Source organism: Vitis vinifera, chromosome 16 (assembly GCF_030704535.1).
Source record: "Vitis vinifera cultivar Pinot Noir 40024 chromosome 16, ASM3070453v1".
Lineage (NCBI taxonomy): Eukaryota > Viridiplantae > Streptophyta > Magnoliopsida > Vitales > Vitaceae > Vitis > Vitis vinifera.
Genome location: NC_081820.1, coordinates 7,968,201 through 8,040,289, shown reverse-complemented (window position 1 = coordinate 8,040,289; position 72,089 = coordinate 7,968,201). Strand labels below are relative to the sequence as shown.

Here is a 72,089-nt window from a genome sequence, read left to right as displayed (position 1 = left end):
AAGACAAGGGATTCATGATCTCCCTACTACCATGGCTACAGTAGATTGTCTGGTGGATTACAAGATGGGTGGCGCCATCTCCACCATGCATAAACCAAAGTCAGAAGGAAGCAAGAAGGCTAAGGCTGAGAGCAAGACTTCTAAGAAGTCAGGGTGGAAGAAACAGAACAAGAAAGGTGCTACAAAGGTAAAACCAGTGGAAAATACCACGAAATTTGTGCAGTAGTTCACCCGGATGGCAGGATGCTTCATTTGCAATGGCCCACACCGAGCTAGGGATTGCCCCAAAAAAAAAAAACTCTCGACCCTTGTGATTGTAAATGACAAGGGAGAATCTAACTTAGAGACCCCTTCTAGAGCCAATCCACTACAACTCTTGAATATCATTCATGGTGAGACTCCTGTTCAAAAGTCCCTAATGCATATGCATGCGATTGTGAATGGTGTGTAGGTTAAAGCAATGGTGGACAATGGTGCCACTCACAATTTTGTGGTCACTCGAGAGGCAACCGAGTTGGGACTGAAATTGGAAAAGGATACCAGTCAGATCAAAGCAATCAATAGCAAAGCCCAGAAGATCCAAGGTGTAGCCAAGAATGTCCCTGTGCAAGTTGGTGGCTGGAAGGGCATGTGTAGCCTACTTTGTGTGCCATTGGATGATTTTGATCTAATCTTTGGCGTAGACTTCCTTTTGAAGGCTAAAATGGCTTTGATCAAACATCTTGGTGGTTTGATGGTGTTGGAAGAAAGTCAGCCCTGTTTTGTGTAGGCCTTGAGGGCAAAGGATGGTGGTAAGGGTCAGCCTGAGATGTTGTCCGCTATCCAGTTAAAGAAGGGATTGAAGCGGGGCTAGGATACATATGTTGCAGCTTTGATCAAGATCAAGGAGGGTTAGTCCGTGGAAGTCCCTAATTCAGTGGTCAAGATTCTAAAGGAGTTAAGAGATGTGATGTTTGTAGAACTCCCCAAGGAATTGCCACCTCAGTGACCCATTGACCACAAGATAGAGTTATTGCCTGGAACAAGTTGGTGTAGATGAAGGGTGAGGTTTATTATGGAATATAATATTTAATTATTTAAATATTCCATTATGTCTCCTCAAGGGAGTCTGATGTCTTCTTCATACATCTTGAGAATAGTCTATAATGCTCTTTAAGGGGAGGAAGGGGTAGGTGACTTAAAGGGACACCAAGGCCAAGCCTTGACCGCACTAAGGCGGCAACATGGCATCGCCTTGGGCGTGCCTAGGACACACAGACGACACTCAAGCACACATACATGGGCTCCACGACATGTGTGGCATGCACCCCGTGGCCGCAACGGCATAGGGCATGGTGTGGCCTACCTCTTCCTCGCGCTAGCACGAGGATGCCTAAAGACTGTGCAGCGAGCCAGTTGAAGAAGCCATGAATGCAATGGCCATGGTTCGATGGGGCATTAGATGTGCAGCTGACTCAAACCCATGATGACTATGCATAGCATAGGGGCACCATGCCCTATGCACCAGGAAGGAACAACCATGGGCGCAATGTCATGGTTTATTGCTATGGAGCCTTGACTTGATAGAGGGAGCTAGACACATGCCTGGGTCATGGGCACCTTGACATGGTATTGGTTCAAACATTAATTTAAGGAAGACACATTGATGCACTAGACACCTGGTCAGTTGGTTGATGTATGTTACTGGTTCAAAAGGCCTTGATCAGATACACTTTTGTGGGCACTCGTTCACAAGAGGCACCTTACGGGGAGAAGACGGCTTGTTAGGGGGACTCATCAGCAGCTTGATGAAAAAGGCTTGAGGAGATGACAACTAGCTAGTAGCAGCAGGTGATCAGGATAGCACTCAGCAACAAGGGATTAATAGATGGTTGTGATACTGGTGGCTAGTGCGAAAAGACACCTTGGTTCGAAGGGGTGTCTCCAACTGGGTGGTTATGCAAGTAGTTATGGCGGTTGCATAACCACCAGTAGGCCCCTTGGTTTGAATTTTAAATTGTAAACTGCATGCTGGGTCATATAAAAGCCCCCTGCATCTCTGAGACAGAGTATGGATGATGTTTCTTGAATGCTTAGGAGTTTAAGCATTGTACTCTAACTCTGGCAAAGTGTTGAGACACTTTGAAAGCAGTTTTGTATTCTTGTAGAGATTGGAATAATACAATTTGGGAAAGGTGTTCTCGTAATCATTCTGGCCTGTTACATTACTTTCATAAGGGTTGAAAAGAAAGGTTAGCTAAAGACAAGGATGAAAATATCGGTAATCACGGATATATCGGTACTTCGATTTTACGGATATATCGGATATATCGAAGATATATTCGAATATATCGGAGATATATCGGCGGATATTGGAAAAAAATATTGGTAGACTTAAAATTATTAAAAACTCATAGAAATGCAAGGAAAACCTCACAATAATATAATTAGAAGTATAATGGACATTTTAAAGTTGTTTTATTGAAAAATTTGATATATATATATATATATATGATATCATTTGCGATATTAGATATAATTATATCATGTTGATCTATAAAAAATGTTAATTTTGTAATTGTTCTCATTATAAAGTCACATAAAATACTTTATTTCATTAAATATCAATAATTTGTACACATTAAATTCATTAAATAAACATATTTCATATTCAAAATATACTAGTTCATGTTAATTAAATTAATTAAATAATTTAGCATATTAATTAAATTAATTAAATAATTTAGCTAAGTTAACTAGTTTAATTTAATTCTAAATGTGAAAATAAATCACAAAAAATAATCTAAAATAAACATATCAATTTATAATTAAATAATCAAATTAACCTAAGTTAATTAAAAAAATATATAAAAATTAATTACAATTGAATGTAAAAATAGCATTAAATCATCCATATTGCAAACATACTAATTAATTGAAAATACATGAGCTAATTACAATTGCAAACAAAATTAATTACAATTTAAATTAAATATACCTTAAAATGATTAAATAATTGAGCAACCTTAATAAAAATTGGAGTAATGAGAGAGCAAATGAAGAATGAAAGAAAAAATGGATGAAATAGATGAAATTTGGGTTATTTATAGAATAAATTTGGCCAAAATAGCTATTGGAACATTAATTTACCATTGAAAATCAATTTTGGCCGTTGGATCAAAATCTAGGAGCAATCTGGCCGTTGGATTGCCATATTACCATTGGAATCACATCTAGGCCGTCGGATCAACACGAATGTGATTTGGGCCGTCAGATCACGTTGCATGAAGGAGGGGAAATATCACAAAAAAATCAGCGATATATCACCGATATTTTGTCACCAGAGGCGATTTTTTCAAAATATCTCCGATATATCTCCCAGAACTTATATATCGCCGATATATCACCGATATTTTGGCGATATTTACGGAAATATCTCCCCTCCGATTTTTCTTCACGAAATATCGTGTCGACCCCTCCCGATACACGATATATCGGCGATATATCGTCGATATATCCCGACATTTTCCTCCTTGGCTAAAGAAGGGTTCTTAGCACCGCACACTCAATGAAAAATTTAGGCATATTATTAGGGGTGTGACACCTAGTAACCATGTCATTCTCAACTCACTAGCCTTCCAACACAGCACCATCATCCGTACAACGAGCCTTCCTAACTAGTGTCCTCACCATCACACACCCACGACCAAGCTCTCTCAAACCCAAACTCACCCACAAAACAAAAAACCTTAAAGAAATGACCCATTAAACACCCATCCTTGCACAACCCCTCCCTACCTAACCGCCTTCACGGCTCATCGTCTCCAACCATGGCGTCTCGAACTGAACTTGTGGTATGTTCTTATTTCTTGTTCTTTTTGTTATTTTCTCACATGGTTTTTTTTTTCTCTTTGCTTGATGATTTACCTTTTGAGTAAGGCATTAACCTAGGGTTTAAGCTGAGTGGATTGCTATATTTAGGATGCATCATGCTTGGTCTATATGGTGTTAGCAGACGTGGGTATTACATTTTTGTAAATAATAATACAATTGCGTGAATAAAAAATCAGTTTAGTTATAGTCATAATTTTACATTTATAATGTATAAGTTTATAATAGATAAATATAAGCAAAAGTGACAAGAATTTAATTTTAATAAAAAATGTTATATTGCAAATTCCAAAATTAGTACTAAGGCCTTGGATTTAATATTGTTTTGAAATAATTGAAATTGTTGGTCTGACCCCAAATGCTTCAATAATTGATGCTCATCATCTAGTTCTAAAATTCCTAAAGACTCATTTGCAATGATAAGAGGAATATCAGCCCCCTTCTCTCTTTTAATCCACAAACTGTCCCATCTCCCCTCATTTTTTTTTCATTTTTTTCCACTCTCATCCCTTGCTCCACAATGGCCCTCTCACACCCACCCCTTTCATTTTCTTTGTCTTTGAAATATTTTCTTAGAAGGGCTACAATATCCTCAAAATTTGGAAAAATGGCTTGCCTTCCTCATCCTCGAGAGAAGTGACTAATTTTGGACATTTTAACCTTTCTTTTGTTCCTCCTCTAAAAATAGCATTTCCTTTTTATTTCTAATATGTAGTTCTATCCATCTCTCTAAGTTTATATTCTCTCATTTTCTAGTGAATTGCAATTCCTATATTAATGGAGATGAACAGAGAAAGAAATACAAAGCTTTATCCATAGCAAAAATTATAAGACGATGTTCTTTCATCTTTCTTTCTTCTCCAATATCTTTTACATTCACCTTTCCCATGGTTTTTTCTTTGTTTTTTGTTGAGATTTTTTGGGAGTTGCATCTAAACTTCCACAATATTGAAGATTTGATCTAATAGGAAATTGTTATTGGTTAAATCTCCAACCCACCTTTACTTTCTTCAAGTTCTATTATTTAAGTCAAGATTAACATTCTAATTAAATATTTAGCTTTGTTTTGCTTTAAGTTTTGCATATAATTAAATAAGGCATTGTTTAGCTTGGTTTTGCTTTGAGTTTCGCATATTATTAAGTATGACATTGTTGAGTTTTGCTAAAGATTGGTTCATTAATTATGATAAGTGGTGGTCCACCTTGTTAGACAAGGTTTTGTTTTGCTTTGGTTTGTTAAAGATATGAAAAAATCACCCAAACACATAAGAGCAAGGTTCAAGTAAGTTCAAGCCTAAACCTTCACACACACACACACACACAAAGATATAGATATACATCATCACCATCATTTTTTTTTCAATATACCTAAATAAAATACTTTATCATTTTTATATTAATGTGTTTCCAAATTTTCCTTAAGACAACTTCAATATATGAATTATTGATGATGAGAAGATTTATTTTAACTTTTTCAATGTTCGTCTCCAAAGACGGATAGAAGGTGGGGCAGGGGGGCCCACCTTGGAAAAAAAATTATAGGTAATATTTAAAAAAAATAATATGTGGCCCTATGAAAGTCCCATGTATACTTTTATTTTTATTTTTTTTCCTATCTTCTTTCTTTAATTATTAAGACCACCAATATACTGTACATACAAAAGTAAAAAACCTTGTCAATCGCCCCCCACACTTTAAATCTTGCATTCACCACTACTGATCCCTACCAAAAACTGTAAGAGGTGGAATGCAATTGCTTGATTGCTTACAAATATTTGGTGGCACTCAAATGGTTTCTCAACCTCACTCTTTAATATCAATTTCAATTATCAAGAAGTGAACAAAGCCAAGATAGCTAAAAAAAAAAGTGGGGAATGGCCTTCAATCACTACCTAAGGGTCCTCAAAGAATAATATGGACCATGGGAAGATAGATAGGGGTCTTAATAACCCGAGGATTGCATGTACCAAAATTTCTTAACGATGTACCAAATTTCCTTAAGGATGTACTTAGGGTTCCAAAATTTGTTTCAGAGTAGAGAATGACCTTTAATTACTTCCTAAAGATCCCTAAAGAAATAAACGAACCACGGGTAATAATATAAAGGTCCTGGTAGCTCATGGATTTGATGTACAAAATTGTTTTAAGGATGTGCCAAATTTTATGAAATATGTGCCAAATTTTATGAAATATGTACCAAATTGTCTTTAGGATGTACCTTGGGTTCCAATGTCTGTTTTAGGGTGGGGAATAACTTCTAATTCCTTCTCAAAGGTCCCCAAAGGAATATATGAACCATGAAAATGAAAATAAGGGTCTTGGTTCCTCTAAGAATGGATATACCAAGGATCCCAAAGTTCTTTTTAGGGTAGGCAAAGACCTCCAATTACTTATCAAGGGTCCCAAAGGAATATATACACCATGATAAGTATGATAGTGTTTCTTGTTCTCCTAAGCATTAATTTACCTTTTTTTTTTTAAGGATGTACCTATTTTTTATGAAATTAATATAAAAGGTTAAATACAATTTTTTTTATGAAAAATATATTTTATTTTAATTAAAAATTAAAGATTTTAACAAAAAAAAAAAAAGTTAGATCCACAATTAATTTAAAATCATAAGAAAAATGATAAAAGTATCATCACTTATTGTGATTTTGATATGATAAATTTAAAATGAAAATTAAAAGAAAAATAATGTAAATAATAAAATAGTATTACAATGATATTTTTACTTTTACGTGTGATAGAATTTACAAAATAAATAAATCTTTTGTTTAGTATTAATATAAAAAATCTTATATCATAAACTTCTAAATAATAAAATGAAAATTTTAAATTTAAACCTTAATTTATAAAATGTATTACTATAATTAATATTTAAAATCATTATTATTTGTGGGATAATATTTTCATTTTTTTTCCATTATATATTTTGTTTTTATTTAATTTTTTTATATTTATTATTTATTATATATTATCATTTTAAGTTTAATATGTCAAAAAATAATTAAAATCAATAAATATAGAGAAATTAGAGAGTAAAAATAAATTAAAATTAAAGAAGTTTTATGTGGAAATACACAAGCATATTAAAAAGAATATAAAGGAAAAAGAGAAAAATAATAATAAAAACTATAATAGGTGATAATGGATTATGATGGTAGGAGAGGAAAAAAAATGGGAACGTGACAAGTGGTAAGGGAGATATATTGATGTGAGTGAAATAATAAAAATAAATGACACATGTACTTGACAATAGGTGGTATTAAATTAGTGTGTACTTTGTCCTTTACTTTTGAGGGTAATTGTGGAATAAATTTGAAAGCACTATTGGAGTGCATGAATAGATTATATTTTTTCCCATTTTACACCAAAATTAAAAAGGAAAAAGTAAAGTTTCAAAATCTCATATATTTTGTAGTTAGTGTATGGTTACATGATTTCCCCTTCCAAATTCCCAAGGCTTTCAAGACCTGGGAAGGCTAATGATTTGATTTGCAGGGTGTCTAATTATAATTTGGGTTGATTTGGGTTTCATTTATTTGTATGGGCTTTGGGTTTTGTTTTGAATTTAAAATCTAAATTGGAGTTAATTAGTTCATGGGTTTAGGTTAAATCATTGGTATAAATTATGTCCTTGTTTAATTTGGAGGTGGAGCAGTTGTGGATTGAAAGAGAGAGAGGGAGAGAGAGAGAAAGAGAGAGAGAGAGAGATGGGGGAGACAAGTGTGATGCTCTTATTGTAGATACCATGCTCATTGCAATAGTCTTCAAAATCAATATTTTCAAATTCTCTCCCATGATCACTTCTTATACAAGTAATTGTAAAACCTTTTTCATTTTGAACCTTGTTGCAAAACTTTGAAAACTCATAAAAGGCTTCATTCTTTTGACTTAAAAATAAGACCCAAGTGTATCTAGAGAAGTCATCCACAATAACAAAAGCTTAAGATTTTCCTCCAAGGCTTGGTGTCCTAAAGGGACCAAATAAATCCATAAGCAACAATTCAAGAGGCCTAGTTGTTGAAATGAAATTTTTGTTTTTAAAAGAGTTTTTGATTTGCTTTCCCATTTGACAAGCTTCACAAACTTTGTCTTTTTGAAAATTTATTTTAGGAAGGCCTCTAACAAGTTCATCTTTGTTGAGTTGGGAAATGAGGTCCATATTAGCATGTCCCAACCTCCTATTCCACAACCAACTGTGATCATGCATGCTTGAAAAGCATCTATCATGGCCATCATATTTTGAAATATTTATTGTATAAACATTATCACATCTATGGCCCATGAAGATGGTTTTATCATTTTGAATATCTTTGATGATGCAATGAGATGCTTCAAAAATCATTTTAAAACCTTTGTCACAAAGTTGACTTATGCTCAAAAGATTATGTTTTAAACCATCCACTAATAAAACACTTTCAATAAGAGAGGATGTGCCATTACCAATGTTGCCTTGACCAATGATCCTTCCTTTTGAATTGTCTCCAAAGGTAATGTATCCTCCATTTCTCTTTGTAAGGAAAGCAAACTTGGATTTATCCCCTTTCATGTGTCTTGAGCATCCACTATCCAAGAACCACTTATCCTTCTTTGATCCCTACAAAATAAAATTTAAGTTGATTTAGGTACCCATATCTTTTTGGGTCCTTGAGGGTTAGTGACCTTGGATTTCTCAACCCAAACCTTTTTAGCTTTAGCATTTGAATTCTTTTGAAAACCATTTCTTAAGGGACATGTACTACTAATATGCCCTCCTCTTCCACAAAAGTTGCAAGTGGTAGAAGGACTTGCAGTTGCGAATTCTTTTACAAAGTAGTTTTTAAAATACTTTTGATTTTTTGAAGATTTGAATCCTAGCCCTTGTTTGTCAAAGACACATTTTTGGCTAGCTAAGATCATTTCAAAAGATTTTTTTCCACAAGAGAAAATTGAAGGAGATGAGGTCAACCATTCATTTTTCTTTTTCAAAATCTCATTTTCACTTCTCAAAATCTCGTTTTCTTTTTCAAGATGAGTTTTAGATATTTCAACAATTGAAAATTTTTCTTTTACTTCTTCAAGTTCCTTTTCAAGTTCTTGAATTTTCTTTTTAAGAGAATTATTTTTCAAACTAAGTTTTTCAAAATCCTCATATAATTCTTCAAAAACATCATGCATATCTTCATCACTAAAGTTAGAGTTTACCTCATCAAGATCATTTATTGCCATGAAGCACATGTTTGCCACTTCCTTCTCATTTTCTTCTTCGGAGGATTCTTCACTTTCACTCCAAGTGGCCATCATTGCCTTCTTCATTCTTCTCTTGGCTTCACTCTTGTAGAGAGGACAATCATATTTAATGTGTCCTGACTTTTTGCACTTGAAGCATATCAAATCTCTTTTCTCTTCCCATTTCTCCTTATCACCATGGGATGAAGATTCCTTTTTAAAAGGATCTCTTCTAGAGGTGAACTTCCTTCCTCTAAACCTTTCACCTCTCATGTATTTGTTGAGCTTTCTTGTGATGAGGACTAAATCATCATCTTCATCACTTGGTTTTTCTTCTTCAACATCTTCTTCTTCCTTAGTTGTAGCTTTGAGGGCTATGCTCTTCTTCTTTTTGTCTTCACCTTCTTGTAGCTTCTTTGTCAAATTGATCTCATATGTCATTAATGACCCTATGAGCTCTTCCATAGGTAGCTTGGTCAAATCTTTTGCTTCTTGAATTGCGGTGACCTTGGTATGCCACTTTGATGGGAGAGACCTCAATATCTTCATCACTTTCTCGGATTCCTTGTAGGTTTTTCCCAAAGCTTCAAGACCATTGACAATGTCGGTGAACCTAGTAATCATCTCAACAATAGTCTCATTTTCTTTCATTGAAAACAATTCATAGTTATGAACAAGTAAATTACTTTTTTACTTTTTCACTTGATTAGTTCCTTCATGAGTTATTTCAAGCAACCTCCAAATTTTTTTAGCCGATTTGCATTGATATATTCTATTATATTCATTCCTATCCATAGCACATTGCAAAGTAAAAACAACTTTAGCATTTAATTGAAAGATTCTTCTATCAAGCTCATTCCATTCTTGCTTGGGTTTTGGAACCAAAACTCCATCAACTAGTTTAGTGGGAAAAGTTGGGCCATCTTCAATGACATCCCATACATTTAAATCAGTAGATTGCAAATACCAAGTCATTCTAGTTTTCCAATAAGGATAGTCGGTTCCCGTAAAGAATGGAGCTCTATGTTTTGAAAAAATTTCAGCTTGGGGTGAGCTTGATGGAATAGCCATTTCCTCTTAGATACGATTAAGTCTTTAAAAAACAAGAGGTCTAGCTTTGATACCAATTGAGAAAACAAAGGCTATACTTAAATAAGAAAAACACCCAAAAGGGGGGAAAGGTGAATTGGGTTTTTAAAATCTTTTCAATCACAACAAATTCAAACACAATATAAGCAAAATAAAGAGATAGAGTTAGAGAATTCAAACTCGGGCTTTATAGTGGTTTGACACTTCCTTGCCTACGCCCACTCTCCTCAATCTCCTAATCGAGTGAGGGTTCCACTAACTTGAAGCTTCAACCAAGCTTCCAATTTTCTTACACTTGGATTCCGGCTCAAATGGGCTCTTACACAATCTCTTCAAGATTCAAACCTCTTGAAGGCTTTAACACTCAAATTTTTACAAGAAATAATCCTTCAAACTAGCTTAAGGATAGCTCAAATACAAGACAAAGCTAGGATGACACACAAGAGTGCACTAAAGGATATGCAAGTGGTGATTTAATGCACTATAAAAGAAATGAGAGCTTTTTTTATCAAGAACAGGTAGGTAGGCTATTGAATGCAAGTGTTCTCTTATCAATAAATGAAGTGGAGCTTTCAATTTATAGGTTTCTAAGCTCGGGAGTCAAAAACAGCAAAAGGTAACCTCGTCCGGTCGAGCTAGGGGTCGACCGGTTCACTAGCCGTTGGAGCATTTAATGCTTAACAGGTTATCGTTGCCTCAATCGAACCTCGACCGGGAAGAGAAGGCCATTGGGAGAGAGAAATTTTTTGACATACCTCGACCGGTCCTCGACCGGACGAGCACAACCGGTTGACCGGTTCCTCAACCGATTGAGCCGGTTGGCCATAACCTCGATCGGTTGAACCTTTTTTGCCTCGAAAACCTATTTTTTTAATTCCTTTCTTTTCTAACACTTAGGAAAGGTCTTTAGGTAAATTATTAAGCCAATTATAAAACATTTTGCCTAAGGTATATTAGTTAAAAACTCGGGTTTTAATGAAATCAAAGTTTTAAAGAATAAACCGAGTTTTCTAAGTTGCATGAAACGTGTGAAAATCCTAAGTGCACTCATGCATTCATCTTACATTAGTTTCCTATGATCACAAGTCTTCCAAGCATCTCGATCGTGTATCCATTTGGTCATTTGATGAATTTTCGAGTTTATGCCTGAGATTTTTAACCATTAAACAGATTAGTCACTTAACCATGGTTTGTTATCATCAAAACCCGATTAGGAGAACCCTTGGGCTAACAATATTATTTTTGCCTTTGTTTCATATTTATTGTGTAATGCATGATAGATATTTGTTGTTATATGTATTTTTTTAATTTATTGGATTTATGGTAATTTTGTTAGAATATTATTTGTTGTAAATTATCATTATATAAAGATAAATAAATTAAATCATTCAAAAAATAAAAATGATATTAGTTTATTTAATTTATATGAAATAATAGGATTATTGTTTATGTTTACCAATCAAATAATACGTTTTCTAAAATATTAAAATTTAAAATTTAAAATAAAATAAAATATTAGTAAAATGAGAATGAAAAATAATAATAATAGAATAATTATATATCTATATATTTTGCATAATATATGATTTTAAAAATATTAAAATCTAAAAAATAGAAATACAACATTATCTGAAATTATGATTTTATCCCATATATTTTTTTAAATTAATATTAGTCTTAAATCATTGAATTTTTTTTTTTTTTTTTGTAAAACAATGAGATGTAAACATAAAAATAAAAATAAAAGTAGAAATAAAACTAAAATGTTATTTGATTTATTTAAATGTATATATATATATATATATATAACATGTAAATTTAGATTTAAAACGTATATTATATACATTTAAATATCCATTTTAAAAAGAAAAGAAAGATATAGTTGTAAAATCACTAAAATGTTAGAATATATAATAAAAAAAATTGAATTTAGTAATGGTTGTTAGTATTAAATTATTTGTTTGCATATAATATTATTTAAAAAAAATTAAATATAAAAAATATAAATAGAACATTATCCGAAATTATGAATTTATCTTATATATTTTTTAATAATTAATATTAGTCTTAAATTGTTGAAAAAATTCTAGTAAGATATTGAGAGCTAAAAATAAAAGTAGAAATAAAATTAAAATGTTATTTGATTTATTTAAATAGATATTTTAATGTATAATATATATATATATATATATATATAAGTAATTATGTATAATATAAAATAGTAACCATGAGTATTAAAAGTATATAATATATATTTAACTATTAAAATATTATATACATTTAAATATATCCATTTTAAAAAAGAAAAGAAATATATAGTTGTAAAATGTTAGAATATATAATAAAATAAAATAAATAAATTTAGTAATGGTTGTTAGTATTAAATTATTTTTTTGCATATAATATTATTTTAAAAATGTTAAAATATAAGAAATATAAGTAGAACATTATCCGAAATTATGAATTTATCTTATATATTTTTTAAATATTAATATTAGTCCTAAATTGTTGAAAAAATTCTTGTAAGATATTGAAATAAAAATAGAAATAAAACTAAAATATTATTTGATTTATTTAAATGGATATTTTAATGTATATATATATAAAGTAATTGTGTATAATATAAAATAGTAACCGTGAGTATTAAAGGTATATAATATATATTTAAATATTAAATGTATATCATATGTCAATTTACATTTAAAATGTTATATTATATACATTTAAATATCCATTTTTTTTAAAAAAAAGAAATATATAGTTGTAAAATGTTAGAATATATAATAAAATAAAATAAATAAATTTAGTAATGGTTGTTAGTATTAAATTATTTTTTTGCATATAATATTATTTAAAAAATGTTAAAATATAAGAAATATAAGTAGAACATCATCCGAAATTATAAATTTATCTTATATATTTTTTAAATATTAATATTAGTCCTAAATTGTTGAAAAAAATTCTTGTAAGATATTGAGAGCTAAAAATAAAAATAAAAATAAAACTAAAATATTATTTGATTTATTTAAATGGATATTTTAATGTATATATATAAAGTAATTGTGTATAATATAAAATAGTAACAGTGAGTATTAAAGGTATATAATATATATTTAAATATTAAATGTATATTATATGTCAATTTACATTTAAAATGTTATATTATATACATTTAAATATCCATTTAAATATATATATATATATATATATATATAGTTGTAAAATGTTAGAATATATAATAAAATAAAATAAATAAATTTAGTAACGGTTGTTAGTATTAAATTATTTTTTTGCATATAATATTATTAAAAAAAATGTTAAAATATAAGTAGAACATTATCCGAAATTATGAATTTATCTTATATATTTTTTAAAAATTAATATTAGTCCTAAATTATTGAAAAAATTCTTGTAAGATATTGAGAGCTAAAAATAAAAATAAAAATAGAAATAGAAATAAAACTAAAATATTATTTTATTTATTTAAATGGATATTTTAATGTGTGTGTATATATATATAAAGTAATTGTGTATAATATAAAATAGTAACCGTGAGTATTAAAGGTATATAATATATATTTAAATATTAAATGTATATAATATGTCAATTTACATTTAAAATGTTATATTACATACATTAAAATATCCATTTAAAAAAAAAGAAATATATAGTTGTAAAATGTTAGAATATATAATAAAATAAAATAAATAAATTTAGTAATGGTTGTTAGTATTAAATTATTTTTTTGCACATAATATTATTTAAAAAATATTAAAATATAAGAAATATAAGTAGAACATTATCCGAAATTATGAATTTATCTCATATACTATGTAAATTTACATTTAAAATGTTATATTATATACATTTAAATATCCATTTTAAAAAGAAAAGAAAGATATAGAAATGGACATTGCACCATAATATTGGTAAAATAGATTTGTAAAATACATATTGTATATCAATTATTATCATAAAGTTTATTGATGATGATACTTCTTTGTTGATCTTTTGAATAGGTTTGATAATGGATAGTTACACCACAGTTTTGTGTTATACTAGGGGTGAAATTATTGATTATGAGTTTTGGGTATGTTAAAATCGTCCTCCTAAGAAAGGTGTTTCGATCAATAGTATGATAACATTTGATGAGTTAGAAACAAAATTGTGTCATGCTCTAAATATTAATCTTACTTACACCAAGTTAAATATGGTGTTCAATATCCAGTTCCCTTTCCAAATGGAAGGGGTACTGTTAATTATGTCTCTTTGCCTATTCGAGATGATGGTGATGTGAGCATAATGTTTACTGTTGTCGCACAATCTCCTCCTCCAAATACTATTGAAATGTATTGTGAAACTTCTTCAATTGATTATCACCCCATGCCATGTAGCTTTACTACCTCAATGCATATTGAAAGTCTAGGTCCAATTCAATAAATGGTAGAAGAGAACACATCTTCCCCTATGTATATGCAAAGTTATAATAATGACATGAAACCTATAGTTAGGGTAGATTTGGCGGGGGTTACTAATTCAATTGTAATGACAGTTGAAAATTATGTTGATATTTTACCTAGAAATGATGATGACAATGTGGAGTTATTTGATGAAGATGATGGTAATGAGGATATTATAGACATGGAGGATAATGAAAATATAGAAAATGATGCATCATTGCTAGGTGGTGGTGAACATGATGTCCCTTCCCCAATATTTAGAGAATTGAATTGGGATGTAATTAACTCCATGGTTGACAAGGATTTAACAGCACGTGCTGGCTTATGGAATGAATCAAATGAATTGTTTAAGGGTTTGTTGTTTGAGAGTAAGATAGACTTACAATATGTTGTTAAACATTATTCCATATGTAGGAATCAACATTTGATTGTTATTGAATCTGAGCCAGATATGTGGGTTGTAAAGTGCAAAAAATAGTTTGAGGGTAGTAATTGGAGGCTTCGTGCATGTCGTAGTAAATCTCATGCTTTGTTTGAGATAACAAAGTACATAGGTCCTCACACTTGTATTTACCCTAAACTATCACAAAGCCACTCACAATTAGACTCCACATTCATTGCACGAGAAGTTCAAAATGTAGTCCAAAATGATCACACAATTTCAATTGTTGCATTACATCAAATAGTGAAAGATAAATTTGGTTATAATGTTCATTACAAAAGGATTTGGGAAGCAAAGAGGAAAGCGATCATAAGGATATTTGGTGATTGTGACGAATCTTACCAAACTTTACCTAGGTGGATGAATATTGTTAAACTTACTAATCCTAGGACTAAGGTTGTTTAGAAGACATCAGTACTAGTAGGTTGCAATAGACATGTATGTTTTATGTGTGTGTTCTAGGCTTTTAGGGCATGTGTTAAGGGATTTAAGGATTGTAGACCAATAATACAAATAGATGACACTTTTTTATATGGAAAATACATAGGGAAACTTTTGATTGCAACATCAATCGATGCTAATGGTCATATCTTCCCTCTTGCATTTGCAATAGTTGAAGAGGAATCATCGGATAGTTGGTATTGGTTTCTTTATACATTAAGGAGTCAAGTCACGCAAAGAGAAGGCATATGTATCATTTCTGCTCGTCATGCAGGAATACAAGCAGCCATTAAAGGTCCTAATGTTGGATGGAACCCGTCTTATGCACACCATTGATATTGTCTTAGGCATGTGGTAAGCAATTTCAATGATAAAATATAGAAATAAGATGTTAAAAGACTTAGTGTATAGAGTTGGGTCTCAACATCAATCACGAAAGTATGAGTCATGTATGACCAAGTTAAAACAATTAGATGAGAAATGCTTAGAATGGTTTAACAGGTTGGACATGAAGAAATGGACTTTGGCACATGATGAAGGACATCAGTATGGGTGGATGACTACAAATATTGTTGAATGCATAAATGGAGTGCTTAAAGGGGCTAGAATGTTGCCTATCACTGCTCTTGTCTGATTAACTTTCTATCGTTGTGTTTCATATTTCGAGACTCGTCAAACAGAGATACAAACTCAAATTGAAAATGGAGATTTGTATACTTCCTATGCCATTAACAAAATAACAAAATATGAATCAAGGGCTAGTGGACACACTGTCAATATCTTTCACCTTTCAAATGAGATATTTGAAGTGACAATTGCTCCCCATGGGTTTCATATTGATAAAGGAAATAATATACAAATTGTGAAGTTGAAAGAAAGACCATGTACTTGGAATAAATGACAATCATTTGGTATTCCATGCAATTTGTTGACAAACATTATAGGATGGATGTATATGGTTGTTGCTATACACCACAATTCAATCCAATTCCACATCAAGCCTATTGGCTAGAACCTAATTTTCCAATTGTTCATCCAAATCCAACTCTAGTACATGATAAATGAAGACTAAGATCTTCAAGGATTAAGAATGAAATAGATTGGAGAGAACCAAGTGTCAAAGTCTGATGTGAGCTTTGTAAACAAAAGGGTCACAATCTTCGAAAAATGTCCTAACAGAGGGGAGTCTTCTAACACAACCCCTCAATGATATTGTAAGTTTAAGTTGAAAATTTTACTATTTAAATGAAAGTTTTTTTTTTTAACATTAAAGATGAACGTTGAGTTATTTCCATATAATGTCATTAGAATGTCTTGTAATAAACTAATGAAATTATTTAAATGATATAGGGAATACATTCTCACAAATCACGGACCTGTAGATTGTTCTGTTCTGTATAAATAGGAAGTACATCGATCTTCGCTTATATGGGAAGGAAATGATCCTGGGAAGCTCCATTGTCGACGTCGTGAAGCCAGTTTCTATCGTAATAGTGTTTTAGATGCACACATCATTCCATATTTGCAACAATCTGGATTCTATGGTGTTGCCCGATTAGGTTTCATTTCATTGGATTGACACCTTATTACAACATTTATAGAGAGATGGCGCCCTGAGACTCACACTTTCCATGTACCTTAGGGAGAGTGTACCATCACACTTTAAGATGTTAGCATTATTTTAGGCTTACCGATTAATGGTGTTGCAATTAGCAGTAACACATGCTTGGATTGGAGAGAGGTGTGTGCTACATTGTTTGGAGTGGTGCTTGAAGATAGAGATATATCTGAACAAAGACTTCGTTTATCTTGGTTGACAGGGCATTTTTCTTCATTGGCACCTGATGTTGATGTGGAGTTTGTGCGATGTTATGCTAAGGCATTCATCTTACAGTTGATTGGAGGTTTTCTTTTTGCAGATAAATCGAACAATAGGGTACATTTAATGTTTTTACCATTAGTTTAGGATTTTGGAGTTATTGGTACTTATAGTTGGGGTAGTACTTGCCTAACTTGGCTATATCGAGAGATGTGTCAAGCATCTCATATTGATGCGCATGATGTATCAGGTCCTCTTATTTTGTTACAGTTATGGGATAGATTTCCCTTTATAACACCTATGCGCTTACATTCGGCCCTACATGATGGAATACTGCCACAACCACCTTTAGGCATGCGGTATGTATTCAACCTTAGTTATAGGACATGAAAACACATTTATACATAAATAAACAATTATACAAACTTTTAAATATATTCTTTTTGTAGTTGGAGAGATGAGTTTTACATTACTTCGACGCCTATGCATCTGTTACCCCAGTATAGGTATCTACTTGATCGACTTATGCCAGAGCAAGAGATAAATTCATTATTTTGAATAATTTTTTTAAACAATTTGTAATCAAAATATTATTAAATAATGTGAGTCATATTTCAAATTTAATTGCAGATTATATGGGAGCCATATACTGATGATGTCATATCTGAACTTCCAGATTACTGTACTATTGCCTCTGACTTGTGGTTGACTATTTCACCGCTTATCTATTTCCACATAGTGGAGTGACATAGACCTGATCATGTTTTGAGGCAGTTTGGGCTATTACAACATATTCCTGAGCAGTGCGATACAGAATTGGGATTACATAAATATGATTTGAGAGGTCGACATGATTTGGATTGGACAAGTATTCATCACCACTATATTCAAAGGTGGGAGGCTAAGTACGATCATCTTGCTAGAGCTGAGGCAACATCTACTTCTTACGGGCATAGCCACCCATATATGGTGTGGTATTGTTCTATCACTCGTCTTTTTCTTACTCCATGTGGATCTTCATGGGAGATAGTGGTAATTATAATGTCTTTTTATTTATTATTCTATTTTTTTCTAATTAGAAAAACATCTAACTTTTTATTCTTAATTCTTATAGAATAGCAGTTTGCAACAAATACATCTATGAACTGGTCCAGATACACCAAATATAGGTCATTGTGATGAAATTCATCAATTATGTGCAACCACTTTAGAGGCTATACACGAGGTTGATAGGTTGCTTATTCCCCTTAATGTCGTTGATACAGAGAGACAATCATCGGATGAAGAGCTAGTGATGAGAGATGGTGGAGTACGAACTAGAGGTGGTGGAGTGCGGACTAGAGGTGGTGGGGTACAGACCAGAGGTGATGGGGTACGGGCCAGAGGTGGTGGGGTACGGACCAAAGGTGGAGGTGTTTAAACTAGAGGTGGAGGTGTACGAACACGTGGAGGCCATATTTATGATGATCCACACTTCCTTATCGATGATGCATCGCTAGATTTTCCATCATCATCGCTTCTACAACATACTGCCTTCACTTTTTTTTACACCACTTGACTAATCACTACCTCATTCATCAGTTCCATCCATTGATGAAGGAGTGATACAGGAAGATGTTGGGACATCATTCATGCAAAAACTATATTGATGGGCCTTCATTTCATATACCTATGTTGTCTAGTATCGAGGTGTCATTTACTCCACTTACAACACCACTCATTGCTTTGTCCCCATAATCATTAGGACATCCATTTAGAGATGATGTGGCGATACAAATGCAATACTTTCCTACACCACTTGTTAAACAAAAGGGAGAGGATCAGGTTCAAGATCAAGGACGTGGACGAGGACGAGGAAATGAAGCAACATTAGATGGTCCCTCAGATCAATCCGAGTTGGAAAGATGTCACCAACGCCCACAACGAAGAAGGAAGCCTCCTTCATGTGGCACACATTGATGACTTTTATAACTTTTATCGAACATAAATTGATGATACGTGTTGCTCTTTTGTTGCTTGTTGGTTTATTTGTATTGATGATGCATACTAACTTTTATTGGTTGTTAGTTTATTAGTGACGTATGTTAATTTATTGTCTGTTAATATTGAAGTTGTCATATAGTAATGTTGAATTTTAATATTTTAGTTTTGTTTGTATTCATCGTTATTATTTTGTTAGTTGTTAGGATGTTTGTTGGTTTATTAGTTTATATATATGGACAAAGTATTGGTTTTTTTTATTCATAATAATAGTTGATTTTTGATCATTCAGTATTTGAATACGTTTGATTGTTTAGAGATTGAACATATTAATACAAGTTATTGGTTGATATATATATATATATATATATATATTTTCTTTGTTGATGGTTCATATGAATAAGGTTATTGGTTTTTTTGCATTCATGAGAATAATCGAATTTCTATCATGGTTGATATTTTATTAATTGTTAGGTTGTTTGCTGGTTTTTTAGCATTTACATAAATAATGTTATTGGTTTTTTATAATCACGATATTTTATTTATTTATTTATTTATTTATATTTTATTCATTTTACAGTGAAATTTGAAATTAAAGATTAATATTTTTAATTTTAAAATTTAGATAATAATATTAATTTAAAATTTAAAACAAAATAAGATTATTTATTTTATAAATAATTATTTAATAAATTAATAACATTTTTTTTTATAAAATCATTTTTCACATAAACAAGAAAATAGATAAATATTATTTATCTTATAAATAAAAAACAATATCAAACTAAATTAATTTTATTAGTTGTAATTAATTGAATAATTTAAAGAAAAATTGAAGATTAAGAACAATTAATATTATTTAACTTATTTTTTTTTATATTTTATTCATTTTACAAAGAAATTTTAACTTAAAGATTAATATTTTTAATCTTAAAATTTATATGATAAAATTAATTTTAAAATTAAACAAAAAAATTATTTATTTTGTAAACAATTATTTAATAAATTAATAACAAATTTGTTTTTAAAACTCATTTTTAACATAAAATTGATAATAGTTTTTTTTTTAATTCCAAAGTGAAAGAAAAAAATACTAGATAAATATTATTTATCTTATATTAAATTTAGTATACTATTTATAAATTAAATTTAGTAAATAAAATTAATTAATTTTATAATATATATTTTTAATAATTGTATTATTGTATAAGTATAATAGGGGAATGGAAAAATAGATTTTTAAAGTTTTTTTTTTTGGAAAATCGGTCTCTTGAAGACGCAATTTATCATGTTTTTGTTTATTTTTTATTTTTTATTTAATAAATTAATAACAATTTTTTTAAACTCAATTTTCACATAAAATTGATAATTTTTTTTTTAAAATTCCAAAGTGAAAGAAAAAAATAATATATAAATATTATTATCTTATATTAAATTTAGTATATTATTTATATATTAAATTTAATAAATAAAATTAATTAATTTTATAATATATATTTTTAATAATTGTATTATTGTATAAATAAAATAAAAATGAAAAAAGTGGATTTTTTTAAGGTTTTGTTTTTTGCTTTTTTTTTTTAAAGTGAGAATTTCTTACTTTTTGTGTTGTCCACTTTGCTATTTGCTTTTTTTTAGGATTTGTCATATGGAAATCGTGTCTACGATTTTCCACTTAGTTGTTTTTTTTTTTTTTTTTTAAGGGAGTCTCACATATATATATTTTTTGTGCAAATCGTTTCTTTAAGAGACGATTTCTCATTTTATTTATTTCGGTAGATTTGGAATTATTATTCATACTATGTTGATTTAGGAATTATTTTTTAAAACTTCCATATTCTTATCAAAAATCCCACCTGCCTCTCCTGATTCAGAACCAGAGTATTAAACAAAGTTTTGGCTTAATTGAAGTGGGTCCTGTATTTAGAGCGTAGACATTTTAATTCCAAGTGGGTTGGGTTCGGATTCCCTTCCCGCTCAAAATTCAAAAGCACAGGTGAAAGATTAACAAAATGCAAAAAAGCATTTAAGCCAAGACGGACTAAGAAACAGAGCAGGAAGAAGATATGGTGGTGGACATGGAAGCAGAGAAGGCGCTAATGCAGAAGATTGCTAGGGTTTTAGACGAAAGTGGAGCCTCAAACGCCGCTCACATCAGAAAGCTCAAAGACCTCTCTACCCTCCGATCGGCTTCCTCATCTTCCCTCTTCTTCTCCGCTTTTTCCAAAACCCTAATTCCCCTTTTTGCTTTCCCCAGACGCACGTCCTCCGCGGAGAGGACGGTCAGATTTATCGCAACCTTTGCGAGTAAATGTGACTCCACCACCGCTTTCTTGGAGGAATTCTTCCGCTTCCTTGTTAATGCTGCCACTGCTGCTAACAAGACTGCGCGCTTCCGGGCCTGTCAGATGATTTCCGAGGTACTTGTTCATGTTTTTCCCATTTGGTTGCCAACGATATGGAGGAAATCCATTTTGGTTTCTAGCTGGGCTTTTACAAATTTTGGACGAGTATCAGGGAACCTATTATTTGGGACTTTGAACATTTTGAGAAACCTATTATTTTTTGGATTGTGATAGATTCTTCAAATTTTAAAATTCTGTATTTTCTAATGAATATCTTAATTTTGTAGATTATAATGCGACTGCCGGATGATGCAGAAGTAAGCAATGAACTTTGGGATGAGGTGATAGAATGCATGAGGCTGCGTGTAGGGGATAAGGTTCCTTTAGTCCGTGCACTTGCAGTTAGGGCTCTTGCACGCTTTGCAACTGATTCTGAAAACAGTGATATCCTTGATTTATTCCTTGAGGCACTGCCTTTAGAGCATAATGCTGTGAGTGTTCTAACCAGTTCATGGGAATTGAAATCACTATAATGAGGATTCAGTCTATCTATTTACATTCTTGGAAGATTGAAGGATACTTTCAAGCACAAATTTTTGACAAAAAATTTCACTCCTGAATGAACTTTTGAAATTAATGTTGTTGGTTTTTTTTTTCCTGGTACATTGTTAAGATGGTAACATTAACTTTTGCCAAAGCAATAGCATTACCTTTTCTGGTGCTTGGCTATTTTATGGTACATAGCTAAGATGGTATCAGATGTGGTGTGTTTGCAGGAGGTTCGTAAAATGATAGTATTATCTTTGCCACCTTCAAATGCTACTTCAGTGGCAATCCTTGATCATACCCTTGACGTGAGTGAGGTAGTACGCAAAGCAGCATACTATGTTCTTGCTAATAAATTTCCTCTCCAAAGTCTTAGGTAACTTTGACTTATCCCTTCAAATATTCCACACTTTTTTGTTTTTCCTCTCAAATTTTCTTACAACATGAGTTTGTAACTTTGAATATTGCAAATGATGATTAATATAAATCATTACAAGTAGAAATATAGACTTTCTTTTTCCATTTTTCTATTTTATTGCAATACAAACTTTTCTTTCATTCAACTGTAACTGAAAAACTATTTTTGGTAATATCTAGTAGTTGCAGAGATGTAAAGTTATGATTGGGGGTATTATGACTATAATCTTAGTGTTTTATCTTGCATCAATATTAGTATTTCATTAATCTAACGTTTACTTTTCATCTTGCTTCATTTGGTAGCATCAAAGTTAGGACAATTATTCTTCAGAGGGGACTTGCTGATCGTTCTGCAGCTGTTACAAAGGAGTGTCTGAAGTTATTGAAGGATGAGTGGCTTGTTAAATGCTGCAACGGGGACCCTATAGAGCTTCTCAAGTATCTCGATGTTGAAACCTATGAATTGGTTGGAGAATCTGTAATGGAAGTTCTCCTAAAAGCCGGGGCAGTACAATTGCAGGATGATCAAAGTATTCAGCAGTTCATAGTAGCAACCAGCAATGAAATTGAAGGTTGGAAGAACTTATAGCTGTTCTCTCTTGTTAGAAATAATTTTTCTCTTTAATTGTTTTCAATTCTATCTCTCTATTAACTATTCTAATGCCTGTGTACTCATGGATGGGAAAGGCTGGGACAGCATGAGCTGATCTAATCGAGAAATACCTCTCTCAAACATCAATATGATCAACAAATAAGGATTTAAAGAAAGCTTAGGGAGCAATATGACTCTTTACTTAGATTGTGAGGTCCATCAAGTCCATTGTCTTACATACTATATCTTTTAGGTTGGGCATATTGCACACTAGAATATTGTCAAACTGAGCTAACTGTAGCATGCCTTCTGTGTATAGTGACTGGAGTGTTTGATGCAAGAGCATCCAAGCACATGCAGAGACCAAGCGGGTTCATTATTTAATTTGACTTGGTTAGGATAGCTAATTAGCTTGAAAGTTTACTCTCTATTCAAGCTTTGATTATTTAGTTTTACTTAAACTGTTCTTAGGATTGTATACTTTAGTAGCTATGTGAGTTGTGTAAACTCTTGAAGTAGTGTTAAGGGTTAGAATTATAATGTTTCAAGGGTAATCCACATTGAGATTGTATAAATCAGCCTAGTATAAGGATTCTTAAGAGTTGTAATAACTTTTTTTAATCTGAGTAGAAGTAAGGGCACATGTGATGTGGTGTTTGCAATGTTACATTTATGTTAGTAAATTGCTCAAAAATATCTTCAGAACCTATCTCAAGTTAGAATTGACCATGAAATTGGAAAAATACAATCAAAACATTTCTACTATGATGAGGTTCCATGTTCGAGTTGCAATAGGAACAAGAGAAAAAATCCCTGTAAAAAGTGTTATGTCTACTATGGTTCCTTAAATTAGACAAATAACATGAATAACATAAAAGAATCATTAAAAAAAAAAAAAAACAGTTTACAATGCCTTGTTTGAGCTGAAATAGTAAATCTTCTTCCAACCACTGATTGTCCTTCTCTTTTAGAAGCAAAAATAATGTATGGATTATTATATGCAACATAAAGAAAATCATGAACATTAGTTTCAAAAAACAAAAAAAAAATGAAAAACAGATGAAATGTGATAAACCTCATTATCTTTGGTCCTAGCATACAACATAAGATTGATCATTTTTTTAGAGAAGCTGTGAGAGGGAGAAAATTTCTGTGAGAGCAGTGGGACAGTAAAGTAGTATTAGGTGGTTGAGAAAAGGATTGAACATTACAGGATTAAGGAAGAGAAGAACAAAGTCTCAAGAGCAATTTTTGGATGGTAGTTTATCTGTTTTAAACTCTGACCTGACAATTTTTACCTAAGGTAAGAGGTTTCTGAAGAAATTTGCAAATGTTGGATAACCCCCAAGGTAGTTAACTACAACAGAAAAATAACAAGGATCAGGGCTGCATGTTTTTAGGTGTTAAGGTGGGGAATGAGGTACCTCAGTTATATCGACAGCAAACAAAGTTAAACTTGAGAAGAAAAAAGAGAAGAAAGAGATACGAAAACCTTGGAGTTTCATAAAGGCCTTTTCTAAATGTGATATATCCTTTTTTGTTATTCATTTTGCCACTCTTGTACTAGTTGCCAAACATTTTGCAGAGAATTTCATTTCTTATATTTCCATAGCAACTTTATGATACAAGATTTTCACATAATATGGTGTATGACAGTATGATTAATACATAAATATATAATGCATACCTAGATGTCTTTAAAGATTAAAGATTTTGAACACGTGGTTTTATATTGTTATAAAGTAGGTGCCTTATTCATGTTATTACTTATATGTTCACCTTAAATATTAGGTTCATCGTGTCAAATTAAGGAATTCCTCGATGGTTACGTAATAATTATAATAGTGTAACTGAGCCCTAAAGGCTTGACTTAGGTGGCAGTGGTTGGGTTGCAAATGAGGAAGTTACATGTTTGAACCTTTTGAATACTCTAATTCAATGTTTTAAAAGGCTAAAGGCGGTCTTGAGGCGTTTTGCTTGAATGAGGCTTAAGCCTCAACTTAAACAAATAAATAATAAAAAATTATCAGAAAATAAAAAAATTCTCATAACATCGCAATAAATTGAATAATAAAAAAGACATAAACTTCATAATGATAAAATTAATTATTTTTCATTGTTAATAGTTCTAGTTTAGTTTCTTCTTCAATCCTAAAATTTAGCTCTCATGGTTTTACCAAATAATTTTCAACATTATTGTTACTATCACTAGGATCCTCCAACGACTATAATAATATCCAATTGCTATATTATCCCTCCCATTTGTGTTATTATTCACCAATACCTCTTTTTCTTCATCCACCAATTGTAGTGGTATCTTTTTTCATTTATCAATAATTAAATTATATATGAGATCAAACTAGGAATGTCAATAATTCCCTTTCTTCTCAAACTCTTTTTCCCTTCCATTTTAAAAGTTAACTGAAAGTTAAGTAAACCTTTATTTTGTAAAAGGTTTAACCAAGTAGGGACTCGATATAAAATTCATGAAATTTATTTAGGAAGTCCACAAAAGCATACATGATAGAACCCATTAAAACTCATTGAATATTGAGACTTAAGCCTTTTCTAAAATATGTATCAAAAGCCAATAAAGGTCGAAAACCCTTTGGATATTTGAGGCTTAGGCCTCAACCGCCTTGAGGCTGTAGCCTCAAAACTATAAGCCTCAATAGGGTGAGTCTTGAGCTTCAATTACCTTAACTAAGGCTATAGCCTCAAGGCTAATTTGTAGAGCCTCGGCTCGAGGCTTGAAAGCCTTGTAAAACATGGCTTTCAGTTTGATTATCTAAGCATAACTTTCAGTTTGCAGCATCTTAATGTTTTATGCATATTTATTTCAGGAGAATCAGGCCACTGCATCCCAAGAATCCGACTGATGGAAGCAGAGGTTGCTCTTTATTGGAAAACTGTATGTAGGAATTTGCAGATGAAAGCACAAGTAAGCTGTTTAGTTTGATTGTTTTTTTCTTTGCATTAATACTAGAAGTTTTTGTAGGAAACATTTTTAAGAAACCTCTTGCAAGAAGCAAGGTTTATTACTTATTCTATTTCTTGGGAATCTTTTTGTTTTCTTGGTAGGCATGGTATTAATGCTTGAAAACGTCTTTACCACATTTTTATAACCAAGCATGCCAATTGAAGGTTAATCACAGGCATAACTGGTTGGGAACACATTATAATGTTCCTGGTTTGCTATTTGACATCTAGTGAGTGTCACCATGTAATTCACTTACTAGGCTGGAAGTTACTCATACTGAGGTTTGAGTTACCTACACATCATCTCAATTATCTGAGGATTTTATGAATGTTTGAGCAGGAAAGAGGCTCTGATGCTGCTGCAACAATGGGTGCTGAAGCAGCAGTGTATGCAGCAGAAGCATCAGACAATAATGACCTTCTAGAGAGAGTTCTTCCTGCAATGGTTTCTGACTATGTAGAATTGGTCAAAGCTCATCTTGATGCTGGTGGGTGTAGTTCATATGGTTGATTTGAGCTTAACTTAGCCTCTATTTGGTAATTTTTTTTGTTTTTTAGAATAAAAAATTAGGAAAACGTGTTTAACATCTAAAAACTAGAAAAGAATTTTATGTTCGTAAAAATTGAAAATATGTTGTTTTTAGAGAACATCTTTTAAATCATGTTCGCTAACTATTTTCAAAAACAGTTTTATGTTCTTTAGGAAAAGAAAAACAGGAAAACACGTTTGATAATTAGAAAATATAAAATAATTTTTTATTCTTAAAAACAGACAACAAATAAAAACCAGTTTTAAAACAATTTTTTGAAAACGGTTTTTAATTTTTTAGAATAAGAAATCAGGAAAACATGTTTGACTTCTAAAACCCATAAAATAATTTTTTGTTTGTAAAAAATATAAAACATGGTGTTTTAAAAGAATATCTTTTGGGTTCTGTTTATTAACTATTTTTGAAAACAGTTTTTTGTTCTTTAAAAAAAGCAAGAAAACACATTTGAAAATTAGAAAATATAAAACAATTTTTTATTCTTATAAAAAGAAAACAGTTTTTGGTTTTTAAGAACAAAAAATAGTTTTTTGTTCTTTAAAATAGAAAATGTGGTATTTCAGAAAACATTTTTTAATTGTTTCCACTTGTTTTCTAAGGGTTTTAAAAAACAATTATACACTATGGAGAATGATTAAAAATGAAACAATATGTATAAAAGTTATTTTTAAAACATATTTAAAAACATAGAAAACATGTTATAAGCATTTTAGCTTTCCAAATAGACTTTTGTTCTACAAAACATTAGAGAATAGTTTAAAAAAATTGTTCTAAAAAACAATCTTCGAAAACACTTTTTAAACAGTCTTAGTTGTTTTCACTTTTTTTTTTTTAGGGTTGTTTTAAAAGTTAATTATACAGATATAGAGAATGATTAAAAATGAAGCAATATAATATAAAACATATTTAAAAATATAAAAAAACAAGTTAAGAAGATTTTAAATTCTCAAATAAACTTTTGTTGTATAAAATATAAGAGAACAATTTTCAAAAACTGTTTTTTCAGAACTATTTTCGGAAAACAGTTTTGGAAAATGCTCCCCAAACAAAGCATTAATTCATATTTTTTATTTAGCTTTACAATGTTCTACTATCTGATAATTTCAGGATCAAATTATTGTTTTGCATCTCGGCAGCTACTATTGCTCGGTGCTATGCTCGATTTCTCTGATGCTACAAACAGGAAGGTTGCTAGTGGTTTTGTGCAGGAACTATTGCGCAAGCCTATTGAATATGAAGTGGATGAAGATGGGAACAAAGTTGTCATGGGAGATGGGGTAAATCTTGGTGGTGACCGAGAGTGGGCTGATGCAGTGTCAGGGTTGGCAAGGAAAGTCCATGCTGCCGCTGGTGAATTTGAAGAAGTTCTTCTTGGCGTTGTAGAGGAGCTTGCTCAGCCTTGTAGGGAGAGAACAGCAGATTTCCTGCACTGGATGCACTGCCTTTCTGTGACTGGCCTTCTCTTGGAAAATGCTAAATCATTCCGTTGGATGCAAGGGAAATCCATTGAACCTGATGAGCTACTGCAGTCCCTATTGCTTCCAGGGGTATGAATTCTGTGAAACATTTTTTTGGATTGTTACTTGCACTGAGCTATATCTTTCTTAATCCTCCTTTTCTTATGGAAGGTATTAAACATTTATAAGGACTATGAAATGCAGGCAAAGCATGTTCACTTGGCTGTGCAGAGGGTTGCTACCAGATGTCTTGGCCTTTTTGGTTTGCTGGAGAGGAAGCCAAGTGTGGAACTAGTAAAACAGTTGAGGTTTTGTTTTATTAAGGGCTCTTCTTCAATTAGTATTGTGGCTTGTAAGGCATTGATTGACATTGGCATGTGGCATGGTCCCCAGGAGGTAGATAGAGCAATGGGGCTGGAGCTCTCATCACTGCTTCATGAAAATAAGATGACCTTTAGTCCTGTTAATTTGTGTGATATGAATGAGGATTGGAATGTTGAATTGCTTGATCTGTTATATGCCGGACTCAACGTAAATGATTGGATCAAATCTGTAGATATGGATGAGAATGAGTCAGTTCAAGCTATCCTAGGGGAGGGGTTTGCAAAGATTCTTCTTCTGAGTGAGAACTATCCATGCATACCTGCTTCATTACATCCTTTATTCTTGAGCAAGCTTATAATCCTATATTTCAGTAATGAAACTAAAGAACTGCAGAGGTGGGTTGCTTTGTGGCTTCCTATATCTGATTCTTAATTCTTTTTTATTTAGTCATTTATATTGATATCTTTTTGAGTTCTTGACCAGGTTGAAACAGTGCCTATCTGTATTCTTTGAGCATTACCCATCACTCTCAGCCGATCACAAGGTAAGTAACATCGATTCCAGGATGTGATGTCTCTTATATTTGTATCTAGCATATTACTACACATGGCATTAGATATACTTGTTAATGGCCCTTTTTCTAATTTAACTTTTCAACCTTTTGTTCTTTTTCTTTAAATGCAGAAATGTATATCCAAATCTTTCATGCCTGTCATGCGTTCAATGTGGCCAGGGATCAATACCAGAGCAGGGGGATCTCCTTTTATGGTGTCTAATGTGCGTAAGCTTGCAGTTCAGGCATCACGTTTTATGCTGCAAATGATGCAAGCTCCCTTATATGCAAAAGAGACTGAAAAACAGAATGAAAACCAAAATAATGAACTGCCTGAAGTGCTAGATGGTTTTTCGGAGCCTTCACTTGATTTTGAATGTGGGGAGGAGGGTCTTGCTATCCGGATAGCTGCAGAGGTAAGAGTTTAAAACTGTGAGATTCACTTGGCATATGGTTATTTCTTGACTATGAAAGATGGCAAGGAGTTGAATATTTCAATCCTCATGCTTTGTGCTATGTTTTTAACCTGTGACTAGTATTTTATGAATATTATGATGTTTAATTTATGAAGATAGTAGGAATTAAGGAGGAAAAGGTGGAAAATTTGGATAAAGACATTAGGAATGTCTATGGACCATAGTTGTTAAAAACTTACAATACACGATGCATAAAAACTTATGATACATGATACGATACAATGAACAATACTTTTTTTTTTATGGAAATCGATGCATATCATAGTCAGTATCTTATTTTAAAGTGTATCTTACAATACATATATGATACACGATACGATACAATACGTGATATTATGATACAATGATACATACATCTTCAACTATTTTCTATAATTAAAAAAAAAAATCAAATTAGTTTTTTTTTTTAAAGAATTTATTATGTTAATTGTTTAAAATATACTAAAAGATTAAAAATTGATCATAAAAAGGAGAAATAAGTAAAATAATCTTATATGAAACATTGCATTCTTATTGTTAGATGCTATACTAGAAGTCCATTAAGTTTAATTTTACAATGCTTATTGGAAAATTTTCATTTAAATGGTTTGAATGTTGACAATGAAAATGATGGTGATTAGCGAATAAATTTTTTTACTTAATATATTAGTTTCTTTTTTTTGTATTTCTTTTTTGGTGGAAAAGGAATGATGATGAACTTGAAAAGCTAGAACTTTGAAGATGACACATAAAGACATATATATATATCAATTAACAACACAATAAGTGCATATGCCTAGTTAGAATTTGGAATTAAAAATCATTGTTAAAAATTGAAAAAAATTATTTTTGTGGATTTATTTGATGAATCTATATATTAAAGTTATATTTTGTTAATTTGAACTTGTCAAAACTTTAGCATTCAATGTTTTCATAGCATATAATATAGTTTAACCTTGTAGATCCTACTATCTTTTATACTCCATACTTTTAATAGATATTCACACATATACATAATATTTTCTATTTATTTTTTGCTATATAAAAAAACTTACAATACATTATACGATACGTTACATGATACAAAAAAATAGAAAAACAATACATGATATGTTTTACAAGTTAACCACTATGATATGGACAATGCACATTGGATAGATGGAGATAATGAGAAATTGACAAATATATCAAAACCTTAAGGGAAAATTTGATATTAAAAAACTACAGATAAAATAAAGAGAAAATAGAAAATTGTGGATATTGTATCTTTAATTTTGATTTGCATTTATAAAATCTCATTTTGTTATTTTGGAATGAGTTGTAATCTCATTAATATTATAATCTGGCATCAAACAGTGGACCCAGATAGATCCATACTCTATTGGGAATGGGTGAGTTGTAGTTGGTTACCATGGTGTACCTAGTCTTGATGTAAATTCTGTGCAAAGGATACTTTGATGAAATGGGGCTATATTGTTTTTGTTTGGATGTTTTATTTAGGTGGTAAGTTTTCATGCAAAGAAGACACCTGCCCAGAAATCCTATGTCTCAGCACTATGTAGAGTACTCGTGTTGCTTCATTTCCGGTTATCGGAACAAGGGGCAATAAAGTTAATGAGGAGGCTTTTAAATCGTGTAGCTGAATCTGCATTTGCAGAACGTGAGGTTGTAAAAGAGTTGAAGCGGATGGCCGAACGTCTTAAGGCAATAGATAGAGAACCTGATCAGGAATTATCCCAAGAGCAGGCAAATTGTATTTTGGGTAAAATTCTTCCTTCTCATAAGTAGACTTTGCACTGATGTTTAGGCTGCATAATTGGAAATCTAAATCATGGAACTGGTGCCAAAAGCTTCTTTTAACTTCCAGTTTGAGAAGACAGACCAACAATTCATAGGAGGAATCACTTCCTGCAACAAATTGTTGGCTGTATTCCATGGCTGGCATTGTGGTATTATTTCAACATCAATGGCAACTTAAACAAAGAGCCGGCATTTCCTTTTGACCCATTTCCTAAATATGACCTTATGGAATAACTACATTCAGCTGGAAGTTTATTTTGTTTTGGCTGTCTCAGCGGCAGTTCCAGTTACTATAGTATCTGTTACAAATGATAAGAAATGAAGGTTTTAGATGGGCTGTTCTTTTTTGACTCTAAATTCTGTTTTGCTTTTATACTTATCACCTAATAACAATATTTTCCCCATCAATGCATATTCTAGGAAGGTTAGAGCTTGATTTGAACTTTGATGTGGATGATTCCATGGAAATACAACCAACACCAGTCTCACGCTCGAGCAGGCCTGCTCGTACCAGGCAAGGAGTAAGAAATCAAGAGTCTTCCTCTGAAGAAGAACTGTCACCCACTTCTTTTGTTCCTCAGGTTACTGGCACAATAAACACACGCTCACAGAGGGCAAGCAAAATTGCTGCACTGACCAAGATGACTGCTAATAGAGCCGTGAGGATAAGCAAAGAAGATGATGAGGAACAAGGATCAGCAGTGACATCTCAGGAGGATTCCGATGAATCTGATCAGTCTGATGAATGAGAAGATTGAGATGACGCCATTATTGTGACCTGTGCCTCTACTCATTTGCGGCTGGATGGTTGTTTGTCAGGTTGGTTTAAGTTTTAACCATAGTTTGTATGAAAAGATTCACCAGTGTCTTGCTGAGGTCGTGTTATGGCACTTATAGAAGGTGGTCTTGTTTGCTATTCTACAAGCCAGTAGTTACTATGTTCTGGCTTTTCCCACTTCTTTTGAGGGGTTCATGATGTCATGGACCAGATTGCATTTTAGTGTTCAGTGATTTTAATTTTTGATTTCTAGTTATTGTTTGCTGCTTATGCTTGTTGAAACTGAAAATGTCAAAACTCATGGTTATTCTTAATTCGCAATACTACATCACGATAAAAAAACGTTCATAAGATTGAAATTGAGATTTTATAAAATAAAAAGCCGTGTGTACAAAACACGGGGATCAATACTTTTATAAGACTATAAGATGTGTACAAAACATGTATTTGAGCACATAAAGAGAATCAATTGAAAAAACCAAACCAAGGATGTTTATTCAATCCTAGCAAACTCGCACCATTCTTGTGATCACCAAATCTAGTCTTTATTGAGTTCGAAAAATTTATGTGCCTATGCGAATTATATAATATGCACTTCTACCGTGACAAACAACAAACCCATCATTCCATTCGGTCATGCCTAATTCTTTACTACGTTTTTCATTCAAAAAGACTTTTTACTAGGCATTGGAGCGAAAATTTTCATTTGTTCGTGACACTAATAAGAACTCAAACATGAAGTTTGAAGGGTTCTTTAGATGTCTTTTTAATGGAGTGAAAACTTAGTATTAGCCCATTACCCAATGGTTAATGCTTTAACCCTTAGTCTCCATTTATTATTTTAGTTTTATTTCCAGAGATAAATAGAAGCAAATAGTACACTTCGTGAAAGTCCAATCATGAGTATAAAGAAGCATAAGAGTAAAGATGAAAATATTGGTTTTTATAGATATATCAATAGTTGAATTTTATGGATATATAAAGATATATTAAAAATTATCAGTGAAATTTTTGATAAAAAGATCGGTAAGATAAAACTTGATGAAAACTCATAGAGATATTGAAGAAAACTTCAATAAATGATAAAATAATAATTTTTTAAAAATAATATGTGTATAATATAATTTACAAAATTCTTTAATAATATATAGAATTTGAAAACATATCAATATTAAAATTATAATATATTTAGTTTAGATATATTGAAGGATATAAAAGAAATGATAATATATGTTTAAGTATTTTTTTTTATGAAAAAATATTCATAATTTTATTTATAAATTTATATTTATTTTTTATACGTAGATTGGAGTCTTTTCATTTCATACCTAAGAACCAGGTTGTTCTCACATCAAAATATTATGTAGTCATAGGAGCTCTTCCAAACACTCTAGCAACCACCATGCACTTCCCCATAGAGAGCAACACACCTGAATCTAAAAGAGTTATTAATATTATGTTATAAAGAATTAAGCCAAACACATGAGTAGTATATTGCTCAAACCACATAGCTCATCGCATAACATAACTTTACTTCAACGTATCTGTAGAGATGCTCAAGAGTAACCAAAATTATCATCATAAATGAGGTTCTCAAGAGTTAGCAATATTGCTATGTAACTGTTGCTCAATCTACTATAAAAGCCATGAGTAAACATCAAATATCAAATACAATAAAGGACAAGCATATTATAAAACAATAAAGACATATGAACACACAAATGATCAATTCAAAGTGACATAACTCCTAATTCTTTTCTTTTTTCAACAGAACGATATTCATTAAAGGGTTTAGTAAATATATCGACAAGTTATTTTTTTGTGCCTAAAATTCAAGTGTAAATTGTTGAGGCCTCGCGTCCTTGGTGATCGACGTAGTTGCCAGATGGATGGGCGCACGATCTCAACCAATATAAGCTCCTGGTTCAGTCGTTCCTGCAAAAGGTATCCGGACACACCCTCCGATGGTTTTGTCAGCCATGGTAAGAGAGATTAATCAGTTGGCCTTTTACTAGGTATAGTAAGCTTACCTTCCTCTTTGTGTGAAGGTTCATATATATAGTATCAGAAGCTTTGTTTCCCTCTTTAATGGTAGAGAGATATTTTGGCTTGTCATGATTCCACTAGGTGGTGGCAGGGCCATCATCACCCTACGGGCGGCTGATAGAAATCGTGGGAGGCGCCGTGGCTGTCAGAGATCGTGGGAAGTGACTTGCCGTCACTTCATTCCTGTCCCTTCACTCTACAGGTGGCGAAATGTGGGCCATGACAGGTTATTATGATGACGTGCAAGACTTGCTTACTTCAGTCAATGATCCGGACAAACATATCCGGATATGACATGTCGGTCGTCCGGATGTGATACTTGCGAGTGTCGTGTGCTTCTCCCTGAGGAAGTCCGGATAGGAGAAGCGCGCCGTGTGTACTCTTGGGGAAATCCGGATAGGGGTAATCCGGATGAGAATACGTGCCACGTGTCATCAGGAAGTATGTGCCACGTGTCATCAGGGGGAGGGGTCCCTACAATGCCCCTCTTTTTAACTTGCCGATTTTTGCCTGAGCAAAATGGGCGGGTTAAAAATGATTTTTTTGAAACTGAAGCTGACTTTTTTGCTTGATTGGGCCACGTGGCGAGCAGGGCTGAAGAGGCAGAAAAGCATTTATGAGGAGCCGCCGACTTTGGGTATTCCCAAGCAGCGTGTTGTTTTGAATAATGGTGCAGCTGATCGTTTAAAATACCGAGAGGTTTGTCTCGCTATAAATAGCAGACTGTTCTTTCCTTTTGCATTTTTTCTTTCTGCGTTTTTTCTGCTAGTGCTTTATCCTCAGTCTTTTGCGTACCTCCGTTCTTGAGTGAAGCTTTAGGGTTTTCTGCCGGTAATATTTGCGTCGTGACGGTGACTGTATTTGCGGTTTTCAACCCTACTTTTCCGGTTTACACTTGGTACGTTCGCTTTTCTTGTTTTCTCCTTGTTGTGTTTGTTTTGTGGTTTGTTGGGCAAGTTGCTTTGCGACTGGAAGTTGGTGTTTTTGGTTTCTAGGGCTTTTTCAAGGGGTATTGACTATGTTTTGGGTGGGTTTAGGATTTCTGTTGCCCCCCTTGTGCCTTTTGTGGGCCATCAATTCTTCTTTGGGGTAGAGTTCAAGGTTGTGGGGTTTGGATGGCTGTGTTTGATTGTTGTCCTTCTTTCATGTAGGTTCCATTTCAGTCTCAGGCTAAAAAATGTCTGCAAACAAGGAAGCTACCTCATCTGGCCCGTCCGGCGATGCTCATGAGAAATCTGTGGATAAGCTACGTGTAAAGGAGTTCTGCGAACGTTTCTGTATCCCAAATGGCGTGCTTGTGGAACTGATGGACGGAGAGATGGTGTCTACTGAGAAAGCTAAAGACAATGCCATTATTTTTTCAAAGGAGCAATTCAATGCTGGGCTCCGGTTCCCTCTCCCGTTACTGTTCAAGGAATTCCTTCACTTTACACAGATCCCACTAGTCTACATCCACCCCAATATTGTCCGGGTGCTGATGGGATGCAGCGTTCTCAGCCTGCTGTTCAACCTAGACCTTTCGCTGCTGGAGGTTCTTTTCGTCTATTCCCTAAAGAAGGGTAAAAATGATATTTTTAGCATGGCTGCCCACCTGCCTTCTCTTCAACTGGTGACTGAGTTGTCGAATTCAATGAAGGGAGGAGCCAAGGGACATGTGCTGGTCCGGGGTGCCTGGGCTGGTCTTTTGGGGCATCCAGATAGGCCATTTTCCCCAAACCATTCGTTGGAGCTTCCGGGTAAGGCAGTTTGCTGGTTTTGTTCGGAATTTATCTTGTTCTACTGCTTGCGGGGGTTATCATTTGGCTTAACATCTTTGTTTGCTGATAATGCAGGTTCGGACAAGAGGGGTCGCGTAGTCGAGTGGGTAGAAAAAGCGTCGTTCGCCCGGCTGAACAAGTTATTTGAGATTTTCGCCGCCGAGAGGCATCATGAGATGCTGCTCACTGCGCGAAACCTGTTAGCCGTTGTCCGGGAGTCCCAGGCGTATGTCATCAACATTCTCCCTAGGAAGCTACCGAAGAAGGTAGTACTTGGGGAGCATTTCATTCTGAAAGACCTCCATTTCTACAAGGAGGTGCAAAAGGCAAAGGCTCAGAAACGCCGAGCACTCCTTGACGATCGGGAGGGGAAGAAGAAAGAGGGAACTTTGCGTAAGGCTCCTGGCAAAAAATGCTGCGCAGCCTCCCTTCCAAGTGGCGCCCCAGCGAAAAAGAATAAGAAGCTGACTCTTAATAAGGGAAAAGAAATAAAACTTCCAACTCCTCTGAAGGAGTTGGTAATTCCCCCTATAACTTACGTGAAGGAAGTAACAATAAGAGAGCCGGAACATCCCATCCCGCCCTCTATTTCAAGCGGACTCGGACATCTCGCGGGTTTGAACCACTCAGGGCCTTTAATGTCAGTGGTGGGCCGCCTGACTCTTTTGGCTGAAGAAGCTACTTCAATAAATCAACCCGGCTCTCCCCATCCGGATGGGGACACAACCGAGGCTTCTTGTGCTGCAGCATTGCCTCCGACGGCATCCCCAATGGAGGAAATGGGGGCAGAGAGTCAGAGTTTGCCTCCTTGCGGGCCAAGCCCCTTGCCCTTGTACCGGTGAAGGGGCCAGCTAGAAGGAGGTCACGTCCGGCGCGAGACCTAAAGTCTGGCCTCATCGGGCGGCTTCAGGATCGGTTCTTGGAAACCATCGAAGTCAGCTGCTCGTCCATCCAGGATGATCATTTGGAGGGGAGCGAGGCGGAGATGGCAGTAGAGAACCCACCTGCCCCGGTGGTGGTTCCGGATGGGGATTCACCCGGAGTGACCCAGCCGGTCGAGACTGATGGGGCTCCAGACCCGGAGGAGGAGCCACTCTCCAATGCTTCATCAGAGGGGAATCTAGTTGATGATGCAGCTTGCATCTCTGCTAGCGGTTTCAACTATGCGGAGTTGGAAGAGAAGCTGAAACGGATTCCACCTGGCTCAGACGTTGTCATGCCTTCGGCAAAAATGTTCGAAGTGGTGGAAACGGTATAGTTTTATATCTTGATTTCTCTTGCCATATTAATGTGTTGGTGTCATGGCTTGTAACCTTGCTCTTCTTGCTTGTGTGTTTCCCTACAGCTGGTGAGTGGTCTTCGCGGCATGGTCCAACAACATGATCTATTCTCTAACCTGCTGCGGACCGCTGATTATATGAAGGCCTCCGTCTCTCAGCGCAAAAATAACGAAGAGAAGCTGTGCTTGAGACTGGAGCAGGCAGAAGCCAGTTTATCCACCGCTCGAGAGGATAACGAGGTTCTCCGGGTAGAGCTTGTTGAGGCAAAGAGCCGAGAGGAATCTATGGATGCCCGCCTGCTTGAGGTGGAGGATGAGATGACCCTTCTGAGGGGTGAGGCGAGGCAACTCCGGACGGAGGTTTCCATCGAGAAAAAGTAGAGAGAAGATTTGCAGTTGCATTTATCAGTGCAAAAAGAAGAGCTGGAGGCTGAGTTTGCTGCAGAAAGGGAGGAACTTAAAGCGGACTACCAAAAGCAAGTAGACGACAGGTTCTTCTTCGGCTATCGCTGCTGTATGAAGAAACATGGCATCAAGCGGGATGTCCCTTCGATTCCTCCGGGTGAGGAAGAGAAGTTGCGCGGCAAGCCTGCTCAATGAGAGCTTTTCTTTTTGTAATTTCTTACTGTTATCTTCTCTTTGTATCTTGTAGTCCGGAGAACCCTTTGTATACAACTTCACAAATATTAATAAAATACTCTTATTCATATTTGTGCTTGTCTTCTTTCTTTTACTGGTAATATTGCTTTAAATTGGACACATTCCATGGTCTGAGCAATGGAGTTCCGTCTAGCTTTTGTAGATGATAAGCTCCATTTTCACTTGACTTAGATACTATATAGGGTCCTTCCCAGTTGGCTTAAAATTTTCCCGCTCCTATTTCAGTAGTATTTTCAAAAACTTTTCTAAGGACTAGCGTACCATTTTTGAAGCTTCTGGGCTTTGCTTTGCGATTGTAGTGAGCGGATGCCCTTTGTTGATAGTCTGCCATCCGGATGGATGCAGTTTCTCTTACTTCGTCTGCCCAGTCTAAATTTCTTCGTAATTCCTCATTTGCATCATCCTGCGTTCCTACCTCAGTCCTGATAGTAGGTAGCCCTATTTCAGTAGGAATGATTGCGTCCATACCGTATGCGAGGGCAAAGGGAGTGTTTCTTGTCGGACGTCCGGGTGTGGTTCGATAAGCCCACAGGACGCTGGGTAGCTCCTTCACCCACTTTCCTTTTGCTTGCTCGAGCCTTTTCTTTAAGGCATTGATTAACGTTTTATTCGTGGCTTCTGCTTGCCCATTACTTTGAGGATAATGCAGTGTGGAGTATGAATTCCGGATGTTCAGTTCCGAATAGAAATTCCGGAAGGCGATGCTATCAAATTGTGAACCATTGTCGGCTATAATGGTTTGGGGGATTCCGAAGTGACAGATGATGTTTTTCCACACGAACTTGGTGACGTCCTTGTCTTTGATGCTAGCATATGCTTCAGCTTCCACCCATTTACTGAAGTAATCTGTGGCGACTAGCAGAAATTTCTTTTGGGTGGGTGTGGCTGGGAGGGGTCCCACTATGTCCATGCCCCACTGCGCGAAGGGCCAGGGGCCTGAAATTGGTTTCAATGTCTCCGATGGTATATGCGGAATGGGGGCATGCCTTTGACATTTGTCACATTTTTTGACATAGGCTGCTGCATCTTTCTTCATTGTGGGCCAATAATATCCTTGCGAATGGGCCCTATGCGCCAGAGATCGTCCTCCAGAATGATTTCCACATACTCCCTCGTGCAACTCAGCTAATACGTACAGGGCCTCTGAATGGTTTAAACACCGAAGGTAGGGACCTGTGAAAGATCGTTTGTACAAGTGCCCCCCAATCAGGGTGAAACGAGTGGCTTGCACCTGGATCTTATGTGCCTGTTTGGGATCTTTGGGCAGAGTGCCTGTCCGGAGGTACCCTATAATGTCGTTTGTCCACTCTCGGCCGTCTGCTTTTTTTGCCTCAATGTTGTTGCAAGTGGGAGCTTCCGCGATGGAAGGGTTGGTTTGCACATGTATAGACAACAATATGGCTTCTTTGATGGGGAGGGAGGCAGCTATGCCCGCCAAGGCGTCGGCGTGCCCATTTTCAGTTCGTCTAATTTTTTCGATTGTCCACTCGGAGAACTGTTGTAAGGTGTTTCTTACCTTAGCCAGGTATCGCGCCATGCACTTATCCTTAGCTTCATATTCCTTCTGGACGTGTCTGACAATAAGTTGAGAATCGCTATAGACACGGAGTTTGGAGACGGATAGAGCTAAGGCGAGGTCCAATCCGGATAGGATGGCCTCATATTCTGCTTCATTGTTAGAGGCAGGGAACCCCAGCCGGATGAATTGCTCCAGATGTTCCCCTGTTGGGGATCGCAGTAGGAGCCCTACCCCGGATCCTGACGATCGGGAGGCTCCATCGACTCGCAAAGTCCACCATTCTTCCTTGCTTGGTTCCTTGTGTTGGATGGGCTTTCGGGAATATTCTAGCACGAAGTCAGCCATTACTTGGCCTTTCATGGACAATCTAGGTTGGAATTCGATTCCAAATTCGCTCAATTCTATGGCCCATTGTAGCATTCTTCTGGTTAAGTCTGGTTTGTGTAGAATGTTGCGAAGGGGATGGTTAGTTAAAACGATCACTAGGTGGCTTGGAAATAGGGGCGGAGCTTTTGGGTGGCACTTCGAAGAGCTAAAGCCGTTAGTTCCATATTTGAGTATCTGGTTTTTACGTCCGCCAATGCTCTGCTGACATAGTAGATAGGTTTCTGCTCCTTGGGTGAAGGGCAGCGGAATAGAACAGCGCTGATCGCCCACTCCGATACAGCTAGGTACATGTACAATTTTTCACCAGTGATGGGGCTGCTCAGGATGAGCGGTTGCATAAGGCAATGTTTAATTCTTTGAAAAGCGTTTTGACAGCTGTCTGTCCACCCATTGGCTCCAGCTTTGCGTATTGCCAAGAAGAATGGTCGTAGCTCATCAGTGAATAGGGCTATAAAACGCCCAAGCGCGACAAGCTTGCCTGTGAGGCGCTGTAATTCCTTTTTGTTCTTGGGGGGTGGTGTGTCCATGATCGCTTTCACTTGATCTGGGCTAACCTCTATCCCCCTTTGGCTGACCATAAATCCCAGGAATTTGCCAGCACTTACGCCAAAGGCGCATTTGGAAGGGTTTAGCTTCATGCCATACTTCCTTAAGAGGTGGAAAACTTCTTGCAAGTGGAGGACATGCTCCTTTCGGGTTTTGCTTTTGACCACGATATCGTCAATATATACCTCTACTGTGCGGCCGACCAAAGGTTTGAAGATCTTTGTCATCAGTCTTTGGTAAGTGGCGCCAGCGTTTTTGAGTCCGAATGACATGACTTTATAGCAATAGAGACCATGTGGTGTTATGAAGGCTGTTTTTTCTTCATCATCCAGGGACATGGGGATTTGGTGGTATTCGGAGAAGGCGTCCAAGAAAGAGAGCATCCCTTGCCTAGCAGTGGAATCGACAATTTGATCTATTCGTGGCAAAGGAAAACTGTCTTTTGGACATGCATTATTGAGGTTGGTGTAATCGACGCACACTTGTCATTTGCCTTCTTTTTTGGGTACCACTACTACATTTGCTAACCAGTCCGGGTAATCCACTTCTCTGATGAATCCGGCTTCTAGCAACTTTTCAATCTCATTTCGGATAATTTTTTGTTTGTCCGGGTGAAAACGCCTAACCCTCTGCCGGATGGGTCTGGCTGTTGGTAAGACGTTGAGTCTATGAGAGGTAATGGAGGGATGAATTCCTTTCATATCAGAATGTGCCCATGCGAAGACGTCATGGTTTTGTCTAAGGGCGTTCTGCATATTCTGGGTCTCTTCCGGTGTCAGGAGGGAACTGATATTCGTAAGGTGAGCACCTTCTTCTGAAATTTGGATTGTTTGCAAGGGATCCGCTGCCGGGGGATCCTTGTCCGCCGGACCTAATAATTGCTATTGGTCACGTGCAAGGCTGGACTCAGGGAGGGATGCATCCTCCTGGCTGGTCCCTGCTTCTCGTGCTATCTGGTAGCATTGGCGAGCGGCTAACTGGCTGCCATATAGGTCAATTTGCCCATCTTTGGTAAGGAAACTTATCATTTGGTGATATGTAGAGGGGATGGCTTTCATGTAGTGTAGCCATGTGCGCCCCAAGATGACATTGAAGGGTGATAAATCTTGTACCACCGAAAATTGTACGTTGAGTGTGACTGGGCCAGCTTGGACCGACAGTACAATGTCTCCCAAGGACGTAGTTGACGACCCGTTGAATCCGGATAGGATTAGCCCAGGGTTTTCGAGGCCTGTGAGACTGTGTCCCATGTGGCTAATGACCGATGTTTGTACAAGATCGGCTGAGCTGCCTGGGTCGACCAGGATGCGCCTCACGTCGAAGTCTCCTATCTCTAGGGACAGGATGAGGGCGTCGCGGTGCAGATGCAATATCCGGGTGGGGTCTATTGGTGGAAAAATAATTGTCCCATCTATGAGGCGGGGCCCCCCTCCAGATATCCTAGGCCGGATGGAGTTGATACACTTGCGTACCGATGCAACCCGCAACAACTTTTGTCTTTTTCGTTTGGAGTCATACTCCTCGTCAGATGGGCTTCCGTTAATATAGTTTATAACGGCTTTGGGGGCGGCTGGGGCCTTGGGGGCTCCAGTGTTGTGGTTTTGAGAAGTGTTTTTACCTCCGGCATCTGAGCAGAGGTATTGCTTTAAGTGTCCCGCCCTTATGAGCCTTTCGACTAAATAATGGAGGCACCCGCATTCTTCCGTTGTGTGACCATGCTCCTTGTGGAAGACACATTTTTTGCTATGATTTCTTTTGGATGGATCCGCTTCGAGGGGTCTAGGCCACCTGAAGTCGGACATGCCTTGGATCATGGGGAGAAGTTTCTCATATAATATGGAGAAAGGTGTGAGGGGCGGTCTTCCCGGGCGACCTGGCCCTTCCTGCCTTCGATAGGACAGCCTTGGCCGGTCCGAAAGTTTGGCATTTCTATCCGCGCCACTTCTAGATGCCTGTCCAGCAACCAAGACTTGCTGGGTAGCTGCTCGTACGTCATCTTCGAGCATTGAGTATTTGTTTGCACGTCTGAACAAGTCGTCCATCGTTGTTGGAGGCTTTTTAGCGAGTGATTCGAAAAATGGAGTGCCTGGACAGATGCATCGCTTGAAGATCTGCAGGACAACATCCATACTGTAAGCCTCTACCTGAAGTACGGCATGACCAAACCGTTTCACGAACTCCCTTAGGGATTCGTTATCTTGCATTTTTATGTTTTGTAGAGTGCTGATGTTTTGTTTATGTCGAGCGGAGCATAAGTATTGTCCCATGAAAGCCTCCGATAAGTCCCTGAAATTGTCAACATAGTTGGGAGGTAGGCGATGAAACCATGAGAGGGCCTGTCCTTGTAGGCTGGCGGGAAATACTTTGCATAGCAGCGTGTCGTTGCCTATATCGAGAGTCATGAGCCGTCGATAATGCATGATATGATCGAAGGGGTCGCTGGACCCATCGTATGTGGAGAATTTGGGTATGAGGAATCCCCTTGGGGGCTCGTAATGAATGATATGAGAGCAGAAAGGCGTGGAGAACATGTCGTCCAGCCTTTTGCTGATGGAGCCAATAGGTGGCCCATTTGGGAGGTTTCTCCCAGACTGTCGTACCGCTAGGTGTGGTTGAACGTGCTGCACCATAGGGGTGACCATGGGGTCATGATGTGGGAGAACGTTTTGCACCATAGGGGTGACCATAGGGTCAGGGTGCGCTTCCCAGGCTGTGGCTGCTGGCGGCCTTGGCCTCTTAGGCTCCTATGGGCCTAGTCTTGCGCGCATCGAGTTTGACAACTTGGGCCTTTTGTCGCGTTGTCTTTTTGTTGAAAAATGAGTAGAGTCTGAGCTTTCCCCATGGGGAGCTCGATGCATGGGAGTGGGTGGCTCATGCGGCCTGACGTTGTATGCTTCTGGGATGGCTCCTGCTGTCCCAGGGTATATTGATTCTGGCTCTGGCCTTGAGTTTGCGACCTGGCCTCTTGAACGCTGACGTCGGGGAGGCCCTGTCGATGAAGCCTGGATGCGTAGCATCGCATTTTCTTCTCTTAACCTTTCTGTCTCCTGGAGGAGAGCTTGCAGTTGTCGTTCGCTTGCCAACTGTCTTCTTTCGATGGCCTAGCGCCATTCAAAATGATCTTCTTCTCCCTCACCAGATGACTGGCTTTGGGAAGGTGTGACCATCTTCGTCGGTGACTGAATCAACAAATTTTCCCACAGACGGCGCCAATGTTGAGGCCTCGTGTCCCTGGTGATCCACGTAGTTGCCAGATGGATGGGCGCACGATCTCAACCAATATAAGCTCCTGGTTCAGTCGTTCCTGCAAAAGGCGTTTGGACAGGGTGTCCGGACACACCCTCCGATGGTTTTGTCAGCAATGGTAAGAGAGATTAATCAGTTGGCCTTTTACTAGGTATAGCAAGCTTACCTTCCTCTTTGTGTGAAGGTTCATATATATAGTATCAGAAGCTTTGTTTCCCTCTTTAATGGTAGAGAGATATTTTGGCTTGTCATGATTCCACTAGGTGATGGCAGAGCCATCATCACCCTACGGGCGGCTGATAGAGATCGTGGGAGGCGCCGTGGCTGTCAGAGATCGTAGGAAGTGACTTGCCATCACTTCATTCCTGTCCCTTCACTCTACAGGTGGCGGAATGTGGGCCATGAAAGGTTGTTATGATGACGTGCAAGACTTGCTTACTTCAGTCAATGATCCGGACAAACATATCCGGATATGACATGTAGGTCGTTCGGATGTGATACTTGCGAGTGTTGTGTGCTTCTCCCTGAGGAAGTCCGGATAGGAGAAGCGCGCCGCGTGTACTCTTGGGAAAATCCGGATAGGGGTAATCCGGATGAGAATACGTGCCACGTGTCATCAGGAAGTATGAGCCACGTGTCATCAGGGGGAGGCGTCCCTACATAAATCACTCTTTTGTGCATGGTCTCTAAGAAAGTGAGACCTAATTTCACTGTGCTTAATTCTAAAGTATTGCACAAGATTTTCAGATATACTTATAGCACTTGTGTTATCACACTTAATAGGTACATGTTTGAAAGTTAAACCAAAATCACTCAACGTTTGTTTCATCCAAAAAATTTGTGCACAACATAAATTGGTGGCTATGTGTTTGACTTCTACCATAGATAATGCAACCAAGTTTTGTGCCATGATACTAGTGAGTGTTCTAGAAAATGACAAGTACCACTAGTCATTTTCCTATCAATTTTACAAATGACAAAATCGACATCTGAAAAACTAATCAATTCAAAATTATCACGGTTAAGATACCATAAGCCTAAATCAATTGTTTGTTTTAAATATCTAAGAATTCTTTTTATGACTCTTAGATGAGATTCTTTAGGACAATATTGAAATCTAGCACATAAGTAATCACTGAACATGATATTTGACCTACTTGCGTTTAAATAAAGTAAAGAGCTTATCGTGCCTTTATACGTGGTTGAGTTGGTAGATTTACCTTACTCATCCTTGTTATGTTTGATATATGAGCTCATTGGAGTTCTTGAGCGCACTAAAATCTTTATAAATAAAATGACGATTTTGTGTAGGTTGATTGTGGCTATAGCTTTAAAAAAAAAAAAGGCTAGTGAGTTGGGTGTCGAACCTGAGGAAAGTAATCTTGGAATATAGGTTAAGTGGAAAGATTAAGAGAACAAAAAGAAATGGTAGTGAAAAACTCTTTCTTGATTTCTTATTTTGGGCAAGAAAGTGGTTGCCTTGTTATGCGAAAAGTAAGAATTGGTTAAAAAGACTTAAACCAATTTGTAACTAATAGCTGATGAAGGAGGAATCCTTAGGGTACCTTCCTTACCATGAAATGATTCTTGTTATCAATAACTCAATTGTAAGTGTTTGCCTATCAATTAAATCCCTTATGTTCACCTCATTTTTCCTAAAGCATTAATCATTTGAAAATTATTGTCTTGGGTTTACATAGGGTTGTTCCAAGTTAAAATGACCTCTCTATTAAGTGCTTAGTGATTACTACTCAAAAAGTGCTATTTGATAGCTTATAATTAATCCTTTTAAACACTTTTGAGTAGTAGTTTTGGCCTTTTAACTCAATTGGCATGTTAAGGACCCTTGAAAGCAATTTTAATCATTTTGTGTAAGTTTTGGTGTTTTTGTTAGTAATTTGATCACCAAAGCAATTCAAGATTGAGGAGAATTATGAGGAATCTTGGGCAAAGCTTGGAAGTCATTTGCCAAGAGTAAATCCGGAATGCAAGGAGAAAAAGTAAAGAGAATCTGCCATGAAGCATATTCTTGATGACAGTCGTAGCAGCCACTTTTGGAGCACTTTCTGGAGTCCAATTGATGCATGTTATATACCATTTCAAAGCTCAGGAAGTCAACAATCCAATGCTTCAAACGGTGCGCAATTCGGAGTTGAAACGAAGAAGTTACAGCCATTGCAAGCCAATCACTCCAAGCTGAAGGAAGCATTTTACAAAGTGTTGCGAAATCACCCTTTTGTTGCGAAGTGATTTCGCAACCTTTTTGTACAGTAGGGTGTATTTCCTTCTGAAGTTGCCCGATATATGCCGCAAGCTGGAAGCTGAGAACATCAAGGTGGAAGCCAACTTCGCAGCCTTGCGAGAATAGCTTTTTGCTGCGAAGTGATTTCGCAGCCCTTCTTGAGTGTCTGCGAAATCTCGCAGACACCATTTTCTCTTGCGAAATGGTTCCTGGAGCATCCCGATATTTGCTACCGACATTGGGAGATATTTTGCATCAGATTTTTGTTGTCTAAATCCCAAAATACTCCTTGTAAGCCACCAATTACAAGATTCCTTAGCTTTTAAGTTAGTAAAAAGAGAAAATATCCATGTAATAATTAGTTTTATATTATGTTCATATAAATACCTCTCGGGAGCCTGTTCTCGGGGGAGAGATCCTTTTGTAAAGTTTTGGAAAAGCAAGTAAAGTTCAAGCCCTTTGTTTTGCCTTACCTTCTCACTTTGTATTTTTATTTTCTTACTAAGTTATGAATTCTCTGAGGAGTTTTCCCCAGAGAATGAGTAACTAAACCTCTAATTCCTTGGAGCTAAGGTTGCCGGGGAAGGTTCCAAGTGCAAGAATGCAAAGCTTTGTGGTTTTAGCAAGTAATGAAGAGGAAGTGAAATCCTTTAGTGATTTCTATGTTTTTAGTTAACTTAAAACACCTTAGAGTCACCTGGTGCCAACACTTGGTAAGGCAAGTGATTTCCAACCATGGAGATGCACTAGTTTACCCCTTGCGAGCCTCTGGGAGGTGACTTTAAGGTAGGATTTTCTGGAATTGCCAACACTTGGTAAGCTTTTGGACTCCAAGGAGACATCCATTAGTTATCTCTTGCGAGCTTGAGAAGGGAAGTCCAAGGTTAAAGATCACCTTGAATGGTTAAGGCTTAGTGAGAGGCTTAAACCATTGTAAGTTGCATCAGTGAGAGAATTAAAGTTGAAATCTAATTAAAGGATGTATCTGTACAACGCCGGTTAGAGATTTGACTATATGTTGAATCTCTAACGCGAGGAAATGAACCATCTGACCGGAGCTATGTCTTTTGCATGAGGAACCACCCCAGTGAACCTGACTCTCCAAGGAATGCTTTTCTTCCTAAGTAATTCCCATTGCTTGTTTTGTTAGTTAATTCAAATCTAAATCTTTACCAATCAAAGTTTGTGTTTTATTTCTTAAGCTAACCTTGAAATGAAACAAGACCAATTCACTTTGAATTGGTATCATTGATAGCTTGCTAATCCTTCCCAGTGAACGATCCTAGAGCCGCTATACTATAGTAGCTTTTTCTTTGCTACCCTAGTATATGGTGTTATAGGTTATAAATTTTGTTGATTACTCCCTCAATCAAGGAGCACCAACTGGACATGAATCAGCTGAGACACCAATTGGGCACGAATCACTTAGGATACCTTATGGGGACCCTAAGCTTTAATTTCTATTTAATTATAAACATTAAGTGGTTTCATGATCACAATATAGCAATAATTTGTCCAATTGAGGTATTTAGGGCTTCATAAAGGTCATCCCAAGTCAAAATGGATTTCCCATTAAGTGCTTGGGAAACCTATTTAGACCTTATAATCCTCAATTGTCAAATTTGATGGTTTCATTGAGCCTAGTATATCATCTATTTGTCTAAATATTGCATTAAGAGCTCAATATAAGTCGTCCCAAGTCAAAATGACTTTCTCATTAAGTGATTGGGATACCCATTAAGACCCTATAATTGTCATTTGTCCAATATTGACATATGATACTTTCTATTGAATAAAAATGATACAATGATTGGAATTTTGTATACATTATGAGCATAAGGTCATTCTAATGGAAGGAAAGGAAGCCCTAAGGCACCCTTTCCCTAACCTAAATAACTATTCAATAGACATTGAATGGAAATTAACTTAAAAGAATAAAATATATAGAAAGCAAGAAATTGAACATTAAACCTTAAATCAAATATTAAATTACAATGATCAATGATGATAAAATAAATTCAATTATGCATTAAATAAAACCAATTCAAAACAAAGAAACTAAACAAAAGCAAGAAGAAGAAAATAAAGAAAACCCAAAAACATAAATGTATCTAAGATCTCCTCTTCCCAAGGTTGACTCCAAAAATTGAGCAAGAACATGCAAGTACTCCTCCTCAAGGGAGAAGATTCGAACCCCCTCTTAAGGGAGAAGATCCAAACCCCCATTAAGGGAGAATATCCGAACCCCCAAAATGGTTACTCATATTTCCTTTTATATCATTCCTAAGGTAGCCCTAAGTTCCTTCTCTATAGAGACCTTTCCCATGAAAGTCAAGGGCTCAAGATTCAATTGGAATTAGTCCCCATCCTTGGCCTAGTTCATTCCTTCATTTTAAGACAATTAAAATCCTCTCATGTGCTACTATCATGTGAGGTTTAAGACTAAAAAGTTGGTTGTAGGTGTTGAGGCCTTTGGTGGTGCCTTCATGTGTTAGAACATCACTTGCGGTTTTCCAATTTATTCCTTAGAAAAACAACCTCCAAAAATTCTAAAATTTGGTCATATTTAAGTTCGGAAAGTGAGGAATCCAACAAAATTTCTTTTAGCATGATTAGACATTCTAACCTTTTTAACCACCTTAAAACATTTTATTGGTTAGACAAAATTGCTCGTAAGAACTCCTTTCAATTTCATTTTTTTGGTTCAATTTACTCATCATCCTTGCATCCGAGATATTCCAAGAGGATTTCAAGGTCATTATAATTCATGAAATATGTTTGTAAATATACAAAAACTCAAAGAAAAAAATTAGAAGAATATAATTGCTTAGTTGAATGGTGTTTTTAATCTTGAAATTAAGCAAAAGATGTGATCATTGCCCTTATTTTTACGCAAATATGACATTAATCAGTTCCCATGGTCTTTGCAACTTTCATATTGAATCTTTTGAGAAGATCTTTAATGTATTTTGCTTGGTTGATGAAGATGTCATCCTTTAATTATTTGATTTGAAGTCCAAGGAAGTAGTTGAACTCTACCATCATGCTCATCTCAAACTCCCTATGCATACGTTTGCTCTTGACATTTTTAGCATTTGAAAAATTTCCTCACAAATCCTCAAGCTTTTCTTCAAGACTTTGGGTGTTCTTTTTGAGTGAAACATTTTTCAAACTAACTCTATCATGAAAGAAAGGGAAGCCAACTAACTCATAGCCGCCCACTCGCTCATATGACCGGCAGGTCGGAATTAGCCCTGATTCTTTCTACTTTTTTTTTTAGTATGATCTGAATTTCATTCCTTATCCTAGTGTGAAACTATAACAACCTTCCAATTTCTTCTTTGCTTTTGTTTTTTCCTTGCTCATCTCAACTTGACTATTGAATGGCTTTCTTACTGATCGGAATACCTTGCGTTAGTAGACTGAGGAGTGAATGGACTCAAATATAGTTGTCAGGAGGGGCTTCGACTTCTAAGGAATGAGAATGGGAATCGACACCGTTCTTGCTGTGAGAGCTTGACTGATGCTATTCTACCTTGCCCTTTTATTTACTGATGTAAAGTAGGAACACCCACTTAGAGGTTTCCAAATGGTCACGCTTTACCGCGTTGTCTCATTGGTAAGGGGGCTATCCCTTCATGATTTGACAAAGAATACCGGCGTCATAGTTTTTCATACCAAAAGTCTCCAGCTAATCACAAAGGTGCCTAAGTGGGCCTAGGGTGGTGCCTAATGGAAATGGGCCTAGGGTAGTGCCTAATGGGCCAAGTGTATCTAAATGGGCCAAAAGTGGTGCCTAATGGGCCTAGGGTGGTGCCTAATGGGCCAAGTGTGTCTAAATGGGCCTAAAGTGGTGCCTAATGGGCCTAAGGTGCCTAAATGGGCCAAAGGTGGTGCCTAATGGGCCAAGTGTGGTGCTTAACGGGCTAAGTGTATCTAAATGGGCCTAAAGTGGTGCTAAGAGTATCTAAGTGAGCCTAAGTCTAAATTAATGCTACCAAGAGTCACAACGGGGTTAGATAAATCCCTCAACCAAAGTTCCCAATGTGGCTTAGAAAAAGATAGACTACACGAGTAGTAATGGGCCACCAGGGAATTGCTGTAAAGTACTAAACGAACACACAATAGGGCATGTGCTAGTAAGACAAAATGGAGGGTCTACAAGAGCGCTTGAGCATTAATCTAGGTGCTTAAGTCTTACTGCTATAACTTCGAATCTAAGAAGATTTCTTCTCCTTCTCTAACTTTTTTCTGTTATAAAACTCACATTTTCAACCAAGCTTCTCCATCATGGATGTCATTGAATGCCCGGATTGCTTCCTTGCTTCTCTTAGGTTACAAAAATGGATTTTTACAATCACAAAAAAAAAAAAAAAATCTTATTCTCCTTATGGAGTGTAACCTGTCTAAGAAAACAAGAAAGTCAAACAAACTCATTCAATCTCATGATATTAAATTCATACATTCATCCGTGGGCCATGGGATGGAAAAGAAAAACCTTGTAAAACTAAGTTAGCACACTTTAGAATAGTTACATCTAGAAGTTCAAAGTGTTTTATCTTAGATTTGGATGTTCCCAGATCATTTCCTATTGGTCAAGAATGAATATAGATCTAATAGAATGAGAGATCTTCAGCTCAATCACTTTCTTTCCTTAGCTCTTGGTACTCAAGGTGGTGGAAGCCTCATAAAGGGGTGGTATAGCTAAGACTCTCTTCTCTCTAGAGTGAATAGGAAGAATGTATGTCAAGAGTGAAACCCTAAACCCCTAAGGTGGTTTATGTAGTCTTCCAATGAGCTTAAGTGACTTGAGCCCCTCTTAGGTTTGGATCACTTAATCTATCTCACTTGGGTCTTAATTGATTAATTAGCCTTATCAGGGTTCAATTAATTAATTAGCCTAGTATAAAGAGACCATTCACAAGCTCTTGTATAATCTTGTGTATTTATCAAAATGCTTTTATGCACACATGTGAATAAAGAATTCAAATATCCCTTAATAAGTGTGTTATCAAGGTCTCAAGATTACCTTTACAATGCTTGAGTCTCAAATCTTCCTATTATGTTATCACTGATATACTCTAGCTCTCTAAGAGCATATGTCTAATTTCAATTCAGGAATTATTATGAGCATATGTCTAATTCCAATTAAGGAATTACTATGTCCATAAATTTCATAATTACATGTCCTTATGATCACCTAAAGGGATACACTGTCTAAAATCAATGAGATATCATAATGCCTATCTTTAGTATATTTGTTACCATCAACCTCCATCAACTATGACCTAATAATCTATAAGGATACATGACTACCTTAAGTTCTCACCCGTAGGGTAAAGTCACTTATGACTTTACTAGAAGCTTAGTATCCTTTTAAGATTGAGAACCTATATAATATAGTAACTTGGAAGATCATGGCTACCCGATAGCCAATGTCATGATTCACCATAAATCAAGTCCAATGTGTAATCATACATATTAGGGCACTCATAATGGGAAACTCATCTCAATGATCAAGACAAGTTATCCCTCAAATTAGGAGGTAGTGCTTACAACCTCAAATTGATTGCCTAAGTCTATGAACCAATTATAGATAACTCATCTACTTACAATTCTTTAATACCAATTGAAAGAAGGTAAAGTACTTGATACCACTTGAAAAACTACCAAAAGTCCAATAGAGAACCTAGAGGGGGGTGGTGAATGGGTGATTTAAAAATTTAAATGTTATATTCAATTTTTCATATCCTAAGATATTATAGGAATATTCATGATATCTAAAAAGGAGTTTACCCCAAATCTTTATTGATAAAAACTTGATTTTTATGTTTAATAGATACCCTGGGATTTGTTACGGAAAAAATAATATAATTATACTATTTGAAATATATATTGAGATTCGTTAAGATAATGATAATCACCATAATAACTACCCTAACAAACTCAATAACAATCTTAACAAATCAAACAAAATATATCCTAAGAGGAGTTAGGAAAACAATACTTGGTTATAGGTATAACCAGGGATTGAAAAATTGGAAAATATCGCCGATATTTCGGAGAAATATCGGATATCGGGCGGCACCGAAACGATAATCGCCACCGATTATCGATCGACGGAAAAATCGGCCAAAAATCGGCAAAATCGCCGATATATCGGCGAAATATCGGAGGAGAACCGAAAAATCGGCGAGTGGAGGCACGCGTGGAGAAAACAGAGGTGGATGGAAAAAAATCGGCGATTAATCGGCAAAATCGGCGATATATCGGCGATTTTTTCAAAAAATCGGTGATTTTTTGCTGATAAAATCGCGATAAATTGGCGATTTTTTGAAAAAATCGCCGATTTTTTCCAACCAGATTTCACCCGTGTAATTTAATTTTTTATAAAAAAAATTACAAAATAAAAATATTACCCTCTCATTGTAAGCATGAAAGGAAGGATTCCATGTTGGGCATGTCTTATGACAGAGCCCACATATCCACTCCAATTACTGTGGGCTTTTTTTTCAGCCCACAAGACCATGCCAAGACTTTGTTGAGGATGACTTTTATAGGAGTCATTTGACTCCTTGTTCCTCTCATTTTCCGATGTGGGATTGCTAAATATCAATGAAAAAAAACATAACAAAACTTCACCAAGAGGATTTGAACCTTGGACCAATCTTTTACTATAGTCCACCTAGGACACCACTAGGCTACATATGTTTTGTTATCTAATATGCCAAACAAAACAATATATATTAGATTTTAAATTTTTTTATAATATTAAATAAAAATAATATAATATTTTTAAAAATTATGAAATTAGTTTAAATTTTCATTTTTTTATATATTCACATTTAAATATTATACATATTTCATTTAATAAAATTTAAAATATTAATATGATTTAATTTGATAATATCAAAGATATAAAATAATATTATTGATGTTTAATTTATTCATATATATTTTAAAATTTTTATAATTATTTTTAATTTTAATAATATATAAATTATATATTTATGACGTCACCGGTTCGATCATCGGTCCGGTTCTGAAAACATTGATTACACTTATAAAATAACTTTAACATGTATATTCTTGCTTATTTTTATCATTCTTTGGATTTTTCTAAGCATTCCCATCAATTTTGGATAATTTTTGTCTCATCGATATTTGATGAAAAATATCCACCGATATTTCTCTGATATTTCCGATATATCCGTAAAATCCAAGTACCGATATATCCGTATTTACCGATATTTCAAACCTTGGGTATAACCAACCTAACATCCTCAATAACTAACTAATCAATCAATCATAAGTTTATTAATATCATCAATCAAAATATACGTAGTAATAAAAAGATATGCAATGAGACATAAGATTTTTACATAAAAAACCCCACAAATTGTGGAGATAAAAACCATGAGGTTTAAGACATATTAATCTAAATTTACTATTTGAAATCAAGTTACACAAATTTACTTGGTTGTTTTACCCTAAAGACTTACTCTCCAACACCTACAACTTGATCCACATTTGCAACACAATAACTCCATGTTGCTTCCTAGAAAATCCTTCGGCCACTCTAAAGGGATTAAGATCTTCAATCCACGATTCAAAGATTTAAATCCTTGAATGAGAGATCGGGAATGATGTGGCATGTTGGCTTTCTCAAAGAGATACTTTCTAAGGAATGAAAGGTCTCTTAATGATATATCTTTAATTTCCAAGATCTCTTAGCCTAAATTTCTAATCCTCAAGGGGTAATAAGAGAGGTATTTATAGGAAAAAGCTTAAAGAGTTTCAGATTCTTAAGTTTCCAAATTAGAGTTTGAGTGATATTCATCTAAAATTTGTTTCTAAACTCGACAAGACTGTTATGACTGCTTGAGCTAACTTACACTATTTGAAAGCTCCACTTGAGTAGTCCTTACTGCTTGAGCAAGCGGATTGCTTGAGCGGGATTAACTGCTTGAGCGACCCTTGCTTCTTTTGAAAAATCATTTTTAAAATATTTTATGTCCAAAAATGATACCAAACCTTTTTATACCTCAAAGAAGCTTAATATGCCATAAGTCAAACCTTTTTAGACGTACTTGTGACTTCTTGGTTGGACAAACAACAACCCTTGATCTTCAATAGAGAGTAAGTCACTATCTAAAAAGACTTTTATGTCCAAACATAAGTTGGAACAAAATTGCCAACATATAGACAAGACTTATTGTCCTAATAGAAGAGGATATGCCCTAGCATGCAAAGATGATCAATAAAATCCATTAAATAGTAATCCATTGGGGGAGACAACTAAAGTTAACAAATCATCCACCAAGACAAAATTATAAGAGGGTATGGCCTAGTATCGAATAATGAACAATAAACAATGAGGTTAAACTTCACATATCTCAAAAGTGTCCTGAAGGCGAAAAATTGATCATCAATGATGCTAAAAATCAATCATCAATGATGTTAAACTCTACATGTCTCAAAAGTGTCCTGAAAACAAATCTAAAATATAATCTAGTACTAAAAAATCATTATATCATGCAGAAATCTATCATAACAATAAGTGTTGTATCAAAACTCTGTCCAATACTCGAATTGCAACTGCCAACATGACATATGAGATGCTCAACTGAGAAAAATAAGATTCTAATCAAATACTCTAAATAAGATGACATCAAACTGAAAACTCGAATGAAATACCGAGATACTACTTAAGAAGGTTTGTCAATGAAAAGAAACTAAACTAATCCACTCAAGTGAACACATAAATGTCCTCACTCATCTGACTAACTCAAAATACTCCTCAAGGAACTATGGTAATAAAAAATGTGTCTAACTTGACAATAATCCATTAAGAAATCAAAATGAAAATATATCAAAGTTTTTAAAGAAAATGCTCTAAAACAAATCTCAAAAGGATAACCAAAATGACAAGAGGTTTGATAATCTTAAGAATAGAAGTATGCCTTTGATCAAGCCCCAATTGAATCTAATGTGAATTTGATAAACTCAAAGTGATGAAATATGCCCTAGTATATAGGATCTACACACTACACTAAGAATTGTCTCCAACTCAATAACAATCCACCAATCTATTTTCAAAGTACTCTCATGAGGAGCCTAAAACCCAACAATTACTCCACTGAGGATTGTCTCCATCTTAATAACAACCCCTTGGTCTAATGAACAACTGATCCATCTCAAAAGTATTTTACTGGAGAAACTGTCACCATCTCAAAATGATCCACTAAGAATGGTATTTGCATCTCAAAGAATATTCCTCTAAGGATCATGATACAAAACGACAAATCTAATCTATCAAAAGCACTTTACTAGAAAACTTGTGATGACAACAAAGCATATCTACTCAAAATTGTTCATGTCTTAAAGAAACATCCCATCAAAACTGATGCCATCTCAAAATTCTCTATCGAGTATCTTTGATTAATAAAGATACTCAAACTCAAAGAAAGTGCTCCATTAGGGACCTATCTCAAACAAAAGAAAGAGGAATATGCTTGAATATGGAAATTGATGCATAGTCACAAGTGTACCCAAATGACTTTAACTCATCATCTCCGTGTCTAAGGATGAGACAATCAACAACTCGAAAGGTGCATATGCAAGATCTGTCATACTAGGTCAAAGAAAACACCACTAAGAATAAGAAATAATCGTGTTGATTTACTCTATTGAGACTATGGATGAAAGAATGTCTCTCTAAGGTAATTTTATTAAGAATAGTGATGATATAAAACAATATAAGTGTGACTCAATGGCTTGAGAGAAACTCCACTTAGGAAACAGGGTAAAAGTCAAACTATCAAATCACTGTCTATCATCATAAACCAAGATGATCATGTCAACCAATGATAAGCTGACAATCTCAACCAACAAGGAATATGCCCTAATGTGACAACTAATGCAAAGTAGAATGGGAAATCAGACAAACTTAATCATCCACCATAAAACCAAAACAATCATCTTGATTACTACTCAAAACATGCTATTTTGTAGCTTGTAATTAGCTCTTTTAAACACCCTTGAGTAGTAATTATTACCTTTTAACTCGATTAACATGTTAGGGACCCTTGCAATAAGATTTCTAACAATTGTGTTAAGTTTTGGTGCTTTTTGATAGCTTTATGCTCACCAAAGCAATTTAAGAATGAGGGGGAGCTATTTATAGTTCATGGCAAAGCTTTTGGAAGCTTTGATTTTTGAAGAAATCAAGCTATGGAGCCTCATAATCCTTTGCCTTAGTCGTTCAAAGTTTACAAGGGAGAAACAATGGAGAAGAAGAAAACAGGGGATGAAAACAGGGGACATAGCTGTAGTCTTTTAGTGCACTTTTGGAGCACTTCCCGAAGTCCATTCTTTACATTCTATATACCATTTCGAAGCTCAGAAAGTCAAGAATCCAATGGTTCAAACCACATATGATTTGGAGCTGAAATGAGGAAGATATGGACTTAGGAAGACAACTGCATCAAGCTGAGGGACAATTTCGCACACCACTGTTTAAGGTGCGAAATCCTCAGTCCATTGTGCGAAAATTTCGCACACCTCAAACCAACATGCGAAATTGGAACTCAGCGTGCGAAAATTGGATATTTTTGCCGACTCTTTTTCTTCTGATATTTTTGTGTTTAAATTTCCATTTTCTCCTTGTATTCAGCCACTCATGTAATTCCTTAGCTAGGAAGTATCCAAGGAAGGGTAAAATTACCTTCCTATATGAATTCTCTTGTAATCACTGAAAATCTATCTTTCGGGGAGTTTTCTCCAGGAGACCAATGAAAATTTGATACTGAGTAAAATACAGAGATCTCTTTTGTTTATTTTTTCTCTCTTCTATTTTCTATTTTCTTGCAAGCCAAACACCCTCTGAGGATGTTTTCCCGGAGGATGAGAGGCTAAACATTTAGTTTCTTGGAGTGAAGGAAGCTAGGTGAAAAGTCCAGATTAAAAGGTGGAAAGTTTCCGTGCATTGAATTCAGGTGGTTGGAGTCCATAAATGGCTTTTAAAGCCAAGGTTTTGCCTTAAATCCCTTAGGATCACTTTGACTGGCCAATACATGGTAAGCTTAAGGTCTCTGTGGATGCTTATTGCTAGATCCATATCAGTCCATTAGTTATCATGTACGAGCCAGTGGAAAGTGATTCAAGGTGATAGTCCATAGTGTCTTAAGTCATTAATGGACCTTGACTACCATCTCTAATGACTTTTTATGGATTAAATCTTCATTGTCAAACCTATACCGGTTCGGGAAATAACTATAGGTTAAATCCCCAATGCGAGGAGAAAAATCCGGAATTTTCCACTTTGCATCTGGCACTTGAACATAGTAACCTTCAGCTCCGGGAGACTTTCTTTCTTCCACTTTTTACTTAGTTCTATGTGAGTTTAGTTTAAATCACCACTTTCAAAACAATTTTATTTTCTTTTAAATTTCAAGTTTGTGCTAAAAGAAATCATCAGAATCAATTTCTAATTTAGAGTCTATCATTGGTAGAGTGAAAACCCATCCCTGAGTTCGACCCTAGAACTGCTATACTATAGTAGCTTTGCTACGCCAGTATAAGGTCATAGGTTTTATAAATGTTTTTGATTACAAGACCCGGCTGGAAAGTCAAGCACAAGAATCAAATGGCGCCGTTGCCGGGGATGGTGCCACAATACAGTGATACAACCTTTTAGAGGCTACTTGTGATTTCCATCACAAGTTGGGTGAATTCCTTTTTCACTAATTTCATTTTCTTTCATTTTCCTTTTGTTAATTTTATTTTCATTTTCTTCCTAACTTTAACCTTTTCTTTAGTTTCCTTTTTGTTTTTACTATTACAGGAAGTGTAACTTGTGCATGCCCTATTGGATTAGGGACCAAGAGGGAAGATTAGTAAGGATTGAGAATCCTCAAGACACAGAGTTGGATATCTGTGTAAATATCATGGACCCTCCACCAGAGGATCAGAATTCTCAACAAGGACAAGGGGGTAATCCCAATGCATACCTATCCATGAGGGATAGAATGCATCCCCCAAGGATGAGTGCACCCTCATGCATCCTGCCTCCTCTTGAGCAGTTGGTTATAAGGCCCCATATTGTGCCCCTCCTACCAACTTTCCATGGAATGGAGAGTGAGAATCCATATTCTCACATTAAGGAATTTGAGGAGGTGTGTAATACTTTTAGAGAGGGAGGAGCTTCAATAGACTTGATGAGACTCAAGCTATTCCCTTTCACTTTAAAGGACAAGGCAAAAATATGGCTTAATTCTTTAAGGCCAAGAAGCACAAGGAATTGGGTGGATCTTCAGGCTGAGTTTTTAAAAAAAATTTTCCCCACCCATAGGACCAATGGGTTGAAAAGACAAATCTCAAATTTTTCTGCTAAAGAAAATGAGAAGTTTCATGAGTGTTGGGAAAGGTATATGGAAGCCATCAATGCTTGTCCTCATCATGGTTTCGATACATGGCTCCTAGTGAGCTATTTTTATGATGGAATGTCTTCTTCTATGAAGCAAATTCTTGAAACCATGTGTGGGGGAGATTTTATGAGTAAGAACCCTGAAGAAGCCATGGACTTCTTAAGTTACGTGGCTGAGTTACGTGGCTGAGGTGTCAAGAGGATGGGATGAGCCCAACTCAAGAGAGAAAGGAAAATTTCCCTCTCAACAAACCCAAAATCCAAAGGCTGGAATGTACATGTTAAGTGAAGATGTGGACATGAAAGCTAAAGTGGCAACATTAGCTAGGAGGTTGGAAGAACTTGAGTTGAAAAAGATACATGAAGTCCAAGCTATATCCGATACCCAAGTCCATGTCATGCCATGCACCATTTGTCAATCATGTGATCATGTGGTAGATGAGTGTCCAACCATGCCAGCTGTGAGAGAGATGTTAGGTGATCAAGTAAATGTTGTGGGGCAATTTAGGCCCAACAACAGTGCATCCTATGGAAACACCTATAATTCAAGCTGGAGAAACCACCCAAATTTTTCTTGGAAACCAAGACCACCTCCATACCAACCACAAGGCCAAACCCAAGCACCTCAGCAACCATCTTCAGTGGAACAAGCCATTGTAAACCTGAGTAAAGTCATGGGTGACTTTGTGGGTGAACAAAAGGCAATCAACTCCCAATTGCATCAAAAGATTGAAAATGTTGAGAGTTCTCAAATTAAAAGAATGGAGGGGATGCAAAATGATCTATCTCAAAAGATAGATAATATTCAGTACTCCATCTCTAGGCTTACCAACCTAAACACAGTGATTGAGAAGGGAAAGTTCCCCTCTCAACCAAGCCAAAATCCCAAGGGTGTTCATGAAGTTGAAACCCAAGATGGTGAGTCTTCAAATTTGAGAGAGGTCAAAGCTGTGATCACTTTGAGAAGTGGGAAGGAGGTTGATCAACCCTTGCCTAACGTGGGCCCTGATGAAGAACTCAAATCAAAGAGACCCTTGACTAAAGAGGGCAAAAACCAAGAAGAGCAGAGTGGGAAGAAAAGTGCATCCAAATCAAGCATTGAAGAAGAACCAAGGATAGTGATTAAGGAGGATATGATGAAGAAACATATGCCTCCTCCTTTTCCTCAAGCTTTACATGGAAAGAAAGAAATCAAGAATTCATCAGAAATTCTTGAAGTGCTGAGGCAAGTGAAGGTGAATATACCTTTACTTGATATGATCAAGCAAGTCCCCACATATGCAAAGTTTCTAAAGGACTTATGCACAGTCAAGAGAGGTTTACAGGTGACAAAGAATGCATTCCTCACTGAGCAAGTGAGTGCTATCATTCAGAGTAAGTCCCCAGTTAAATATAAAGATCCGGGATGTCCCACCATATCAGTCAACATTGGAGGGACACATGTGGAAAAAGCTTTACTAGACTTGGAAGCAAGTGTGAATTTGCTCCCATATTCTGTCTATAAACAACTGGGACTTGGAGGACTAAAGCCTACAACCATGACCCTCTCTTTAGCTGATAGGTCAGTCAAAATCCCAAGGGGAGTGATAGAGGATGTTCTAGTTCAAGTGGACAAATTCTACTATCCTGTGGATTTTGTGGTACTTGATACTGATTCCTCTGTCAAGGAAGAAAATTATGTGCCAATCATCCTAGGGAGACCTTTTCTAGCTACCTCAAATGCCATCGTTAACTGTAGGAATGGGGTGATGCAGCTCACATTTGGAAACATGACTTTGGAAGTAAACATATTCCACTTATGTAAGAGGCATCTTTACCCTGAAGAGGAAGAAGGATTTGAGGAAGTATGCTTGATCAACACTTTGGTTGAAGAGCACTGTGACAAGAGTTTAGAGGAGAGCTTGAATGAAAACCTGGAAGTCCTTGAAGATGGGTTCCCTGAACCCTCTGATGTGCTAGCCATTATGTCTCCTTGGAGGAGACGGGAAGAGATCTTACCACTGTTCAACCAGGAAGATTCACAAGGAGTTGTTGTGGAGGACCCTCCAAAGCTTATTTTAAAGCCACTTCCTGTGGAGTTGAAGTATGCATACTTGGAGGATGATGAGAAATGTCCAGTGGTGGTTTCCTCAACCCTCACTAGTGATCAAGAGGATAGTCTTTTAGGAGTCCTCAGAAAATGTAAAAAAGCCATTGGATGGCAAATTTCTGATCTGAAAGGGATTAGCCCTTTGGTGTGCACCCACCATATTTATATGGAGGAAGATGCAAAACCAGTGAGGCAACCCCAAAGGAGACTGAATCCTCACATGCAAGAGGTGGTGAGGAGTGAAGTTTTGAAGCTACTTCAAGCTGGGATCATCTATCCCATTTCAGATAGCTTGTGGGTGAGTCGCACCCAAGTAGTCCCAAAAAAATCTGGAATCACTATGATCCAGAATGAGAAAGGGGAAGAAGTCTCTACTCGTCCTACTTCAGGATGGAGGGTGTGTATAGACTATAGGAGGTTGAATTCAGTAACTAGGAAGGACCATTTTCCACTGCCTTTCATGGACCAAGTCCTTGAAAGAGTCTCAGGACATCCTTTCTATTGTTTTCTAGATGGTTATTCAGGGTACTTCCAAATAGAAATTGATTTGGAAGATCAAGAGAAAACAACCTTCACTTGTCCTTTTGGTACTTTTGCATATAGGAGAATGCCCTTTGGTCTATGTAATGCTCCTGCAACTTTCCAAAGATGCATGCTAAGCATCTTCAGTGACATGGTGGAACGCATCATGGAAGTTTTCATGGATGATATCATTGTATATGGAAGTTCCTATGAGGAGTGTTTAATTCATTTAGAAGCTGTTCTCCATAGATGTATTGAGAAAGACCTAGTGCTAAATTGGGAGAAGTGCCATTTTATGGTACAAAAAGGAATTGTCTTAGGACATATCATCTCCAAAAATGGCATTGAGGTAGATAAGGCAAAGGTGGAACTTATTGTTAAGTTGCCACCTCCCACAAATGTTAAAGGAATTAGGCAATTCCTTGGACATGCAGGATTCTATAGGAGGTTCATTAAGGATTTCTCAAAAATCTCAAAACCTCTGTGTGAGCTTTTGGTAAAGGATGCCAAATTTGTGTGGGATGAGAAGTGTCAGAAAAGTTTTGAGGAATTGAAGCAATTCCTCACAACTGCACCAATAGTTAGAGCCCCAAATTGGAAATTACCTTTTGAGGTAATGTGTGATTCAAGTGATCTTGCTATGGGGGCTGTTTTAGGGCAAAGAGAAGATGGAAAGCCCTATGTGATCTATTATGCAAGTAGAACTTTGAATGAGGCTCAAAAGAACTACACAACTACTGAGAAGGAGTTGTTGGCTGTAGTTTTTGCCTTGGATAAGTTTCGTGCTTATTTGGTAGGGTCCTCTATAGTAGTGTTCACTAACCATTCTGCTTTGAAGTACTTGCTAACCAAGCAGGATGCCAAGGCAAGATTGATAAGATGGATTCTTTTGCTCCAAGAATTCAATCTCCAAATCAGGGATAAAAAGGGGGTAGAAAATGTGGTAGCTGACCACTTGTCCAGACTAGTGATAGCACATGACTCACATGGTCTACCTATCAATGATGACTTCCCTGAGGAGTCTCTCATGTCCGTAGAGGTAGCTCCATGGTATTCTCACATTGCAAACTTTTTGGTTACTGGAGAAGTACCAAGTGAGTGGAGTGCTCAAGACAAGAGGCATTTCTTGGCTAAGATCCATGCCTATTATTGGGAGGAACCTTTTCTTTTCAAATATTGTGCAGATCAAATTATAAGGAAATGTGTTCCTGAGCAAGAGCAATCGGGAATTCTTTCCCATTGCCATGATAATGCATGTGGAGGTCATTTTGCCTCCCAGAAAACAGCTATGAAAGTGATACAATCGGGCTTCTGGTGGCCCTCTCTTTTCAAGGATGCCCATTCTATGTGTAAGGGATGTGATCGGTGTCAAAGGCTTGGTAAGCTAACACGCCGAAATATGATGCCCTTGAACCCCATCTTAATAGTGGATATCTTTGATGTCTGGGGTATAGACTTTATGGGACCATTTCCAATGTCATTTGGACATTCCTACATCTTGGTAGGAGTGGATTATGTCTCTAAGTGGGTAGAGGCAATCCCATGTAGGAGCAATGATCATAAAGTGGTACTTAAATTCCTCAAGGACAACATCTTTGCAAGATTTGGAGTGCCAAAGGCCATTATAAGTGACGGGGGAACCCACTTTTGCAATAAACCTTTTGAGACTCTTCTAGCCAAATATGGGGTTAAGCACAAGGTAGCTACACCTTATCACCCTCAAACTAGTGGCCAAGTTGAGTTAGCCAACCGTGAGATCAAGAATATATTGATGAAGGTGGTCAATGTGAATAGGAAGGATTGGTCTATCAAACTCCTGGATTCCTTATGGGCTTATAGGACCGCTTATAAGACCATTCTAGGAATGTCTCCCTATCGCCTTGTTTATGGCAAAGCGTGTCACCTTCCAGTGGAAATTGAGTATAAAGCATGGTGGGCAATCAAAAAGCTCAACATGGATTTGTCAAGAGCCGGGTTAAAGAGATGTTTAGATTTGAATGAATTAGAGGAATTGAGGAATGATGCATACCTCAATTCAAAAATTGCAAAAGCAAGATTGAAAAAATGGCATGATCAGTTGGTAAATCAGAAGAATTTTACCAAAGGACAAAAAGTTTTGCTTTATGACTCTAAACTTCATCTCTTTCCAGGTAAATTGAAATCAAGGTGGACGGGTCCTTTCATAATTCATGAAGTGCATCCCAACGGAGTGGTGGAAATATTCAATCCCACAGGCAATCAAACCTTCAAAGTCAATGGCCATCGTCTCAAGCCATTCTTAGAGCCTTACAGTACAGACAAGGAGGAGATCAACCTCCTTGAACCACCACAACTTTGAGGAAAAGCAGGGTATCATGGGCTAAAGAAGTCCATGAATTTTTTTTGTTGTTGTTATAGTTTTATAGTTATATTAGTATTTTTATTTCTTTATATTTTAATTTTTCTTTAATCTTAGTTTATTTTGTCTTAATTCAAGTCAATTTTCATGATAAATTTCAGAAAAAAATCATGAAAGGTGAGGAGAGCTCTTCAAAAGCAGAACAGGGGAGTAAAACCAAGGAAGCAGAACACCCAATTTCAAGGTGCCAAAATTTTCGCACACCTGATTTCAAGGTGCGAAATTTTCGCACACCCCTACCCCAAGGTGCGAAATCCTTGGGCCAAAAGAAGCCATTTTCGCACACCCCTACCTCAAGGTGCGAAATCAATTTCAAGGTGCGAAATCCCTTTTCAAGGTGCGAATTTCCTAAAATCCAATTTCGCACACCACTGTGGAAGGTGCGAAAATTTTCGCACTGTGCGAAATCCTCTCCTGGCACACGTGTGCCAATTTCGCACACCTCAAGCTGATTTTCGCACTGTGCGAAACAGTGTGCGAAAATTTCGCACACCACTATTTAAGGTGCGAAAATTTCGCACACCTCCTTTTAACGTGCGAAATCATCAGAAAAAAGGGTGCCATTTTCGCACACCCAATTCCAATGTGCGAAATGGACAGACCAAGGTGCGAAAATTTCGCACGGTAAAATTTTAAGTTCTAAAAATTTAAAACCGACTTTTAAATTAAAATTTTACCCCCGAAATTGTGCCTAACGTCCTAAAACGACTTTTCGGGTGCCTTGGAAAATTTTAAAGCATCAGAAACCCCTTAAACCTCATTCCTATTTAAACCCCTGAAGTCCAGAAGCTCAAAGGACTTTCCCAAGCACCAGCTGAAAAACCTCTGGAATCCCGAACAGTCACTTACCTCCATTTCGGCCATGGCGAAGACCAGAGGAGGCCTTTCCGCCTCCCCATCCTCACCGACACCTCGACCACAGCGAGCCGCCATGGGAGCCGCACCTTCACCTCCTGTTCAGGCCCCGACCATTCCCCCATTTGAGGGGGAAGTTCCTTCTCAGCGCCGATACCCCACCCGGAGGCCACCCACGGACCTGTGCCATCAGCCGAGCAAGCCGCGAGCTCTGTTTCTCGGCCACCAGCGAAGAGGTCCAGGTTCTCGGGTCCTGGAGAGCCATCTCACGCACCTCAGCCAGAGCCAGCTACAGAGGAACCTCGGATTCCACTGGACATGCCTCCCGAGGCCGTTATCAGGCGTCCCATGATAGCTGGACCGCCGATTGAGGGTAACTTGGATTGCAGAGATAGATCATTTCATTCCGAGACCTACTTTGATATAGAGGCCCTCAGACAGCAGCCAGAGCTCAGAGATTCATTCCGACTGCTGCAGAGGTATCACATGGAGTCTTTTCTCACTCCTAGGCAATTCTATTATCCCAGAGTAGTTATAGATTTTTATCAATCTATGACTACTCGAGGTCTCCGCAATCCTACCCTCATCCAGTTTACTATAGACGGACGTCAGGGTGCCATTGGAGCTCGTCACATTGCTGAGGCCCTCCATATACCTTATGAGCCCGTGTTTCAGGCAGATTTCAGGGAGTGGTCCTCATTCTCTCAGAGTGACATGGTCCGCATTTTGTCCAGGGGGACTTCTACAGCCTCGGTATTGACCAGGAGAGAGCTTCCATCTGGGATGCTCCTCATTGATGTGCTCCTGCGTGCCAACCTATTCCCCCTTCAGCATAAGGTTCAGAGGAGAGGAGCTATACTTGAGGCATTATTCAGGATTTCTGAGGGCTATTTCTTCGGCCCTCATCATTTGATTATGACTTCTCTTCTTCATTTTGAAGAGAAAGTCCATCAGAAGAAGCTTCAGAGGGCAGATGGCATCCCATTACTATTTCCGAGGCTCCTCTGCCAGATTTTAGAGCACTTGGGCTATCCTGAAGAGCCCCGTCTTGAGAGGCGCCGCCATTGCCGAGAGGACTTCTCTCTCGACAAATGGCATCACTTGGTAGCCTACTTTGCACCTCAGGGAGCCCCAGCTGTACATGCACCTCCAGAGCTACCCCGAGATGAGCAGATACCTCAGGCCCAGCAGGATGAGATTCTCACAGAGACACCACCTCCTGCCCCTGCAGCACACCCCTCAGTGCACATGCCCGAGGCTATACATTCTACCTCCCCTATTACTCAGGGTGCTCCACCAGTCGTACCAGCTACCCCAGCACCTCCTCCTTCATCTGAGCCCACTGTCACCGTTTCTCTTACGGAATTCAGAGGCTTAGAGCGTTCATTGCGGACACTGAGCACTGCTCAGGATTCTATTATCCACCAGATGGCCACTATTCGGGCACACCAGGATCAGATCATTGCTACTCAGGCCCAGCATACCACGATCCTTCATCAGATTCAGCAGCATCTGAGTATGCAGACTCCTCTTGGGCATGATAGGTCTGCACCATCCGAGCCTCTGATGCCAGATGAGGAGAGCTTGCCAGCTGAGCAGCCTATACCAGAGGAGGAGATCAGAGCAGAGCCATCACATGACCCCCCTCATATCTGATATTTTTATATTTTATTTGCTTTTTATATTAGACTTGTAAATCCCATTTTTTGCATGTGTTATAAACTGGGATTGGAAGTATTACTTGAAATCATACATTGTATATTCCTTTTACAAGTAATATATATATATATATATATCCTTTTTGATTATATTCCCTTGTCTCATTACTCTTTTGTCCTTGGAACATGTGGTTTAAGGTACTCCATACCTCCTTTACACTCAGACTTTGTCTCACTCAGGAGGTACCACTTCCTCCCTTTATTTTTAATCGCTTTTGAAACATTGAGGACAATGTTCAACTCGGTTGGGGGGAGGTAGAGTTGAGAAAGGAAGTTTTGTTGTTAATATTAAGTCATTTTGGTATTTTAGTTGATTTTTCCTTAAAATTTAAAATTGCTAAAAGTTTTTTGAATCATTCTCTTTGGTTGTTAAAGATAATTTCTCAAAAATAAAATAGGATAAGTCGAGTTTTAACTTAATTATTTAAGTCTTAAAGTTTGTTTTATGCTTTCAAAGTTGATAATCTATTGAAGCCTCTTTGATTTTGAACTTTCTTCTTCCATTTCAAGCTTTACACACACTGTGCACATTAGATCCCGGATATAAGATGTAAAACTTTCTCACTTTCTAAGCTTAGGAAAATTTTGACTTGGCTTATTACTTAACCTCTCTTTAATAGTGTTGGGACACCTCATAAAGACCAATGAGTCTTTGAAAAAAAAAAAAAAAAAAGAGAATAAGCTTCTATTCTTTCCTTGAAACCTAAGCATGATCCGAAGGGGTGGCGAAAGCCTTTAAAACCCGATGCCCTAAACCTTTATTGGTTGGGAGTCATCGATCCTCTGCTTGCTACATAGGTGAATTGGTTAAGATTAGTGAGTAAAAAGAATTGTGAATAAAAAGGTGCGTTCCTAACCTATTAAGAGTTAGTTAATTTTGCCAATGTTCGAGAAAAGCTTAGGTTGGAGGGTGAGGATAGTTGTATATACTATATCTGGAAGCTAATCTCATTAACACTTAGCTTATTATGGAAGAGTTTGATTTGGAACCTTGAGAGTAGAGATTCTTTTGATACTTAATTGCATAATCTCCACTCTTTGTACTTTTTGTTTAAGTTTTAGCTTTGACAACTCCTATTGCATTTTTGAATCTTCATATCTTTAGTTCACCAGGAGATATGTGTTTGGATATCAGTCATGCCACTCAATTATTTTTTGGAATGAATTGCATGACCTCTTTTATATATATTATCACGTTTGCTTAGTTTTTCTCTCCTTAATTGCTAAGGGACTAGCAATATGTCGGTTGGGGGGAGTGATTACTACTCAAAACATGCTATTTTTTAGCTTGTAATTAGCTCTTTTAAACACCCTTGAGTAGTAATTATTACCTTTTAACTCGATTAACATGTTAGGGACCCTTGCAATCAGATTTCTAACAATTGTGTTAAGTTTTGGTGCTTTTTGATAGCTTTATACTCACCAAAGCAATTTAAGAATGAGGGGGAGCTATTTATAGTTCATGGCAAAGCTTTTGGAAGCTTTGATTTTTGAAGAAATCAAGCTATGGAGCCTCATAATCCTTTGCCTTAGTCGTTCAAAGTTTACAAGGGAGAAACAATGGAGAAGAAGAAAACAGGGGATGAAAACAGGGGACACAGCTGTAGTCTTTTAGTGCACTTTTGGAGCACTTCCCGAAGTCCATTCTTTACATTCTATATACCATTTCGAAGCTCAGAAAGTGAAGAATCCAATGGTTCAAACCACGTATGATTTGGAGCTGAAATGAGGAAGATATGGACTTAGGAAGACAACTGCATCAAGCTGAGGGACAATTTCGCACACCACTGTTTAAGGTGCGAAATCCTCAGTCCATTGTGCGAAAATTTCGCACACCTCAAACCAACATGCGAAATTGGAACTCAGCGTGCGAAAATTGGATATTTTTGCCGACTCTTTTTCTTCTGATATTTTTGTGTTTAAATTTCCATTTTCTCCTTGTATTCAGCCACTCATGTAATTCCTTAGCTAGGAAGTATCCAAGGAAGGGTAAAATTACCTTCCTATATGAATTCTCTTGTAATCACTGAAAATCTATCTTTCGGGGAGTTTTCTCCAGGAGACCAATGAAAATTTGATACTGAGTAAAATACAGAGATCTCTTTTGTTTATTTTTTCTCTCTTCTATTTTCTATTTTCTTGCAAGCCAAACACCCTCTGAGGATGTTTTCCCGGAGGATGAGAGGCTAAACATTTAGTTTCTTGGAGTGAAGGAAGCTAGGTGAAAAGTCCAGATTAAAAGGTGGAAAGTTTCCGTGCATTGAATTCAGGTGGTTGGAGTCCATAAATGGCTTTTAAAGCCAAGGTTTTGCCTTAAATCCCTTAGGATCACTTTGACTGGCCAATACATGGTAAGCTTAAGGTCTCTGTGGATGCTTATTGCTAGATCCATATCAGTCCATTAGTTATCATGTACGAGCCAGTGGAAAGTGATTCAAGGTGATAGTCCATAGTGTCTTAAGTCATTAATGGACCTTGACTACCATCTCTAATGACTTTTTATGGATTAAATCTTCATTGTCAAACCTATACCGGTTCGGGAAATAACTATAGGTTAAATCCCCAATGCGAGGAGAAAAATCCGGAAATTTCCACTTTGCATCTGGCACTTGAACCTAGTAACCTTCAGCTCCGGGAGACTTTCTTTCTTCCACTTTTTACTTAGTTCTATGTGAGTTTAGTTTAAATCACCACTTTCAAAACAATTTTATTTTCTTTTAAATTTCAAGTTTGTGCTAAAGGAAATCATCAGAATCAATTTCTAATTTAGAGTCTATCATTGGTAGAGTGAAAACCCATCCTTGAGTTCGACCCTAGAACTGCTATACTATAGTAGCTTTGCTACGCCAGTATAAGGTCATAGGTTTTATAAATGTTTTTTATTACAAGACCCGGCTGGAAAGTCAAGCGCGAATCACATCTACATCCATCACTAAATAACCTTCAAGCATAAAAGAAGCATCTCCTAGAAAATGAAATAGGATAATGTCTGCATATCAACCAAATCCCAAACACCTACCCAAACAGCGGCTATTGAAGGTAACATCTAATCCCATGGCCTCAAGGTGATCTTAAGACATGGGATGAAATGTAGGTTAAGGTGATAAGGTGAAAGAAACGAATGGAAATTAGGCTCAAATACCCAATGATCAAACCCATACCCTTATGTACAAGATGTAACGCATGGAAAAGTCTCATAAGCCAAGAACCTAAAGCTAACCACTGGAAATGTTGATAGTAAAAAGAACTAAAGGAGAACTAGTTAAACTAACAGTGATACATGTGAATGATGTAAATAAGGAATCAAAATTGAAGTATGTAGATGTAGAAAGGGAATAAAATGTGGAACAAAAAATTGGAAAGAAATGATGAGAAAACATAGAAAGATAGAGAGAAAGTAGAATGAATGATGATCAAGCCATATCAAGACAGCAAAGGAAAGTCATATCACTAATGATGGAATGGTGGTGGATCAGACAATGATTCGGAGACCCTAGTAAAAGGTTATTCATCTCTTACACTCGTAATATGTATCAATAATGATCTAAGAAGCGAAAGATCTCATAAAACTCTCACATGATCTCTTAATACTCTAGATGCATACAATAGTGACTCATGTAGTGAAGGCTCTCATAGAAATCTCACATGAACCCTCAACGATAGATAAACCTAATAAACAAACCCTAAATGGTGATATAAGTGCCCAAAGAAGTAGGTTAATATACATAAACATATCATTGTGGTTTTTTTTCTTTGTTTTTTTTTTTTCTTATTTTTCTTATTTTTTCCATTTTTGTTATTTTTCTTTTTGAATAAATGTGCATACTTTGGTCATTAATAAATCAAGCTCCAATGAGAAAACACGAGGAATGAACAAGCTCTCCTTCATCATTGATGAACATATGAACCCCTTCTAGTGAGATAACCTCTTAAGTTCAAATCTTCAAATCAATGCCAAAGGATGAAGTGAATGGAGTGATATGGTTGTCCTCTATGCACCAAAATGATAAGAATCACCACTCCAAGAAAGAGAAAAGATAAAATGAAGCAAACAAAGACAAAAGTAAAGAATGGTATGAAAAAAGTGATAATTGTAAAATATAATGAAATAAGACAATAAGTTGTTGATTGCAAGGATAAGGAAGATATGCCTATAAGTCCAAAGCTCATGGACTCTCTTAGTAAAACATACATATATATCAAAGGGCTCTTACTTTAAAGTAGAAAAAGTAAGCAAAGCAATCAGAAAAAAAATGTTATAATGTATCTATGACCCTTAATAGGCTATCAACAATCTATATATCAATAAGGGTGATAAGGTATAAGGCTAACTGAAATGATGGTCACCCTTCTTATGACCATGGTCTCAAATGTAATACTTCTTCAAATGATCTACATTAGTTGGGTCTGAGAACTGATTTTCATTTAGATACATCAATCATGTTATCCCATCCAGGGTTAGCTCTAGGTCGAAAATGAAACTAAATTGTCATGATCGATCTGAAAGGGTGTGGTCTATGAAGAAAAAAAGATAGGACAACGACGTGACAGATCATATTGGTGCAGTCTAGATTGAACATGAAACTCAATTGTCGTGATTGATCTGATAAGGTGCAATCTATGACGTAGAGTAGACAGAACAATGACGTGATCAATCATACAGGAGTTGTCTACGCCGAAAATGGAACTAAACTATCATGGCTGATTAGACAGAGTACAGTCTATGACGAAAAAAACTAGACAACAACATGACTGATCATACAAGTGCAGTCTATTTCGAAAACAAAACTAAATTGTCATGATTGATTTGAAAGGGTACGGTCTATGAAGAAAAAGAAACAGGACAACAACGTGACAGATTGTATAGGTACGATCTAGACCAAAAATGAAACTAAATTGTCATGATCGATCCGATAGGGTATGGTTGATGATGTAGAGCAGACAAGACAATGTTGTGATCAATCGTACAGTTGCGGTCTATGCCGAAAAAGAAATTGAACTGTCATGGTCAATCAAACAGAGTGCGATCTATGATGAAAATGAGATAAGATAACAAAGTGATCGAATCGTACAGGTGTAGTCTATGACAAAAACGAAATTGAATTGTCAAGATCGATCTGAAAGGGTGTGGTTTATGAAGAAAAAAGATAGGACAATGATGTGACTGATCGTACAAGTGTCATAGGGTGAATTGTCAAGACCAATCCAACAGGGTGTAGTCTATGATGTATAGCAGATAAGGCAACGACGCGATTAATCATACAAGTGCAGTCTATGCCGAAAACAGAATTGAACTATCATGGCCGATAAGATAAAATGCGGTTTATAGCTAAAATGAAATAGGACAACGACATGACTGATTGTATAGGTGTGGTCTATGCCCAAAAAAAAGCTAAATTATCATGACCGATCCGAAAGGCCGCAGTCTATGAAGAAAAAGAAACAAGAAAACAATGTAACCGATCATACAAGTGTAGCCTGTGGACCCGCATTTTTCACGTGCGTTCCCACTCGATCGGCGAGACTCGCTTCTTTTTATTTATGAAAAATTGATTTTTGAAAAAAAGCTGGAGTCGCCACTTATTTTATTTTTATTTTAAGGGAAAAATAAAATAAGAAATAAAACCCTAAAAAATGACTCCATAATTTTCGGAAAAGCGTGTCTTTGAAAAACCCGAGTCTAAGTCCGGGGATCAGGTTACCTATTGGGAAGGTACCTTTAAAAGGTAGCACCCCTCTAAGCCCTATGAAGGTCTCTACTAACAAAGTTAAGGGAAGTGTGGCCATTAATCGGTTAATTATGGAAACCTAAGTAGGCTAGGTGGTTCCAAAAACATAGCATGCCAATCACAATCAAATTGCAATAAAGGAAAGTTAGGGTGTGTACCTGAACCACTTCTCAAGCGCTATCATAAAACATAAAAGTTAGTGTAGAAATCTATCACACCACATGTGTTTTATCTAAGCAAATCAAGTATATATTTAAACACCCAAGAATCACATCATGCATGGATATAGTCACCAATAGCATACGCGTCCATAGAATTCTCGAAAAAAGATGAGAAGGAGCGTACCTGGATAGTAAGCTAAAGCGCCTTTATGGGAAGCAAGGTCAGCCCAATAACAAATATAAAACAAATTCAAGCATTTCTCCAAGAGGAATCAAAATCAATTAAATACCAAACCATCATATTTAAAATCAATATTAATGAAGATATCAAGAATGTAGGACCCCCTACCAAGGTCCAAGTTGATTTTGCATGAGTCGATTCAATGAATTCCATTGTT

The 72,089-nt window shown here is 36.3% G+C and overlaps 2 protein-coding genes across 2 annotated transcripts; one reads left to right on the top strand and one right to left on the bottom strand.

The window, feature by feature from the left end:
• Nucleotides 1–21,157: 21,157 nt before the first annotated feature.
• On the top strand, nt 21,158–32,362 carry LOC100242435 (uncharacterized). Its single transcript, XM_002267620.4, has 12 exons — nt 21,158–21,736; nt 21,949–22,152; nt 22,438–22,583; nt 22,928–23,196; nt 26,060–26,157; nt 26,536–26,683; nt 27,851–28,290; nt 28,405–28,919; nt 29,008–29,068; nt 29,209–29,493; nt 31,033–31,294; nt 31,753–32,362. Exons 1-12 carry the CDS (start codon nt 21,383–21,385, stop codon nt 32,079–32,081), a joined length of 3,111 nt encoding a protein of 1,036 aa, XP_002267656.1. The 5' UTR covers nt 21,158–21,382; the 3' UTR covers nt 32,082–32,362.
• Nucleotides 32,363–41,042: 8,680 nt separating this feature from the next.
• LOC104882094 (uncharacterized) lies at nt 41,043–42,508 on the bottom strand. The gene is made up of 2 exons (XM_010664026.1): nt 41,463–42,508; nt 41,043–41,175 (listed from the first exon to the last, which is right to left on the bottom strand). Exons 1-2 carry the CDS (start codon nt 42,506–42,508, stop codon nt 41,043–41,045), a joined length of 1,179 nt encoding a protein of 392 aa, XP_010662328.1.
• Nucleotides 42,509–72,089: the final 29,581 nt, after the last annotated feature.

What these genes read in the sequence shown, in the direction of transcription:
- LOC100242435 (XM_002267620.4), top strand. Translation starts at nt 21,383, where the DNA reads ATGGTGGTGGACATGGAAGCAGAGAAGGCGCTAATGCAGAAGATTGCT. An exon ending in CCTGTCAGATGATTTCCGAG is followed by an intron (nt 21,737 to 21,948) that starts GTACTTGTTCAT and finishes TTAATTTTGTAG; the next exon opens with ATTATAATGCGACTGCCGGA. An exon ending in CTATCCGGATAGCTGCAGAG is followed by an intron (nt 29,494 to 31,032) that starts GTAAGAGTTTAA and finishes TGTTTTATTTAG; the next exon opens with GTGGTAAGTTTTCATGCAAA.
- LOC104882094 (XM_010664026.1), bottom strand. Translation starts at nt 42,508, where the DNA reads ATGCAAGATAACGAATCCCTAAGGGAGTTCGTGAAACGGTTTGGTCAT. An exon ending in TCCTTGGGAGACATTGTACT is followed by an intron (nt 41,176 to 41,462) that starts GTCGGTCCAAGC and finishes AGCAATTATTAG; the next exon opens with GTCCGGCGGACAAGGATCCC.